General features: G+C 35.9%; 6 protein-coding genes, 1 long non-coding RNA gene, 1 other non-coding gene and 1 pseudogene across 9 annotated transcripts; 6 read left to right on the forward strand and 3 right to left on the reverse strand.

The window, feature by feature from the left end:
* Positions 1–1102: 1102 nt before the first annotated feature.
* LOC130460170 (small nucleolar RNA R71) lies at positions 1103–1209 on the forward strand. Its single transcript, XR_008920114.1, has one exon. It is a non-coding gene; the product is annotated as a small nucleolar RNA R71 (small nucleolar RNA).
* An 8929-nt stretch (positions 1210–10138) lies between these two features.
* LOC130472361 (protein FAR1-RELATED SEQUENCE 5-like) lies at positions 10139–14361 on the forward strand. Its single transcript, XM_056843061.1, has 5 exons — positions 10139–10907; positions 11017–11935; positions 12081–12245; positions 12568–13681; positions 14085–14361. Exons 2-5 carry the CDS (start codon positions 11337–11339, stop codon positions 14196–14198), a joined length of 1992 nt encoding a protein of 663 aa, XP_056699039.1. The 5' UTR covers positions 10139–10907; positions 11017–11336; the 3' UTR covers positions 14199–14361.
* A 138-nt stretch (positions 14362–14499) lies between these two features.
* Positions 14500–16901, reverse strand: LOC130472362 (uncharacterized). The gene is made up of 9 exons (XM_056843062.1): positions 16668–16901; positions 16491–16547; positions 16123–16311; positions 15974–16032; positions 15767–15882; positions 15530–15670; positions 15308–15451; positions 14939–15142; positions 14500–14860 (listed from the first exon to the last, which is right to left on the reverse strand). The coding sequence occupies exons 1-9, from the start codon at positions 16880–16882 to the stop codon at positions 14744–14746; spliced, it is 1242 nt and encodes a 413-aa protein (XP_056699040.1). The 5' UTR covers positions 16883–16901; the 3' UTR covers positions 14500–14743.
* A 205-nt stretch (positions 16902–17106) lies between these two features.
* LOC130472363 (uncharacterized) lies at positions 17107–24707 on the reverse strand. Its single transcript, XM_056843063.1, has 10 exons — positions 23162–24707; positions 22906–23052; positions 21129–21431; positions 20945–21034; positions 20687–20861; positions 20396–20536; positions 19705–20301; positions 18884–19036; positions 18314–18778; positions 17107–17873 (listed from the first exon to the last, which is right to left on the reverse strand). Exons 1-10 carry the CDS (start codon positions 23209–23211, stop codon positions 17244–17246), a joined length of 2751 nt encoding a protein of 916 aa, XP_056699041.1. The 5' UTR covers positions 23212–24707; the 3' UTR covers positions 17107–17243.
* Positions 24708–25335: 628 nt separating this feature from the next.
* Positions 25336–27696, forward strand: LOC110781006 (protein PELPK1). The gene has a single exon (XM_021985271.2). The coding sequence runs from the start codon at positions 25419–25421 to the stop codon at positions 26475–26477; it is 1059 nt and encodes a 352-aa protein (XP_021840963.2). The 5' UTR covers positions 25336–25418; the 3' UTR covers positions 26478–27696.
* Positions 27697–28217: 521 nt separating this feature from the next.
* Positions 28218–31350, forward strand: LOC110805954 (cation transporter HKT1;3-like; annotated as a pseudogene).
* Positions 31351–40138: 8788 nt separating this feature from the next.
* LOC130472562 (uncharacterized) lies at positions 40139–40949 on the forward strand. Its single transcript, XR_008933129.1, has 3 exons — positions 40139–40236; positions 40334–40498; positions 40844–40949. It is a non-coding gene; the product is annotated as an uncharacterized lncRNA (long non-coding RNA).
* Positions 40950–54233: 13284 nt separating this feature from the next.
* Positions 54234–57324, forward strand: LOC110805955 (small nuclear ribonucleoprotein SmD3b). The gene is made up of 5 exons (XM_022011587.2): positions 54234–54535; positions 56539–56591; positions 56673–56739; positions 56836–56892; positions 57027–57324. Exons 1-5 carry the CDS (start codon positions 54377–54379, stop codon positions 57084–57086), a joined length of 396 nt encoding a protein of 131 aa, XP_021867279.1. The 5' UTR covers positions 54234–54376; the 3' UTR covers positions 57087–57324.
* An 816-nt stretch (positions 57325–58140) lies between these two features.
* On the reverse strand, positions 58141–65658 carry LOC110805944 (protein LAZ1). Of its 2 annotated transcripts, none has more exons than XM_022011575.2 (9): positions 65294–65658; positions 64550–64846; positions 64366–64422; positions 63426–63534; positions 62812–62996; positions 62638–62726; positions 60024–60285; positions 59106–59357; positions 58141–58975 (listed from the first exon to the last, which is right to left on the reverse strand). In XM_022011575.2, the coding sequence occupies exons 2-9, from the start codon at positions 64700–64702 to the stop codon at positions 58628–58630; spliced, it is 1455 nt and encodes a 484-aa protein (XP_021867267.1). In that variant the 5' UTR covers positions 64703–64846; positions 65294–65658; the 3' UTR covers positions 58141–58627. The 2 variants fall into 2 exon arrangements, with proteins under 2 accessions (XP_021867267.1, XP_021867266.1); XM_022011574.2 differs by having other exon boundaries at positions 64550–64921; positions 65294–65582.
* Positions 65659–70471: the final 4813 nt, after the last annotated feature.

The raw sequence follows: 70471 nt of genomic DNA on the forward strand, positions 1-70471 counted from the left end.
CTGCTTGTCTAGCTTATTCTTGAGTTGTCGGTTTGGGAAGGGGAGTGCAATAGGTGGTACTTGTATATCCGCTCCCTTCTTAACCGCAGTTGTAGCCTCATTTTCATTGACTATCTTTTCAGCTGGTTCCTTTTCACCCATAACTATCTTCGGGATTTCCTCACTGACCAGATCACTAGCAGACACCCCGGAATCAACCTCAACCGGCATAGAAGGACCATCATAATCCCTACCACTCCTCAATGTAATTGCATTAGCAGACTCCCTATTTTCGGGCTGTGAAGGAAGTTGGCCTGGTGGCCTCCCTGCAATAGTAGTAGCCATCTGTGCCAGCTGTGTATCAATGATCTTGTTATGAGCAGTAAGAGCATCGATTTTTGCATCCTTTTCACTTAGAGATTTTTGCATTTGTAGCATCATGTTTCTCATCTCTACTAGCATAGGGTCAGGCTGTGTGGCTTGAGGTTGTGGTTGTGGGGGTGATGTGTGTTGTCTAGAGAACCCAGGTGGCCCACTAGACTGTTGGTTGTAGTTGTTTCGGGGTTGGTAAGGTTGTGGGTGTGGGGGTTGATATGGTTGTGGTGGTGGATGTTGAACTTGGTGAGGGTTTTGGATGTTGTTGCTTCTGTAGGAAAGCAGAGGGTTATTTTTGTAGCCCTCATTGTAAGAGTTGGAGAATGGGTTGTTTTGTTTGTAGGATTGAAAAGCATTACATTGTTCAATAGAGCTTCTACATTCCTGTGCATAATGACCAGACATTCCACAACTTTCACAAATAGTAGTAGGTTGGGCACTCATAGCAGCTACACTAACAGGTTGGGCAGATTGAGCATTGGCCGCTTGCATATTATCGAATTTATAATGTAAAGCAGTCAATTGGGCAGTTAATTGTTCAATAGAATTTAAATCATGCTTACCACCCCTCTTAGATAGACCCCTAGGATTTCCATACTGGGCATTGTGAATGGCTATCTCCTCAATCACCTCCATAGCTCTAGGCACCTCAAGTTGCATGAACCTCCCACTGGCAGCTGAATCCAACAAACATCTAGACTCATTGCCCAGACCATTATAAAACTGCTGAATCAAGAACCAATCTTCCAAACCATGGTGCGGGCATTCTCTTTGCAAATCCTTGAATCTCTCCCAAACCTCGAACAAACTCTCATCCGCTTGTTGTGAGATACCTAATATCTGACCCCTCAGACGAGCCGTTTTCTCAGGTGGAAAATATTTAACATAAAAAGCAAGAGCCAAGGATTCCCAATTATTGATTTTCAAAGCCGCCCGATTCAACCCATTAATCCACAGTTTAGCTTTCCCACTCAAAGAGAACGGGAAAAGTATCTCCATAGTCTGCTCCGGAGTCAATCCCTTTTGCTTGATGGTGGAGCAATATTGGATAAAGGACTGAATGTGAAGATTCGGATCTTCACCTGGTTCCCCACCGTACTGGCGTCTCTCGATCATGTTAATCAATGCGGGCTCAATCTTGAAGGTCTCAGCTGCAATAGAAGGCATGATCGCCTTTGGTAGTACGGACAGACTTGGCTTAGAATAGTCCGTAAGCCTTGGGGTAGGTGGCGGTATCAGATTTTCGTCACCCATCTCTATCTCTGAAACTGAATCTGTATCTGAAGGAAAAAGATCGCCAATATTATGATCAGAATCAGAGTAATTCCCACACTGTGCAATGAAAGTTCTTCGTCTACGAAAGGTTCTTTCGGGCTCAGGATCGAATGGAGTCAGATTACTAGTACCTACGGTCCTGGGCATAGACAAAGACTACAAAACAATGTGAGATCCGGTCTCAAGGAACGCGAGTTCCTTGAGTAGTAACAAACAATAGTCTAGGATAATCAATCAACAACAGAAAATAAAACCGTTTCCCCGGCAACGGCGCCAAAATTTGACAGGCTAAATCGCACTCCTATCAAAGATAAACCTAACGTTCACCAACTAAAAATATAGCAAGGGAAGCAGGGATCGTATCCACAGGGAAACAATGTTCTTTCTACTATTAAATTATTAATCTAGACTACTGGTAACAAGAATATGGATTGATTTGTATAATATAACTAGGACGATAATAAAATAGGAAGAAATCAGATATTAAAAGGTCTAGGGCATAGGTTCACCGATGAACAACATTCCAAGACGACAACAATCGATAACAATCAATATAACAGTTAATTAGACCAGCATGCTCTCTCGAATCGATACTAATCATAGACTTAGAATTAACGGGCTCTCGCTACGTATTAATCCCAATTCTACCTATTGAAACAAGCCTAAACATCAAATTGCATCTCTCGAATCTTAATTTGATATTGCGAAACTAATACAATCAAACCTGCGCAAATCTAATTGCAAAGTAAATAAGGGCAATCAATAGGAATTAACAGCTAAACCAACAATCAACAACAATTAATCATCCTTTCACATTCGTTCATGGATTCCCAAAACCCTAGAAAATCAACTACTCACACATATTAACAATAAGCAAAGCAATTGGCATGATTGAAAACATAATTAAAGCTTAAACAAAGAATTGAAATAAGGAATAATACCTAATTAAAGGACAATAGCAAATGAAAGCTTCGATTTTTCTTTGATTGAAAATAAACTAAGTGTTTGAATTGATGTAGAGAGAAAAATAAAACTTAGAAAAATAAACTAAGGGTTTTTTGCTGGAAAAATAAGATGTACGTCAAAAATAAAACAAGTTTGCTTATATAGTTTTGCCAAAATAAGGCTTAAAAACGGAATTAAAAAACGCGAAAAACGGCTGGAGGTTGGCGTCGCCCGATCGGGCGACGCTTCGCCCGATCGGGCTAATCACTCGATAGTCGGCCCGATCGGGCCAAAATCCGCCCGATCGGGCGGGTTGCGAAATCTCCACAAAACCTCCAGATTGACCGCCCGATCCGGATCGGGCGAGCTGCGCCCGATCGGGCGCGCGTTGATGAACTTGGCCTGCTTATACTTCCGCCCGATGGTTGCATTTCGCCCTCAGCTTCCAGGGCGATTTGCAATCTTCAATGTATCTCGCCCGTATCACCAAGTCTAACTCCCGGGGCTCAACCATAAGCATCTCAGGCTCCCGAAAGTCGACGATGGGGTCCCGAACTTCTCGGACTCATATAGTGGCCTTGATCAACAATGAAACGGGTCTAAAACGACCAATTTCTCATAATCAAACCTGAAACTCAAGGCACACTCAATAACACACATTAGTACTAGAAACGGCTCCTAAGAGCACGTTTGATACATAAAAGTACTAAGGGACGGGGGCAAAAATTCTATATAAAACGCATATATCACCTTGTCCGATGCTTTTGATATGAACCTTGTTAGTGCGGCTAACCTGCCGGTTAGCCTCTGCACATCTCTCTTGGTCTTCGGCTCGGGTAAATCCAACGCCGCTTGGACTTTGTCTGGGTTCGCATCAATTCCTCTTTCGCTCACCATGAATCCGAGGAACTTCCCTGACTTCACCCCGAAGACGCATTTTTTTGGGTTCAGCTTCATGCTGTATTTCCTCAGATTTCCGAAGGTCTCTGCCAAGTCTTTGACATGGTCTTCCTCCTTGATGCTTTTTACGATGGAGTCATCCACATAGACCTCCACATTCCTCCCTTTCTGGTCGGCGAAGACGTGATCAACTAGCCTCTGGTAGGTGGCTCCGGCATTTTTCAAGCCGAAAGGCATCATTTTGTAGTTGAACACTCCTGCGCTTGTGATGAATGCCGTCTTTGCCCTGTCATCGGGGTGCATGAATACTTGGTGGTAGCCTGAAAAGGCATCCATGAAGCTGAGCAGTGCATGGCCGCTGGTGGAGTCAACCAATTGATCTATCCTTGGCAGGGGATAGCAGTCTTTGGGGCAGGCTCGGTTCAGATCTGTGAAATCCACGCACATTCGCCAGGAGCCGTTCGCTTTTTTGACCATCACCACGTTGGCCAACCATTTTGGATACATGCATGGTTCGATGAATCCGGCCTCCTGCAACTTTTTCACCTCCTCGGCGATGGCTTTGTTTTTCTCCGAGGAGTAGTTCCTCTTTTTTTGCTTGACTGGCCGAGCTTCAGCGTTGACGTCCAGCTTGTGACAAATCAGCTTCGGATTTATCCCTGGCATATCTGCTGCTGACCATGCAAAGATGTCTTTGTGATCCCTGAGTAGTCGGATCAAATCGATTCGGAGCCCCGAGCTTAGGCCCTTGCCTATTTGGACGCTCCTGTCTGAATTATCTTCGAGGAAGATATCCTCCATTTCTTGATCTGGTTCAGGAGATAGGGTTTCGGGGCGGGCATCAACTTCTGCGGGAGATAGGCTGCTCGTGCTTGCCTTTCTCCTTTTTGCCTCGCTTTCCTCTCCTGTAGCTCCTTTTTCTTCCTCGGGGCCGTCCCCTAGCTTGGGTTTTCGGACGGCAGTGTGGCAGGTTCTTCTTGCGACCTCTTGATCGCCTCTAATCCGCTCGGCGAACCCTGCGTCCGAAACGTATATCATCAGCTGATGGTATGTGGAGGGGACTGCTTGCATCTTGTGGATCATGGTTCTTCCCATGATTACGTTGTATACGGAATCGCAATCCATCACCAAAAATTCGTCCCGAAGGGTTTTTGCTGCTTGGCCTTCACCCACCGTGACTGGCAGGGTGATCTTTCCTCGGGGGATAGCTGCGGATCCGTTGAATCCGATCAGAGGATAACTGACTTTCGTCAGTGCTTCCTCTGATTCTTCGAGGATCAGCTGCTCGAAGCAGTTTCTGAAGATGATATAGACGGCACTTCCTCCGTCGACTAACACCCGATGTACGTTGTGGTTATTGAGGTCCATGGAAATGACTAGAGGATCGTCATGTTTGTACTGGACTCCGAAACAATCATCAGCAGTGAATGTCATGTTCGGGGGGTGTGGCTGGTTGTCTCCCACCGCGCTGAAGTTGACCCGATGGGAGAGGGCTCTTAGGTGTTTCTTGCTGGCCTGGCCAGACTTCTGCCCCCCGAACACCACCAGGATGTCGTTTTTCTTGTGTCCTGTTGCTTCGTAGACCCTCTTCTGGGGTTGCTCATGTTGTTTGCCACTGGCGGCCTTTTCTTTTTCCTCCCTTCGGTCTAACAAGTACTGTTTCAGGTAGCCTCGGCGAACGAGGTCCTCAATGTTGTCTTTCAGCGAGTTGCATTCTTCGGTGTGGTGACCGAAGTCATCATGAAACTCGCACCACTTGTTCTTGTTTCTCCGAGCTGGGTTGGACTTGAGCTTCCCCGGTAGTTTCCACTTTTCATCATTTCTGTTGAGGCTAAAGATCTCTTTTCGGGGCAGAGCTAGTGGAGTGTAGTTAGTGTATTTGGGTTGAAGTTCACCCCTTCTCCCGTCTTTCTTCGGGCTCATCTCTCTAGCTCCTACTTTCTCCTTCCCTTTCCTTGAGCCGCCCTCGGGCTTGCTCTGGGTATTCTTTGTGTCTCTCGGATCCGACGATCCTTTCAATCTTGCAGCGGCCTTGTTGAACTCTTCGGTTCTGATGAACGCATCAGCCATTTGGAGCACGTCAGCTATTCTGGAGGGGTTCTTCATTGAGAGTTCGTCACGGAACTTCCCTTCCTGGAGCGCGTGCTTCAAGGCGAAGATGGCCACGTCTGGCTGCAAGTTTGGTATGTTTGTTGATTCCTTCATGAATCTGGCCATGAATTCTCTTAGACTTTCGTCTCTTTCTTGTTGGATTGAGGTCAGTTCTGCTGTGGTTCGCTCGGGGCGATTGTTGCTCACGAACTGTGTGCAGAATCTCTTTTTCAGCTTTTTCCAGCTCTTGATCGATCCCTTCGGCAGCGATCTAAACCACTCTCCCGCCACTCCGGTTAGCGTGGTTGAGAAATATTTACACCAACATGCTTCGGAGTAGGGACTCAAGAACATTTGCTGCTCGTAGGAGATGACATGATCCCTCGGATCTGTGATTCCGCTGTAGGTTAGGTGTGCTGGCAGTCTTACCTTCGGTATTTCTTCCATGATCAGCTCGTCCGAGAAAGGGGATAACGTGGGAGTCATGATTCTTTTCCCGAGTCTAGCCCTGATGCCTTCGTTTGCCGAGGTTCTGTGACTAGAACGTTCGGGCGTACGATGGGGGCTAGGGGTTCGATCATGCCTCCTGTCTCTTCTTCTCTCTCGGCTACTGACCTCGGGTCGTTCGCCAGATCTGCTTGGCTCGCCTACCCCGAGTCTCGTGTGGATCGAAGGTCTTAACCTTGAGTGGACCGAGGGCCTCAACCTGCTGAGCACCGAGCTTCGGATCCGAGTGTTACGAGTAGTCGATTCGCTTTGGAGAGCTGTTGCAGTAGGCGATGGTCTTGCAAACCAATCTGGTTGTTGTTGTGCCCTTTTTTGGGTGTCCCATGTGCTTTCCATCCATCTCGACGTCAGGTGTGTTCCTGTCAAGGGGAGTAGCTCTCTTTCGGGTCTGGACACTTCTACACTGGGCTGTTCGTTCAGCCTTCGCCTGGTCCTCCTCTCCTCTCTACGGTCTTTAGCCAATCCTTGCTGCTTCTCATTGAAGAGGAAGTTTTGCATGATGGTCATGGCCGCAGTGAGCTTCCCTAGTTGGAATCGGAGGTCCTGCGTTTGTGGCGGTCGTAGCTCTGCTTGGCTGTGACCTCGCCATCGATTGAGGGTGCTCCTCTTGGTCAGATTCTGAATCTGACCGCACCATCATATCGTCATCATTGTTGTTAATAACATCATTAACCATTTTCGCGAAAAGAGGTGATTGATGTCTTTCAAAGGCTTTGAAGTGTTCTTCCCCACAGACGGCGCCAAATTGTTCCGGTGTTGTAAAGATGGAAACAATGGGCTTCGAATGAAGGCCCTTTTGTATGTGTTGAAGATCTTGCTTGTTTGAATGAGTAGAGTCCGAATTCACCTGCACAAGAGCAAAGTCACTAGCCTCGGGGGTGTTTCCGAGGAAAGCCCCTCCGATGCCTAAGTAAGAACGATGCTCGGATTCTAGAGAGAAGTTCTCTAGAAGAGTAGTCTTAAGGCGATAAATTCGACGTACCTTGAGGTGTGAGCCTTGGCGGCCTATTTATAGTGTTTGCATAATAAATGCCCATAGGTCATTTATTGCTTTTGGGCCTTGGGCCTTTGATGGATGGCTGACTAACCATTGGTAGGTTTAATGCTGTTTGTTTAGAGCCATTGGGCTTTGGACTTAGTGGCCCAATTGAGAATCAATTGGGAGCCCAAACAATTCCTTTTTCCGACTAATATAAAAGAATTACCAAGATATTACCGCCACCGTGATAACGGCTAAGGCTATTTATCAGAATTACGCAGCGGAAATAACTAACTTTCAAAACATAATAAATAGTTAATGGTCAATCAACAACCGGAACCATTAATGCCCAAAACCAAAGCATTAAATAGTTTAAAATTCATTAACTAAAGTTTAAATAAATACTGTAGTCATGACTAGAAAATAAAAGTAGAATTTATAAATACGGAAGAATAGATAATCTCTCAACTCAATCCCATGATAACTTCTCCCGCAAGTTATCTCTACAAACCTGTTTATTAAAGACTACTCCCACAACGCAAGTGCAATGATGGATCATCATAGAGTCATTAAGGCAAAGTCCATGACCGAAAGACATGAATCACGAAGTAAGTGAAAGCTGATTATGAGAGGTTTGGAGGAAGAAAAAGTTTTTTAAGGTGAATTAGATGTTTGGCCCTTTCAAAAAGTTAATGAGAGGTTTGGAAGAAAGTTTCCCAATGAACAAGCTAATGTTGAAAAAATATTCAATATAAGAGCTTTTTGCATTAGATGTTTGAAAAAGTTAGTGTAAATGACAATTTTGTCGTATATTGTCCAAAATTTAACAACCCCCATTATGTCAATGTCCTTAATGGACATGTTACACATTAAATAACTAACAACTAAAAACTACTCCCTCCGTCCCGAAATACTTGAAACGCTTTCATTATAAGGCCGTCCTAGATTACTTGCAACGTTTCTAAAAATGGAAAATTTTATTAATATTATATCAATTTCTTACTTACTCAAGGACCCACCTACATTTCTACTCCCTAAAATAAACATTAAAAATTTTCACTACCCCACCCCCACCCCCTTACCACTTAAAAAGTTTGACACACATCCCACTACCTATATTAAAAAAAATATCCCACTACCAACTACTCCCTCCGTCTCTTTTTGTTCTTTACGTTTGATATTTTTCACGCTTTTTAACGATTAATTAATTTGCATCGAGATTCCTCAAATTTTTTTTATTTAAACAAGATAAATTACGTTTATTTACAATGTTTTCACTTTTATCAAAATTCTGATATTGGAAAATGGGACAAATTTAATGTCCCAATGGAAAAGTGTGAGAGATTAAATGACCCAATGAATTTAATTGGTTAAAATAATAATTGGACACAAATTTTGATAGAATACTAAGTCATTTATGTGATAATATAAAAAGAAATGTAAAAAACATTTTGAAATACCCAAAAAGGAAAATGTAAAGAACAGAAAGAGACGGATGGAGTATCATCTAATTAAATAATAAGTCAATTATAATTCATTAAACTCTGTACCGGTCAAACCGTTTTGAGTATTTCGGGACGGAAGGAGTAACAATTAGTCAAACCAGCTAACAACTAGTCGCCAAAAAATCAGGCTAACATTTGAATTGCTTTTTGCTAATCATGAGTTTTTTTTATGAAAGTTAACTTGTGCTCCTATGTAGGAATCTTGTAGTGTGGTCGGATCTTCGTATCTTGAACGTGGAGGTGAGTTCCTGCAAAGTGAACCCTGAACCCGGAGAGGTTCCCCGGATCGGGACATCCGACGCCCATTATTAGTGTCTGGTATAATAAAGAGAGATAAAGTAGAGAGAGTAGAGTGTGAGAGTGGAGGAATCTTCTTTCTTACCTTGCCCTAAAATAGGTATTTATAGGACTTGTGAGATTTAGGTCATAGACTAAAGTTATATTTCATGGTTTGGGCCTTAGGATCCTTAATTGAGCTCAATGAAGTATCCCGTACACCTTGTTATTTCCACCGTTATTTTCTTGCTATTACTTTAGCTAGAATGTATTAACTGAATACAGATTACTTTCAAGAATAGAAGTAGTAGTTGAGCAACCACAGTCACAGATAACCTTCATCCATGCACGAAACCCCCAAATAAACATAACGGCGTTCGTGTCCATTTTTCAAATTGGTTAACTTTCTAATCACCCTCTTTGGCCTCTTAACTTGCTAGTTCGTACTATATTTTCATAACAAGTTCTTCCCTAGACTAATTAAGTATTAGCGTGTGTAGATTTTTTTTTTTTTTAACCGCGTTAAGAAAGGGGGGTGGCATAGTAGAAAGGAGGACTTAGACCGCAATTTCGATGGTGCAGGCGTGTGCACCTAGATCTAGGTGCACTGGGATTAAAACGCAAACATTTTAAAACAAAACGCGTATTTTCATTAATTCTGCAGTTAAAAAGAACAAGTCTCACAATACAAAAGAACATCATGTGCTCTGTTCTTCCCTGTTTAGTTTTCGCGATTTTTTTTGTTCTTCGCTCCTTTTTATATGTCTGGGCTTCATAATTTTGAATTCAAAAAGTGTGAATAGGAGAGAGAAAGCTTACATTTGTGCATAAATTTTTTTTAGAGAGAGAAACTGATGGAAAATTCTCAAATATTCCATGATTTCTCTGTTTCAACATCAATTTCGAATGATTCTTCTTCTTGTCATCTGAATTCTTCAGCTGAAAATCAGAGTTACGAAGGTATTATTTCAATTTGTAATAACGAGTTGCATTTTTCTTTGATTTTATGATTTCGATTTCATAATAATCGTACTTTTTATGTTTTTTGTGATTGTAATTAGTTTGATTAATTTAATTTTGAATCTCATTCTTCGTTGATTTTGGTGATTGTTGATAATGAAGGTTACGAATTGGTTTTTTCGTTGATTTCGCATTTATTTCATTTATGTGGTGAAACTGATTCTGTAATAACTATTATATTTAAGGAAGATACGTTGATTTTGTCTGTTTGCAGAAAAGAACATTGTATCATTTCAGAAGAACATTTTTCAGTATCAAATGAACATGTTAAGAATACGTATTGAGACGTTCCTTTTTATTATATTTAGCTTTTCAAATAAACACTGATTGTTCTTTATTGATTGTTCTTTTAACTCTTCATTGATTGTTCTTTAAGTCATAGTGTTCTTTTCGGTCACCTTTTGTGTTCGTTTACTCTATTTTTATTGTTCATTTTAATAGTTACTGTTCCTTTGATTCTTTATTGGTTTTTTTATTATATTTGCACGGATTTTTCTTTTATGTTTTTATGAGTTTACATTGTTCTTTTGATTGACAAAATTGATTGTTGATAATTATGCCGATATTGTTCTTTTAGGTTTTAATGTGTTCTTTTGATTGACAAAACTGATTGTTCTTTTAACTGTTTATTGATTGTTCTTTTAATGCGTAGTGTTCTTTCCAGTCTAGTTGGAGTGTGTAATTTACTCTTGATGCATTGTTCTTTTCTAATAGGTACTGTTGTTTTTTATTCTTTATTGGTTGTTCTTTTATATCTGCCCAAATTGTTCTTTTAAGTTTTAATGTGTTCTTTTGATTGACTAATTGATTGTTCTTTTAACTCTTCTTTGATTGTTCTTTTCATGCCTAGTGTTCTTTTCAGTCTACATGGATTGTTCGTTTACTCTGTGCATTGTTCTTTTTAATGGCTACTGTTCTTTTAAGTTCTTTTGTTCTTTTTTTTTTCTGATTTTTTTTATTTTATAAATTTCCAGATATATTAAATAATTCAGTTAATAATTCAGAACAAAATGATGCTAATGAGGATCCAGAATCCTATGTGGTTATTGGCCAAGGTACATGAATTGTACTTTTACTTGTTTATCACAATGTTCGTTTACGTCTTGTGTTTGTTCCTTTATCATACTTATGATGTTCTTTGTGTTCTTTTTTATCGTCATGCAGATTTTGAAGAACCAGTTTCATTAGAGGGAAGTGTAGTTAAGGATGATGATGAGGCGTATGAGTTATACAACAGTCATGCATTTAGGAATGGTTTTGGTACTAGGAAGGGTAAAAAGGAGTATAGAAGTGGTACTAGAATAGTTCGACAACGGTTTTTTGTTTGTGCATACGAGGGGTTTAAAAATCCAGATGGTGTTGTGCCTAAATCCTTTAAAAAAATTGATAGGAGAACTGGATGCAAGGCTTCAGTTCAGTTTGATGTTGATAAGAAAACTGGAGTGTATGTTCTTTCTAAACATTCCCGTCTGCATAACCATTCAATGGTTCCTGCTAATAAGAGACACCTTATTAGGTCACATAGGCACATTTCAAAAGAACAATTGGCTTTTCTTACTACTTTTACTTGTAGTGGCACGAAGCTTGCTGATGTTCTTAGAGCTATGAGGAAAGAAGTTGGTGGTGAGGCGAATTTAGGGTTCACTGTTCCTGACGCGTATGATGCTGTTTTGGCAGAGAAGAAGAAAAAGTTGGATGGTTGTGATTCAAATCAGTTGATCAGATGGTTCGCTATGAGGCAAGCTAAAGAACATGATTTTTATTATGATTTTCAATTGAATGAAGAGAATCAGTTGATCAATTTTTTTTGGAGAGATGGAAGAATGCGGTCTGATTATGAAGCTTTTGGTGATTTATTGATTCATGATACAACTTATCGTACTAATAAATACGATATGATTTGTGGGCCTTTTGTTGGAATGAATCTTCACACTCAAAATATCATGTTTGGAGTGGGTTTTATATTGAATGAGAAGGCAGGTACTTTTGACTGGCTTTTTAATTCTTTTTTGACTTCAATGGGAGGGAAGCAACCTGTGACTATCATGACTGATCAATCTTCTGCCATGGACAAGGCTATAAGGTAAAGTTCTTTTAGGTTGTTTGTATGTTCGTTCATCAAACACTTTTGTTCTTTTGTATTTTTGTACAATTTTTTATGTTCTTTTTCTTTTGTCTTTTTGTTTAGTTTATATTTTTATCTATTTTTTTGGTTTATGGTTTTTTAGGGAAGTGTTTCCAAAATCGAGGCATCGTTTGTGTACATGGCACATAGGGGAAAATGCTGTTGTAAACATCAAAGGTGTTATGGCCAAAGAAGGTTTCAAACGTCGGTTTGATTATGTTTTGAAATATACTGACACAGTTGCTGAGTTCGAGCATTATTGGAATAGGTAAAAATTATTTTGCTAATAGACTGATTAGTATTTAAAATTTTGTTTTGTTCTTTTCATTCGACGACATGTTTTTTGTAATGTTAAATAGTGTTCTTTTCATGGTTGATGAAACTTGTTCTTTTAATCTGGTATTTTAATGTTCTTTTCTTTGTTTAATAGAGTCCATACTTCTTGAACTGTGATTGTGTGTACTTTCTTTTCAAGTTTTATTGTACTGTATATTGTTCTTTTTTTGTCTTCATTTGTTCTTTGTTTTACTCAGGGCGTTCGTTTTGTGTCTCTGATTGTTCTTTTGTTCTCCTCGTTTGTTCTTTTGTAGTCTTATGACTGATTACAATTGCAAGACACACAAATGGATAGAGAGGTTATATGATTTGAAAGAGAAATGGTGTCCTGCATATAACAAAGAGTGGTTTTCTGGGGGTATTTTATCTTCTCAAAGGAGTGAGACGACAAATCATTCTATTTCTAGGAGGTTGCATAAAACGAATGGTTTATGTGATTTTTATAAGTGTTTTTTAGATGTAATTGATGAATGGAGAAGTAAGGAGAACAAGGGAGATTATAATTCTTCTACTGGAAATAGATATTACGCATGTGCGGATAACATGTTATGTTTGCATGCGCGGGATGTGTATACCATTGCAATATATTTGATATTTGAGCAACGATTCATCAAAGCAATTGGTTTGAGGTGTCAACGCATTTCCTATGAGTTTCCAGTTTCTAAGTACATTGTTGGGCATCCTACAAAGGATTTTATTAGACATGTTGTGATGTTTAATGAGCAAGAGTTGGTTGTTGATTGTACTTGCAAGTCATATGGAGAGATAGGAGTTCTTTGTTCTCATATTCTTCGAGTTTTCATTGTCCATAATGTTGAAGAGATTCCCAAACAATACATTATGAAGAGATGGACCAAAAAGGCTATGAACATGATTGTTGAAGAAGGAGAAGATAGAGATAATGAAGTAAGTGTTGTTTCTGCTTCAGTTTGGAGGATGCAAAGCATAAGAAATTGCATTAAAGTTATAAATGAAGCTCAACATTGTCCGGCTGCAAGGAAGCTTATTGATTTGGGTGTGTTGGATATGTCATGCAAAGTGAAGGAGTATATTGGTGGTGTTGAAGGGGATGGTAATGTATCAAACAAGTATGTGCGAGAAGAAACTCTACTTGATGGCATTGAGCCTTCAACAGACACAGTTTTGCCGGATGTTGTTGAACCGATTGCTGAAAAAGTCATTCCAACAATGATTCAAAATCCACCAAAGCGAAAGAGGAAGATTAAGAACGGGACTGAAAAGGCTAAAGAGAGGAATGTGAGACCTAAAGGAATTGTTGAGAAGAAACGCAATAAACTGAAAGGTTGGAACAAGAGAAGAGAAAGACATGTTGATAATTTGAGGGAGGAAACTCAGTCTACTGATCAGGTAAACTGTTCTTTTTAAACATTTATTTGTTCTTTTATTACTTTGGAATGTTCTTTTTGTTTATCATTGTTCTTTTTTCCATTTTTATTTTCTATTTATCCTTTTTGTTTATGATCTTTTAGTTTACTTTATTATGTTCTGTTCTTTTTAATAATCTATTTGTTCTTCTATTCCTTTAGTTTGTTCCTTTTGTTTATCATTGTTCGTTTTTCTTTCTATATGTTCTTTCGTCTTTTTGTTTATGTTCTTTTGCTAAACAGTTCATTTTTAAAAAAAACATCTATTTGTTCTTTTAATGTTTATTACGTTCTTTTTTGAACTGTTCTTTTTTATTATCTATTTTGTTCTTTTTTCTTCTTTATCATGTTCTTTTATTCCTTATTGTTTGTTTGTTCTTTTTCAGTGTATCATAAATTTACCTGTTGGTGGGGTTTTGGTTCATCCAACATCTTCAAATTCACAATTGGAAGCATATGTTCCAGATGATTATTTTGGAGTACACATACAACCTTTGTAGATTCATTTACGATTGGTAATATTTTTATTTTTAGTTTGTTGTGTTTTTAATCATTTGTTTTTGTATTCTCAACAATGTTCTTTTACTCTTTTGATGTATATTTTTACGGGCTACTGATGTTTGGCTCATTCAATATTTTGAAATGAGAATTTTTAGTTGTATATATTCTTATTTTTGTTTTTATTTTTGTGCAATTAGGATTGCAAAATTATTGCATAAAGGAGTATATTCTTAAATGTGAAAAGAACTTACTAAAAGAGAATAAAAAGAATTTTGGAAAGGAAAGAACATATCCCATGATATAGAAGAACATGGTCTGGGATTGAAAAGAACTTGAACCTTTAATTGAAATACTTGTTTAAAATATCCAAACTACTTATCTGCAACTACTAGAACATCTAATTGTTTCCAAAAGAACACCACACATGTTTAAAAGAACAACCCATAACTCCAGCAATAACCATATCTACAAAATATACCATTGTTTTTTAAAGCATACTTCTAATAAAAGGTAAATATTATTCTGCCTTCATGAAAACAACCAACTATTCAACTTGATTAGCTCTCTTCAATGCCAGATACATTAGCTCATGCCTTTTGTTCAGAACGGATAATAAGATTTCAGTACCGTACCGCATTCTCAGCCTGCAAATAAAGTCTTTCTGAAAACATAAAATAGTACATTAATAAAAGATTATATATTAAAATAATATACGTACATATATTCAAAATTTACTTACATCTTCATCTGTGTTTTTGAAGCCACAATTCCAAGTCTGGTTGCCTTTGTAGGTCTCCATATGCCTCATTGCATATACCCCACAATCAGTCTTGTTTGTTCTGTTCTTCCATGGCATTTCAAGCAACACAATTTCATATGCTGAAATCTGTGCCTTCCGCAAAGGATGTCCTTCTTGTTCAGAAAATATTGTCCATGCTTCAAACTGAAATAAAAAGAACATTTAACTTAGTAAAAGAACAAAGAACAACAAAGAAACATAGAACAACAAAGGAAGGAAAAAAGAACATTTAATTTAGTAAAAGAATAAAGAACAACAAAGGAAAGAACAAATAAAATATATAAGAGGAAATTCTTCAAATAGACTTACAGTTCTTTCTGCAAATGTTTTATATTTATCATCATATGTAATTCCTTCAGGTAAGGAGAGATTGTCAATGATCTCCACCTTCTTCGCCTTTTGGTTGATTACAATGAGATAAAAATGATCACCAGACCAGACTGGAAAGAACAACTACAAGCAGAGAAAAGAACATTAAACAAAGGAAAAGGAACATATGTAAAAAAGAAAAGAACAATTTTATAATTTTACCAGATGGAATCCCTTCAAAGACTTCACACCAGCAGTTTCATACTCATGGCGTACACTTAAAATAAAATTTTCTAAGCGTTTGCTTTCGGTTGCTTGACTATCCTGTGATCCACCATACGGTTCATTCTGGCAGAGCATATTCTGCACCGAAAAAAAAATAATTTTAAATATATGTTATATAATAAAAATTATTGAAGAAGTACGAAAATATGATTTTTTAGTGATATTAAAACTTACGAAAGGGATTGTAGAGAAATAGAACTTCAAGTTACTCTTGACACTTTGATCTGGATCATCATTCAGTATTCTTGCAAAAGTGTCAATAACATTATTCATCACCCACGCATTGGGAGCTGTTTTAAAGGAAAAGAACAAAAATATGAGTAAAAGGAACATCAACAGCATTTAAAAGAACATTTTAAATTCCAATAATTAAATATATACCTAGGGTTTGAAACTCTTCTCTGGTAACTATATTCCAATCATCAGTGTACAACACCTGACTGTTATAAGAATGAAAATAAAATTTCCATAAGAACATGTACAAAAAGAACATCTACATTCAAATACTTGTAATAGTATAAAATTCTTACGTTGGGCTTCCCTTTCCAAAGGCATAATCCAGTACGCATCGCATGTCCTTTTCCTTTTGATTCAACTGTTCTTCCCCAACCAGTAGGTGTGAATACTGAGTTAAGAAGGGTGACAGTAACTTGAGGGGAACATTTTTCTTTCTCTTAACAAGTTTAGGTACTTGTACGTTATCTGGATCCTCTTCCTCACTTATGAAAACAAAGACATTATAAAGTAAAAAGAACATATTAGAGGGAAAAACGAATTCAGACTAACAATAAAAAGAACAACAAAGTGAAAAGAAAAGAACATTTTATAAATGATAATGAAAAATAACTTGTAATAATAAACGAAAAATAACTTATAAAATAAAATGCAGTAGTCATACTCTATGTTCATAGATGTAGGTGCATTTTCTGGTTGCGAGTACACCGCACTTGGAGTGCTAAAAGAGTGGAAAGAAAAGAATATATTACTATAAATAAAAAGAACAAAAGCGAGAAAGAAAAGAACATTAAATTGAAGATTATGAAAATTATATTTTAATAAAATACAGTAGTCTTACTTCAGGAATATTGATGGAGTTTCCATTTCAGTCTGCGACTCAGCAGCAGTTGGAGTATTAAACTCGGATTCTTCAGTTCTAACAGTTGGAGACATGGGGTTTCCATCTTCAGCTCCTTTGATTAAACCTTCCATAGTCTGAAACTCGGAGTCTTCAGTTCTAACGGTTGGAGACATTGGTTTTCCATCTTCAGCTCCTTGGATTAAACCTTCCATATCTGATCTCACATTTTCAGGTTCTCTGTGTATTACAAAAAAAAAATAAGAACATGTGAGGAGGAACAAAGAACACAATGAGAAGAATTAAAGAACAAAAGTGCAATGAAAAAGAACATATAAGTTAATATTAAAAGTAGGAAGATATTAAAGTAAATATAGAAAGAACATAAAGAAATATATGAAAGGAACATTCCGAATAAAAGAAACAAAAGATCCATTAAATAATTGTATAAAGACAGAGAATTAATAAAAAGAACAAATCAAACGAATAAAAAAACAAATAATTGTTTATAAAAGAACATTGTGAATAATGAAAGAAACAGTCACATATTTATTATACATGTGTATGTGAACTGTTTTAAAAGAACGCATACTCAGTTTTTTCTGTAGGTGGCTGTTGTTTTTCAGCTTCATTTTTGTTGTCCCCTGAAATTGTCTCCAAATCACGTTCAGTCAAAGTTTTGTTTGCCAAGATTGCTTCTAATCTCATTTCCTCTTCAAAGTCGTGTGCCTGAGGAGGAGGATTTGAATCGGAAACCATTCCAAGCTTCAATGTCAAATCAGCAAATACATTAGGCTGGGAAGGCATGATCGGAGGTGTTAAAAATGGTGGCAAATCAAATGTAACATCCTCAGATTCCTTGATTTCCTTTCTTTCATTTCCTTCTGTTGCCTTTCGTACTGCTTCCTCAAATAGTATTGTGAAGTAGTCTGAACTGAAAAATTCTTTATCTTGACTGAGGATTGAACCAATCTCCTCAGTATTCCTTCCTTCTTGCCGCTCTTCTGTAGAGTTGCCCTTCTCAAAAGTAACTGGAATTTCAGTTCCAGAGCATGTTGACCACATTTTTGCCATATTGAATGGCAGACTTTTTTTGACATCAATAGTAGTGTCAAAGAACTTTCTGGACAACGACAATAAGTCGTTGAACTTGTTCATGACACTACTGAGTTCAGTAGTGGTTTTAGTGAATTCAGCATGGAATTCCTGTTTAACAATAACAACAATAAGGACTGGATAAATAAAAAGAACATTCGAATGGAAAAAAGAACAAGAGAGATCCCTAAAAGAACATTCAAGTAGAACATAGAAACATTGTTAAAGATCGAAAGAACATGTTAAAGAGATAAATGAACATGTAAATAACATGCTTAAACATATAAAAGAACATTCAAATGTAAAGAACATCTTTTTAAGAAAAAAGAACATGCTTAAATAACATGAATAAACATTTAAAAGAACATGTAAAAGAACGTAAAGAACTAGTTTTTGATAAAAAGAACATAAACACAGAAAGCAAAAAACATGGTAGGAAAAAAGATTATATTGAGTACGTAAAAGAACATTTGTTGGAGGAAAAAGAACATTACAACAAAAACGTTGAAAAAATAAATGCAATGGTTTTGTTGAGTGAATTTAATTTTTACCTCAATTGTAGAAGGGACTTTTGCTTTCTCACTGGGGTCTGCCTGTTGCTCTGGCAAATCTTTGTCATCCCCGAGTTGAGTCACTGGTGCACCTTGATGTTCTCTGGACACATCATTTGTGGACCAGTTAGGCTCTTGGTGTTGATGTTGCTGTTGTGGTTGCTGCAGTGGTTGCTGCGATGGTTGTTCATCATGTTGCTGCTGTTGTTGTTGTGGGTGTTGAAGAAGAAGTGGTGGTGGTTGTTCACTGAGTGCTTTTTGCTGTTTGAGCAGCTCCATATCCTCCCTGTACAGTTGTAGCTCAGGTGGACCTTGAATTCTGTCCAGAATCAAGCCATGTCCGAAGCCTGTAGCATTGTCATTGCGTACCCTGCTGCTTATCATATCTCTTGTCCAGCAAGAAATTAGGGGGAAGTTCCTTGGAGGGTACTCTTCCATGATCTGCACCCGATCGAAATAACATACCTAATTTAACAATAACAACATAATTTATTGTTAGTTAGGTGAAAGAAGAAGATGAAAGTAATATATATAACAAAGGGAAATGCTAGCTTAATGATTGAAATTTACCATTAGAAATGGTAGTGGACCAGCAAACCATCTGCTACGGTCCACATTCCAGTACATAGCTGCCCCAAGAAGGCTGGTGTATGCATACTGGCACCAATTTAGATTCCTCACTTGCTCCAAGTCAACAGTGCTTGCTAGGAATCTGAAGTTTGGCTTTTGAAACAGAAAAATATAAAAGAAAAGAACATTAATTATGATTTTAAATAGAATAAGAAAATAGAACATTCAATAGAAAATAAAGGAACATTAGAGAGAATGAAAAGAACAATGAAAGAAGAGCAAAAGAATATTGAATACAACTGAAAAGAACACAACTAACATTCATATAAAGGAAAGTACAACAATAGGACAGTGAAAGAGAAAGAAAGAACATGGAATTCGACAAACAAATAAAAGAACAATAAATATTAATAAACATTTAAAAGAACATAATACGCAAACAAAAGAACATTAATGAGAAATAAAAGAACATAAATGAGAAACAAAGGAATTTTGATGTAAGAAAGAACATGGAATATCATACAGAATAAAAGAACAGTGAGAAATATTTAAAAGAACATAATACGCAAACAAAAGAACATTAATGAGAAATAAAAGAACATTAATGAGAAACAAAGGAATTTTGATGTAAGAAAGAACATGGAATATCATACAGAATAAAAGAACAGTGAAAGAGAAAGAAAGAACATGGAATTCGACAAACAAATAAAAGAACAATAAAAATATTAATAAACATTTAAAAGAACATAATACGCAAACAAAAGAACATTAATGAGAAATAAAAGAACATTAATGAGAAACAAAGGAATTTTGATGTTTACCGATAAATTAGTAGTGGATTTAATGCAGGTGTTAACTGCAACCACTAGGAAAGATCTCTTCCAGTTATCATCAACTGGAGTCTCATCTTTGATCAGTTTTTCAACCATTTCTTTCAATTTTGGGCATCCAGACTTCACTTGCCAGTATGCCCAAAATTCAGCAAAAACCCTCAACACTTCAGGATCTTGTTCATCCGTCCATTCCACGACCGGAGCTCCTCCAATAGGTATACCGTACACCAGGTATACATCCTCTACAGTAATATCAAGGGAAGACTTTGGTAGATGTAAGGACCGGTCGGACGAGTTGAAATTCCTAACCAACTCGTACGGGAATGGATTTTCGTTTTGTGGGATGTCAAGTTGCAGAAGAGATCCAAAGCCTAACTCCACGATGGCTTGTTGTTTTCTTATATCATGTGGTTCATTAGATGCAATTCCCCTCAAGAATCGCATCATCAATTGCGGAGTTTGCCTTAGATTTAGTTTCCTTTCTTCAGGTTTTGGTTTGGCAACAACCAAAGATTTTGGTTTCTCATCATCCACCTCCTCCATGACCTCATCAGAAACAACAATTTGTTTACTTCTTGTTGCTCTCTGGAAAAAAGAAAAAATATAAAGAACATTAGTCAGGGAGTAAAAGAACATTATATGGAAGAAAAAGAACAAATAACTTAAGAAAATTTTTGACCTTCTCAACTACTTTTTTCCCCTTCTTCATTAAGGGTTCACTTTCCTCTTCTACTTCTTCACCTTCTTCTTCACCTCCTTCTTCATCTTCCTCGTCTTCATAAACCTCCCTCACAACTATCTGATTAACTTTGCTACCCCTCTGAATGAAAAAAGAACATAAATGATGATGTAAAGAACACAAGACAGGAAAAAAAGAACATTCTTTATTTAAAACACAGCATTTATCTCTATTATAATATAACATTAAGGTAAATAAAAAGATATACAAAAAGGGTAATGTGAAGTTTACCTTAAGTGCTGCAGTCTTTTTCAAAGTAACTCCATTCCCCTTCTTAGCATTTGGTGCAACTTTTTTTGTTGAAATTTTCTCAGCAGGCAACAAGCTCTTCTTCTTATGTGCCTCTTCCAATTCCTGCTTTACCTCTTTGATAAGATCGGGAAATTCTTCTTTCAGCAATTGACTTCTGTTGACCAAAACAATAGAACATAAGTAGTAAAAAAAAAGTAAAACACAGAAAATAAAAAGAACACCATTTATGTAAGTTACCTTGTCCTTTTCCTGTTTGGTATTGATTTCCTAGACTTCCCCTTTGCTTTTTCAGGTTCCTCACCAGCTTCTTCTCCGTCTTTTTTCTTTCTAGTAAAAACATAAATGCAAAAGTATGTTTAAGAAACGAAAAATAACAACTACAATGTAAATATGAAATAGTATTAACAAACACAGATGATACCTCAAAGTAATTTTTAAGTTCGTTTTCTTTTCTTTTCTTTCTGGTTCATCCAGCTCTTCTGGAACTTTTACCTCAGCCTCCTCTTTTTCAGGTTCTTTCACTTCTTCATGCACTTTTACTTCATGCTCTTTCTTTTCAGTTTCTTCCTGCTTTTCAGGATCTTTGCTGGAATTTTTTTGTCCTTCTCCACCCTTCTTTTTTTGTTCAATCAGATCCAGCTGCTTTTCCTGTTGTAGCAGCTTTTCCTGAAGTGCTTGCACCATCTTCTGTTGTTCTTGCAATGCTTTCCTTTGTTTGGAAAGTCTATAATGAAAAAATATATGTCATGAAAAAAAGAACAACACCAAAAACACATGTTATGAAAAAAGAACAACAGAAAAATGTTTAAAATAACACATGTAATGGAAAAAGAACAACATGTCGTGTACAAAAGAACACAGCTATGCTTTTGGAAAGAACACATATTATGAAAAAAGGAACAACACAAAAAACAAGTGCACAGTTCTCATCCTGCACCCTTGTACAATATCTTATTCATCTGATTTTTTTTATTTTTTCATATACAATATATAAATAATGTTTGTCCTCCATATTCTCATTCATTCATCATTTCATAATTTTAGCAACACATTTTAGAGAGAGAAAAATGAGAGGTTTTATTTTCTCTCAACAGAAGAGAGAATTTAAGAGAGAGAAAGAGTGAAATGCGATTTCTACTTTCTTCTCTCTCCAACTTTTCGCATTATTGTTCCTGTTTTTTTGAGAATTAGTGAATTAATCAGAATACTAATTCTCAGGAGATGAAAAAATACAATTTGCTAATTTTCGTAGAAAGAAAATTGAAGGAGATAATGAAATTCAAGAGGATTGTGATCATTTGCTGAGGATTTATGTTGATGTTGTTGATAAATGTTGTTCAACTGTTGATCAAGGTATGCTTATATGTTCCTTTTCTTATGTTCTTTTTATTAAGTGTTCTTTTACTGTGTGCTAACAGTTTTAGGTTTGTCTTTTAAATGTAGATGGTTTGTTCTTTTATCCGTGATTGATTGTTCTTTATTTTTTAAAATACATTTAAGAACAAGTAAAAAGAACACCATCTTATCAAATCTAAGCACATTGTTCTTTTTAATTTTCATTGATTGTTCTTTTAATGCCTAGTGATCTTTTAAGTAGACATGGACTGTTCTTTTCTTCTAGATGCATAGTTCTTTTTAAGCCTACATTAATACTGTACTGTTCTTTTGAGTGTACATTGGTTGTTCTTTTGAGTCTACATTGATTGTTCTTTAAACCTGCACAGTTGGTTCTTTTAAGTTTTTATAGATAAGAACATAGATAAAAAAGAACATAGATCAAATTCAATAGATAAGAACAAAATTATAGATCTAGGTTTAAGTTCGTCAAAATTGTACTGTTCTTTTTAGTCTATTTGTTGTTCTTTTAACCTGGGCGAATTGTTCGTCAAACAGTAGGGCTAATAAAAAGAACAGACAGTAAATAAATAAAAGAACATAGATCTACTTATTTAATTTAAATTTCCACTGTTCTTTTGAGTTAACATTCGTTGTTCTTTTAAATCTATACCATTGTTCTTCTAAGTGTATGATTCAGTGACTTAAAATACATTTAAAAAAAAACATAAATGTAGATCTACTTTTAAATTCGTTAAAAAATGTATTTGGTTTCGTTATTGTAATTAGAACATTAAGGAAAACAAAAAGAACAAACAGAAGGTGTAAATGAACCTAGGTTTTTGTTTAAAAAATCCACTTACTCGCTCTCTTCTTCTTCTTCTTCCGTTTCTGAAACTTCTTTGTTGATATCTTCCAACAAATCCGCATCAATTGTTGGTGTAATTTCTTTCTCTTTCTTCTTTTTGTTTCTTAAGTTCAATAAAGTCGTTGTCAAAGGAACATCATCCCTTCAAATGAAATTTTATAGAAAATTAAAATTCATGGGAAATTCTCTAAAAATTAAAATTAAACTGAAATTCAAGAAAAAAGAAAAGAAAAATGAAGTTGAATTCTTACTCAATAGAACATTTCGCATCAACTTCTTCTCCTTTTTTCGATTTCCCCATTTTCAATTGTTAGGGTTCAAGTTTTTGTAACCAGATTATCACTTCCAAAAAACAAATTGGGGAAGTTTTTAGAGTGAAAATAGTAGAATTCCAAATTGGAGAAGTTCGGATTTGCAATAATTTGAAAGGTTTTGCACTGTTTTTTTGATTGTTGGTGAGTGAAGGTTTTGCATGTAGGTTGAGTGTGAAAGTGAAAATAAATGTCGCATTCAATGATGTCTTTATATATGATAAATTGAAGAGAGAGAAAATAACTGCTACAGTATTTTCAAATTTAAACTTCCTTTTTTTTTTGTTGTTCTTTTCGTCCGCTCTTTTGTTCTTTTGGCCTATAAGTAAAGAAAATGATGTTCGTTTGAGTCTCCTTTGTGTTCTTTTTATTATCTGTTGTTAGTATTTTTAAATTTGTTTTTTATTAATGTTTTTACTTAAATTATATTTTTTAATTTTTTTTATTTTAAACAGTAATCTACTTTTTAATTTTTTAAAATACAAAATGAAAGACAAGTAACTTATTTAATTTTTTTTTATTAAAAGATTTTGAGGAGAGAGAAATTAACTGCCACGTTTTATGTTTTCATAGGAAAACTTCTGTTTTGCGGTTTTTTTCTTGCCACGTTCATTATTTCAATAAAAAACTTCTGTTTGGCGGTTTTTTCACTTTTTAACGTTTTTGTTGTTCTTTTCGTTGGTTCTTTTGTTCTTTTGTGCGTCTGGTGTTGCATTTGCCATGTTCTTTTTAAAAGTGCAGAGAAATCGTTCTTTCCTTGTTTTAACCTTTCTGGTTTTTAATATGTTTGTGTTTTTCTTTTTTTCTTTTTGTTCTTTTCCTTTACTTTCTGATCTTCTCTCATTTTAGTGTATTATGTTCTTTTACGTGTTTTAATCTTTTTGGTTTTTAATATGATTGTTCTTTTCTATTTGTTCTTTCGTTTAATTGCTGATGTTCTTTCTTTTTAGTGTTTTATGTTCTTTTACGTGTTTTTACTTATTGTTCTTTTACGTGTTTTTATTTATTTGTTGTTTTAACCTTTTTTGGTTTTCAATGCTATTGTTCTTTCCTGTTTTACTTATTGTTCTTTTGGTTTAATTCTTGATGTTCTTTCTTTTATATTTTTGTGTTCTTTTATATTTTTTGTTGCTTTTTTATGTTTTTGCGTTTTGTTCTTATTTTTCTGCGTTTTCAATGCTATTGTTCTTTCCTGTTTTACTTATTGTTCTTTTGGTTTAATTCTTGATGTTCTTTCTTTTATGTTTTTGTGTTCTTTTATGTTTTTTATTGCTTTTTTATGTTTTTGCGTTTTGTTCTTATTTTTCTGCGTTTTCAATGCTATTGTTCTTTCCTGTTTTACTTATTGTTCTTTTGGTTTAATTCTTGATGTTCTTTCTTTTATGTTTTTGTGTTCTTTTATGTTTTTTATTGCTTTTTTATGTTTTTGCGTTTTGTTCTTATTTTTCTGCGTTTTGGTTCAGGTGCACCTAGATCTAGGTGCACGCGCCTGTACCATCCGCGCGTTGGACTTAGACCCTGTTATTTTGGATTGAAATTAACTGAAATAAAATTAAATTATCCTAAACATAAGACTTATAAGTCCAAAAGAACGTGGCCTTACGTGTTTGCATCTTTTGTGACAAATTTTCCTTAAACTTTTTTGCAAAAGGTTACTTGTGATCGACAAATTTCTCTTAAATTATATTATTCATAGTTTGGGCCTACAATATAAGTGGAAACATGTCGTACGTAAAATTCTTGTAATTACGTTACTAAAACTTTTGTCCGTGACACGTTTTCTGAAATATTTTTTACAAAAGATCATGTGTGATCATTTTTCTGAAAATTATACGTTAATAGTTTCTACCTAACAAGAGAAATGTAAAACGTATACTTATGTTGTATTATAATATATTTGTGATTAATTAATGTACAAGGCTTAGTAATGAAGCTAGCTTATGTCATACTTTTCTAATGTAGATGAAGCTGTTAAACAATCCACGACCTATAGGCTATAGCACCAACCTAACATCCTTGTATTAGTTGTATACCTTTCTCACTTGTCCACATCTTACTATCTTAGTAGTTAGTGTCCCATCTATATAAATCAATGATCCCCAATTCAAGTGTCAATAAATTCATCAACATCCTGTTGTACGTAATATAATCATTTTCTTTAATTCATTACATATATTGAAGTACAAAATTTTCCAACATGGTTCGGCACAATTCTTTGTTGTTAGGACCGATGATGTTGATTACTACTTGCTTGTTGTTGAGTAGCAACACAAATTTGGTTGTTTCTCGCCGTCTTTTGGAAGCAGAGGTTCCTAAACCCTTTTTGGCAGAACTTCCAAAGCCCACGCTGCCTGAAGTGCCGAAACTAGAGGTACCAAAAATACCTGAATTACCTAAACCCACGATGTCTGAGCTTCCTAAGCCAGCGTTACCAGAACTTCCAAAACTTGAGGTACCAAAAGTACCAAAAATGCCTGAATTACCTAAACCCATGATGCCTGAGCTCCCTAAGCCCGTGGTACCAGAACTTCCAAAACCACATGTCCCTGAAGTACCAAAACTTGAGGTACCAAAAGTACTCGAAATGCCTAAGCTTACAATACCAGAGTTACCTAAGCCAACAGTAACAGAACTTCCTAAACTGACTGTACACGATCTGCCTAAACACGAGGTACCAATAAAGCCTGAATCGGCCAAGCCGACAGAGCCAGAACTTCGTAAGCCTGAAGTTCCAAAAAAACCCGAATTGCCAAAACCTGAGCTACCAATAGAGCCAGAACATTCAAACCCTACAATGCCTGAAATGCCAAAACCTACCATACCAGAAATCCCTAAGCCTACATTGCCTGAAATGCCAAAGCTCGAGGTACCAAAAAAGACTGAATTACCTAAACCCACCACACCAGAACTCCCTAAGCCTACATTACCTGAACTACCAAAGCCCGTGTTGCCTCAAGTGCCAAAACCCGAGTTGCCTAAACCAACATTGCCTCATCAAGTGCCAAAACCAGAGGTGCCAAAGATGCCCGAAGTACCAGAACTACCAAAGCCCGAGGTGCCAAAACCAGAGGTGCCAAAGATGCCCGAAGTACCAGAACTACCAAAGCTCGAGGTGCCAAAACTCGAGGCACCAAAATTGCCGGAGATGCCTGGCCATGGCCTCCCTAAACCCACAATACCTGAACTACCTAAGCCCACAATGCCTGAGTTACCCAAATTTGATCTACCTAAGGACCCAAAACCCACTGTGCCTTGATTAATTTCATAAACTAAATCTTTGCTTAGAAAAGCATCAACCTTATACTTCATTAATTATTTCCTTCGATGCAATTATTACTAAATTTCATTTTCTTATCAAGTTATGATGGATTAGTATGTACGGAGTATACATGTACCGTTGTACGTAACTTTTCCTTTTATTTTCTTTTATGATGAGATGTATTGCTTATTACTCTATTAGATTTCATTTATAAAATATATTTGTCGTGACATTATTATAATTTAAGATCACTTGATCGATCAAATAGTATGTACGAGTACATGTATATCCGATTTTCCACAACCTTTATTTAGTACGTAGTACATGTCTTTGATAATCTATAGTTACACGTCTTTGTAATAATTACGGATATAAAATATATGTTTAATCAATATCTATTGCTAAAAAGGTAGGTGTCAAACTACAAAATTAAAGGGGAATCCGAAAATGAGGTCTCGGTAAAGAGTTGGCGATGAATGTTTTTTTTGTGGTTGAAGACTTGAACGATGTTACTTCAATTTCTTACATTAAAGGATGCTATATGATTTACCTACTTTTTAGTTTTTGAGATTCCGTACATAAAAAAAAAAAAATTTTGAAAGAAAATGACGCGCTCTCTATCTCTGTGGGTTTGTGGAAGTTGGAAAGCAAACACAAAACCTAAGACCGAACCATGACTGGCTAACTCCCTCTCTCTTCGACGAATCGACGCAGCGACGCAGCCACGCAGGCCCACCAGCCACCGGCCCACCACTCCACGTCTCCACCAGGTCATCCGAGTTCCGACCACCGAAGACCGAACCCAGATCTGTTCATCCGCAGCTTGGTCGCGGGGATTCGGGGAAGAAGAACCGAGCAGAGCAGCTTCGCCGTCGAGCACAGAGGAAGAGGAGGGGCTGAGAAGTGAGAAGCAGCGACTAGCCGAGCACGGAGCACCGACGGGCGACGGAGGAGCGGAGGAGGCGACTGGCGAGGACTCGAGGAGGAGCCGGCGAGCCGCCGTTTAGCAGTGTCTCTGCCTAGGCTTGTGAAGTTGTGAGTCTTGAGTCGTTAATTGTGATTTCAGATTTGAGTTTTGAGGTAATACTTTTAATTATTAAACATTAATTTTTAATTATTAAACCTATAAATTTTACACTATTGATATTTTGATAGTGAATTTGTGAATTGTAATACATTGATAATTTTTAAATTGTCATATTTGTGAATTTGTGAATTTGGATTATTTACCTATTGTTTGTGAATTGTGATGTTTATGAATTTGTGAATTGTGATATTTGGGAATTGTGATATTTGTGATATTTGGGAATTTTTAAAGTGTGATTGATCTTCAATTACAAGAACTTGAAAATCGGTTATCCGAGGCAGTGGCTAGAGAAAGATTTGTTTGTGAATGTTAATATGGATGATATAATTAATAGATATCAAAACATGAAAATTCGTAGAGAGCAATTGTAATTTTGAAGTTTGGTTGTAATAATTAATACTTGTTACATTTGGAATATTTTTTTTTTTAAGTATTAATATTTTTTTTTTAATTTAAACATTGATTTATGATTGTATGGTGAGCGGCGTAAAATGGTGACCCACCATCCGTGAAATCCTGGCTCCGCCACTAAAGGATATATGAATATATATATATATATATATATATATATATATATATATATATATATATATATATATATATATTCATATATCCTTTAATGTATTTAGGAAATAAATCATAACCTAATTTTGATTGTTAATAATGTTATTACGATTTTTGTTTAAATTAAAACATATGGTATCTTGTAATATTATTGTTTCCCCAAAATATACCTTTTAAAATGGAGTATTCTCATTTCTCACATTTACCTAAACATACGAGGCGAGTCGATCGTAACATGATATCATGCATTGATTTCCTAATATCACTAGGATATAGATATACCATGCCTTTATTCTTGTGCTCTTCAAAATAGAAAATTGAGATTCTTGAAACCAAGGTCGATTTTAGACGTAGGTTATGGAGCTAATTTGCCACATTCTCCCTTTTTTATACCATCTATGTATATATACAGCATATATATGCCTCTTCCCTGATTGTGTGATTTAAGGGACAAATTAATTAGATCACCATTATTGTTAAAACATCTTTCATTATCATGAAAACCAAAACCTCCATGTTTCACTACATCATCTCTCATGCCAAACCTTTTTGGCTTCATCTTTTTTATTTTCTTTTCATTTCGTCAGCCGGTTACATAGCTTTGAAGGTCCCAAAGCCAAGGGCTAATAATGCCAATGATCTCAACAATCTTGATCTGTTTTTCACATCAGTTTCAGCAACAACGGCTTCAAGTATGTCTACCATTGAAATGGAGGTATTCTCTAACGATCAACTCATAGTAATGACCATTCTAATGCTCCTTGGAGGTGAAGTCTTCACCTCCATGTCCGGTCTCCTACTACAAAGGTGTAAATTATCAACCACCGAAAACCCTAAGGTAGTAAACGGTTCACATGTAATAGAGTCTATAGAACTAGGCACAATCAACCAATTTTCGAGTACTAATAGTAACGATAGTAATGGGAATAACTCAAATTATTACGACTCAATTAAATTTTTAGGGTATGTGGTCGTAGGATACTTTGTTGTTGTACATGTAGTTGGATCATGTTTAGTTACCATGTACATGACCTTAACTCCTAGTGCACATAATGTGCTTAAGAGCAAAGGACTTGTCCTAAATACTTTCTCCTTCTTTGTCATTGTTTCGACTTTTTCTAGTTGCGGTTTTATCCCTACAAATGAGAACATGATGCATGGTGTTTAATTAGGGGAAATCCCAGCCTCCTTTTGATTGTCCTTCCTCATGTTTTCTTAGGAAACACATTGTATCCCTCATTATTAAGGCTTGTGATATGGGTTTTAGAGAGGTTTACTAAGAAAAAAGAGTTTAATTATATGTTGAACAATTATAAAGAGATGGGTTACGATCACTTATTGTCTAGTAAAGAGTGTTGGTATCTTAGTGGCACTACTATCGCGTTTTTGGTGTTACAAGTTGTGGTTTTTTGTGCTATGGAATGGAGCTCCGAAGTTATGGAGGGGATGAACTCGTACCAGAAGTTTGTAGGATCCGTATTCCAAACCGCGAATGCGAATACAAGTCATAGTGGGGAATCTATTGTTGATTTCTCTCCAATTTCTTCTGCTGTCTTGGTTCTATTCACCATCATGATGTGAGTGTCTCTCTTTATCTCTTCAATGAAGTTTTTCCCTCTTGATTTTATGTACGTTGTCTCCAATAATAATAGATCTGTTTAATTTGATCTTCAACTCTATGACATTAATAAAATTATGAAAAGCTAAATGCATGTACGTAATTAACAAGATCTCATATATACATTTATATTGAAATGAATCTTATTTTAAAACCAAACCTCGTTGCAAAAACAAAATGCTCAAAAGTTTCTACCACGTGTTTTTAATCGACGATAAAAGGGAAAAAAATTAACAAATTCTCCTTGAATCTTTTTCTTAATAAACCTAATTAACTTCGACTCAACTTGTATGCATCATGTATTGTCAAGGCTAATCAAGAACACGTACTAGAAAATTATATAGTATTAGGGACCAATTTTGAGACATGCTTACGTAATTATAAGCATCTCATATCCTCAAAATGGATTACTAAAATTTTGTCTTCTATATTAAAAAGTACTTGAAATGCAATTGTTTAAAGATGACCTCTATTTCCGTCTCAAATCTACCTTTAATCAACCTTTTGAAACGAGTTTGGACTAATTAGAGACATAATTCCTCATCTCTATAAATTGATTATTTTGTAGTGGAAGTGCAATTTTATATGAAGGAGCTATCTATAATGACAATTGTACGTTCTTGTGTTTGGTTTTTGTAAGGTATCTTCCACCATACATTATATTTCTTCCGATCCGCGGCAGCAATGAGCTACGTGAAGAAGCATTAGAAACAGATAAAAGGATGAAAAACCCAAAGAAAAATAAGAAGAATATGATGGTGGTGATAGAGACTATGTTGTTATCCCAACTATCTTACTTGGTCATGTTCGTGATTGTTATATGCATCACTGAACGGAAAAGTCTCAAGGACGACCCTCTCAATTTTAACGTTCTAAACATTGTCTTCGAAGTCATAAGGTACATTTATTGTTTCTTAATTTGTCACGTACATTATTTAGGGTTAGTTTAAATAAAAAAATGTCATTATTATTGTTTCGTAAAAAAATTATGTAATAACATAGCTAGGGCCTAGGATAAATTGGAGAACAAAAACATTCAGAATCATTTTCTTATTTTTATTTTTTTGACAATATATTGTCGTACTTCCTTAATATATAACATGTGTCTCGTTAAAAAAAATTGATGCAGTGCCTATGGAAATGTGGGATTGTCGACGGGCTACAGTTGTAAACGAAGGTTGAAGACAAATGGTTATTGCGAAGACAAATTATATGGATTTTCTGGGAGATGGAGTAATGGAGGAAAATGGACTCTGATTTTAGTTATGTTCTTTGGTAGACTCAAGAAATTTAGCATGCATGGTGGAAAATCATGGAAAATGCTTTAGTTTCCAAATGACCTGCATTTAGAGCTCGTAACGTACATTGGGGAAAATTAACTTTGGGTGTTAATAGTTGTAGTTAATTACTAGTAATAAGTTGAGTATCCTAGCAATTTTCAAAAGAAATTTTTGCAATTTTGGAACAGGGTCGGTCCTAACTTTTTGGTGGCCTATGGGCGAAATAAAAAATCGAGGCCCTTACTTTTAAAAAGGCACATAGACAAAAAAAAAATTGTGAATCGATGTAATGTAGTTTTATTGTAAATTTTATGTAAATAATTGGCGTTTCATTTCTTAAGACTCAATACTACTCTATATCTAATTAAATTAGCCATGATAAATTAACTCTATTACTCCCTCCGTCCCTTAATACTTGCACCGCTTTCCTTTTCGGCCGTCCCTTAATACTTGCACCGTTTCTATAAATGGAAATTTATATTAATATTATTTTATTTCTCACACTTACTTACTAACCCCACCTACACTCCTATTCCCTACAAAAAATCATTTAAAAATTCACACCTCCACTCACCACTCCCCACCTCTTACACATTTTCCATAACTATATTAAAAAATACCCCACTATCAACTAACACCCATTAAATTAATAAGTCAATTCAAATGTTTTAAACTCCGCACCGGTCAAACCGGTGCGAGTATTAAGGGACGGAGGGAGTACAAAATATAAAGGCTTGAATACTTTCAACCTTGTGCCATAAAACATGAATTATATTCTAATATTTTAAACATTAATTATCAAGCATAAGACAACAATGAATTGCCGAAGGGAAATGAAATTTGAAATTTTAGCAAGTCGGTAATAATTTTTGAAGTACAATAAACTACAATTCAATTATTTTTGCTAAACTCCAAATTAAAACGAGTGGTATTATATTAACAAAAGAAGAAGAAAATATATGATTATAAGGATAGTACACGGCTCTACTTTTGATATTTATTTGGATTCAAATTGGGTAATAGATATAATTGCATAGTTAGCAAATGAGAAATAACAAAAAAAACGAAAAAAATAAAAACAAACTACCACCTCGGTAGTTGTCGAACCTTGGTGGACGCCCTGATACATCACGCAAACAACCACTGCTCTGCAATGCATACTTGTCTAAGTTTTTCATTGAATATTAACTGGCTTAATAAATGTTGGACTTTTCCCCCTGGGCCCAGGGCGGCGGCCCCTTATGCCCTGCCCCAGGGCCGGCCCTGTTTTGGAAATTGTATGATACAAATTGCGCGATAAACAAAGAATAGTTGAACACACTAGTTACTCACGAGCAATGTTTTTTTGGTTCTACTACGAAGGAGTTCCCACCGTCTTCGGCGAGGTAATCTCCCGTGGGAGTTTGCATGGGTACCTCGATGGCAGCATCCCTCCCATTTTTTCCATTCCCAAGGCTCGAACCCGAGACCTTGGTTAAGGAGCAAGAGGCCCTTAACCACTCATGCCAACCTCAATTGGTTTTACTCACGAGCAATGTCAGTAGGTAGAAAGGGATTAGGTCTAGTTCGAGCTTGGCGTTGGAGTTTCAGCTTCCTGGTAGAGTAGTGTAGTTTTATATCCTGTATTGCTTTAGCTTTAGCGTGTGTTTTTGTTATTTTGCGAGTATACTTCTAGTTACAGTACTCAGTAGTCAGTACCGTTTACTATGGAGAGTTTGGATATACTATTTGTACACGGAATTGGCACCAAATTGATGTACCATCTGATAACCATCGGAGCGCTTTGATCAATTATTTAGTACTCCGTAATATCTAGTTTGCGAGATCATTTGAATGTAGCGTAAGAGTTATGGCTTTTTTTTTTCCTGAAACTAATATTTAATGGTATTTGATTATATTTAAGGTCCGCATTTAATGCTATTTCCGTAATAAAATCAACAAATATTTATCAAATTGTCAATGAACTTGCTCTCGCTCTGCTCATTCCCACCTGCCTTCTTCCCACTAGAGTGAGACCTTACTCAATTTTCCTAATCAAATGACGTTTTTTTTATTTGTTTTTATGTTTTGATCTAAGTGCACGTGCCTACACCACGTGTTGATGAGAGATGGCAGCGATCCTCAACAAGAGAAAAATAATAAAGGCATATAAGGGAAATATTAGGCGCATGGCGCAATCTCGGGTATGAGGGCAAAATGGTAATAACACTGTCCAAAAGAATAAAATAAAACGGAAATGTGAAAGAAAATCAGGGTAAATCAGTAATTTACATATTGGATAGCCATTTGCTCCACGTTGCGTAGGACTTTCATCAATGGTCCAAGCTTGTTTGGGGGCAGTTACTCTTTATTAGACCTATCTTACAAATTTTGCTTGGTATTATTTGGTTTGGGCCAAGTCTTAGGGGGTTAGGCGCAAATTGGATGGTACAGGCGTGTGCACGTAGCTCTAGGTGCACCGGGATCAAAACGACCAACATTAAACATAAAACGCGCGTTTTTATTAAATTCCCAACAAAAAGAACAATGCCCTTGAACAAAAGAACAATTCCCCTAAACAAAAGAACATTAAAGACTCTGTTCTTTTCAGCTATGTTTATCGCGTTTTTATTTGATTCGTTGTTATTTTTGCGATATATATTTTTCTGGGTTTTATATTTTGAATTCAAACTATGAAGAGGAGAGAGAAAGTGTGAACTAGGTTTTCTTAAATGGGTTTTAGAGAGAGAAAGTAATGAAAATCCCCAAAAATTCGTTGATTTTTCTGCTTCAACATCAAATTAAATTGGTTTTTCTTCTTCAAACCTGAATTCTGCAGCTGGTAATCTGATTTTGGGAGGTAATTTTTCAATTTTGTAATAATAAATGGTATGTTTTGATGATTTTGATTTTGTAATAATTGTGTTTTTGATGATTTTGACTATGTTGATGATTTTGATTGTGTAATAATCGTGTTTTGATGAATTTGATGATTTTAATGAATCAAATTATGTAATAACACGCTGATTTTGTTGAAATCGTTGATTTTGAAGATTTTGATTACGTAATTACGATTTTTTTCCCAGAAAAGAACATTTTTACCTATTAAAGGAACATATGTTCGTATTAAAAGAACAGTTTCATTATGCTCGTATTAAAAGAACAGTTTCATTATAGTAGAAAAATAGACCATTTGCGTTTCATAATTTGTTCTTTTATTTTACTGTGTTCTTCTTTTTTATTATTTTCAATTTTATTTGCGTTTCATAACTTGTTCTTTTTATTTTATTGTGTTATTTTTCTTGTTACTTTTTATTTATCCTTTGTTTCTTTGATTGCGTTCTTTTTCTTGTTTTTATACATGTTAACCTATTATTTTTTTCAGATATTAAGAATAATGTGCTTGATAATTCATAACAGAATGATGAAAATGATGATTCCGAATCATATGTTATTGTGGGACAAAGTACTTGACTTGTTCCTTTTAGTCTCTATATTTGTTCTTTTAGTCTTTTCATTTGTTCTTTTTATAATACTCTGTTAAAATAACAAAATAAAAACACGTGCACAGTTCTCATTATGCACTCTTTAACAATTTTTCCTTTCTCCTTCTTTGTTCTTCAATTATTTGATTCTACTTCCTATTTGTTCATTTTCTATTTTTCAGCAACTATATATATAATAATTGTACTTATGAGTCATTTTATAAATACATTTTAGAGAGAGAAAGAGAAGATGATTTATATTCTCTCAACATAAGAGAGATTTTTTGAAAGAGAAAGAGTTAGATGGTGAGTGATAGAGTAAAAAAAAAATTCTCCTTATTCGCTCTCTAAAATTCCTTCTGGATGTTTCTTGTTTGTTGAAAATGAGTGAATTAAGAAAAAACACTAGTTCAATTTGGTTAGTTTTCGAAGCAAGAGAATCTCTGGAGAGCGTGATATTTTCCGAGGATTGAGATCAGTTTTTTAAGATTTATTAAAAGATATTGATGTTCCTGATACATGTTGATCAAGTGATTAAGGTACGTTTCCTTGTTCTTTCCTCTAATGTTCTTTTTCAAGTTGTTATGTTCTTTTCACAACTTTACTTTTACTGGTCATCAACATAGTTTGTTCTTTTAAATCAACATAGTTTGTTCTTTTATATCAACGTACATAGATTGTTAAAAAAGGACATATAATGGTTTAAAAAGAACAAATAACACTTAAAAAAGAACATAGTCCGATTTGTGGTAAAAGAACAAAAAATACTTTTTAAAAAAATATAGATTTAGTTTTAAGTGCATCAAAAAATCTTCGTTTTGTCTTTTTAATTAGAACATAAAATCGTTTGAATAGAACAAATAACACTTAATAAAAGAACATAGTTCTGATGCGTGGGATAAGAACAAAAATACATTTAAATAAAAATATAGATCTAGTTTTAAGTGCATCAAAATATCGTCGTTTTCGTCTTTTTAATTAGAACACTAAGTGGTTTGAAAAGAACAAATACAACTAATAAAAGAACATAGATTTGTTGTTCTTTTCGTCCCTTTCATTCTGTTCTTTTGTTTGATAAGGAAAAAGAAAATGTTGTTCTTTTCCATGTGTTTTGTTCTTTTTTCTTCTGTTTTGTAAAAAAGTTGTTGTTCTTTTTTTAATTATTTTGTGTTCTTTTTAACTTATTTATGTTTTTTAATATTTAATAACATTATCGATAATATTTTTTTTTGTTTTTCTGTTGTATTTTTCACACGATGTTCTTTTTGAAAAATAATTGTTCTTTTTATAGTTTATCAGGAGAGAGAATATGTTATTTTCATTTTTGTATATTTTCTTTAGTTTTTTAGCATTAGTGTTCTTTTCAGGTTTTAGTTAATGTTCTTTTCGTTTACTTTATTATGTTCTTTCTGTTTAGTTTGTTATGTTCTTTTTCGTTTTCTTTTAATGTTTTTGCGTTTTGGTGCAGGTGCACGTAGATCTACGTGCAGGCCCCTGCACCATCGCGTTGGGGGTTAGGCCCCTGTGAATCCAACGCGCGTTGGATTCACAGGGGCCCAACGCGCGGATGGTGCAGGGGCCTGCACGTAGATCTACGTGCACCTGCACCAAAACGCAAAAAACAAAAAAAATACAAAAAGAACATAAGAAAGTAAATAGAAAGAACATAATAGAGTAAACGAAAAGAACATTAACCAAAAGCTGAAAAGAACACTAATGTTAAAAAGCTAAAGAAAATGTACAAAATTGAAAATAACATATTCTCTCTCCTGATACACTATAAAAAGAACAACTATTTTACAAAAAGAACATCATGTGAAAAATGCAACAGAAAAAAAACAAACATATTATCGATAATATTATAAAAAATTAAAAAACAGTAAAAAAAAAAGTAAAAAAGTAAAAAACAAAATCATCAAAATAATCAAAATCATCAAACACACGAATATTACAAAATCAAAATCATCAAAACCTAGAATTTATTATTTCAAAATTGAAAAATTACCTCCCAAAATCTGATTATCAGCTGCAGAATTCAGATTTGAAGAAGAAGAATCGATTTAATTTGATGTTGAAGCAGAAAAATCAACGAATTTTTGGGAATTTTCACTACTTTCTCTCTCTAAGAACCATTTTAGAAAACTGATATGCGTGTTTTATATAATATTTTCACCCCCGTCCCTTAGTACTTTAACGCGTTAAATGAGCTCTTAGGAGCCGTTTTTAGTACTAATCTGTGTATTTGAGTGTGCCTTGAGTTTCAGGACTACTTAGTGAGAAATTGGTCTTTTTAGACCCGTTTCATGATGATTTAGGCCACTACACGATCCCGAGGGGATTCGGGACGACTATTGTCGATTTACGGGAGCCTTAGATGTTCATGATTGAGCCCCGGAAGTTAGACTCGGTGTTGCGGACGAAGGGCGGTTCACTTAGCTCTCCGCCCGGTTGATTTCCCCTCGCCCACCGGGCGAACAAGCAGAAAAGAGCAGCAGGCAGCAGGCGCCCGACGGGCGGAGTACTGCCCGGTGCCCACCGGACCCCCATCAGAAGCAGCAGCAGCAGAAATCGCCCTCCGCCCGACGGGCGAGAGCCGCCCGACCGGGCGCGCGGAGAAGAATTCCAGAAGTCTCCCTCCGCCCGGCGGGCAGACCTGCGCCCGTCGGGCGGATTTCGAGCTGACCGCCCGTCGGGCGGATGGCCGCCCGACCGGGCGACGACAACCTGGGCGGGTTTATGCGCGTTTTATTTTCCGGTTTTCTTTTGTTATTTTGGGCAAACTATAAATACTTAGCCCCATTATTTTAGTTAACATCTTATTATTCTAGTATTAAGCACTTAGTTTATTTTCCTAAGCTTAGTTTTTTCTCTCTAATTTGTTCTAAACACTTAGTTTATTTTCAATCCAAAATTCAAGCTTTCCTTTGCCATTGTTCTTCAATTAGGTATTGTTCTTATTTCAATCTTTTGTTTTGCCCTTAATTATGTTTTCAATCATGCTAATTGTTTTGTTTATTGTTAATATGCTTGAGTAGTCTAATTTCTAGGGTTTGGGGATCCATGATTAGTATGAAGGGACACTGAATAATTGTGATTGTTGGCATGGTAATTAATTCCTATTGATTGGTTTATTTCACTATACAATTAGGTTTGCGCAGGTTTAATTGTGGTAGTTATGCAATATCAATTTAAGATTCGAGAGATGCAATTTGATGTTTAGGCTCGTGTCAATAGGTGGAATTATGATTAATACGTAGCGAGAGCCCGTTAATTCTCACTACTACAAATATGGCTTTTAATAGCGTTTTTTTAATAGCGTTTTTTGCCTCTATCGCTATCAAACGTATTAAAAATAACATATCATAGCGCTTATAAGAAAAACGCTGTCACATGTGCACATATTATAGCGATTTAACCGAGCGCGCTATTATATAACTATTGTTATTATAGGGCTTTTTCAAAAACCGCTATTACAACGTATAAGAAAAAAAAGAAAAACAATTATAACAAAAACCAATAAAAAAGAACCGCTTAATTCCCTCGCTTCTTCACACTGCCAAACCAGAAACCTCAAATCTCAAGACTCTCAATATACGCCGAAACCAGTACCACAATCCTTCACGCGGCGGCGATTAAGGGTGGTGGAGATTTAGATGGCGGCGATTAAGGTTGGTGGAGATTTAGGTGGCGGCGTTTCCTTTGTCCGGTGGTTCTTATTCTGACATAGAAATCGATTTTCAAGGTAATCTCCATAGAATTTGCGAAATTCTGTTAATTTATGTTGTTCTTAATTTTCGTATGAGATTTGGGATTATTGTTAATTAATTTTCTTGAATTGGTTTTGTGGGGAAAGAGATTTGGATTCAATTATGGTTGGTTTAATTATGGGTTATGGGGTTTAATGATAGGTTTTGGGGTTTTGCGGTTGCTAAACAACCCTTCCTCGCCCAGAATTGAAGTTCATCCTCCAGCAAAATAGCAAGAACTATTCACTGCTTTCCTGATGAATGAAATCTCTCTTTCCACATACCAAAATAATCTATAGTCAGACAAAAGGTTTGCTTTCATTCGATTTTACTCAATCAAGGTAGAAGAGTGTTACAATCTTCAAAGGTTCTTTGCTTCTTGACATGTTTCCATGAGTATTTTGATGTCATGCAATGCAAAACAAATGACTTGCTGAAAGCCTGAAACTGTGAAATAATCCATGTTGCATAATCTGCAAATTAAACAGTGATACCAGGTGCTTTTCTTATTGTTACACAATCCATAATCAAGAAATTGGAAATACAGTTAGACCTTGGTGATTGAAACTACAAGTTGTCAAGAGAGGAGAGGTGGTGAGCTATGCCTAGTAAATTAAAAGGGGAAGGAACATTTTAAATAAATTAAAAGGGCAAGGTGGTGAGCTATGCCTAGTAAAGTTTACATATCTCGCTTAATTTCCCCCTAGTTCTTATTTCTAAGTACTCTGCAGAACTCTTGTAAGCTAAGCTGCAGGAGTTATCCATTCTGGCTTTGAGAAAGGTTTTATCCGTGCTGAGACGGTAAGGATTATAACATATTTTTTTTATCTTAAGGAAATTTTGCTTTGCATATTTTCAGAAATATTAAAGGTTAGATCCCTCTCTAAATAAACTAATTTGGGGAGGATGGTAGTACAACGCAGTGAACCTAGATTTGTATTCAGCTAAGCACGAAATCCTGTGGTAATAGCCATTGACTGTAGTTTTTTATTACAGGGGTGATTCTTCTGTTCTTGTTAATATTCTACTGTATATGACTTAGTCATGGTTAAATTTCTCTATTAGTTTCTGAAATCATGAAGTTAAGCAAGTGTCAATCCAGCTGAATTTTCTTCCTGGTGAATGTATTGATTAAAAGATCATTTTTGGGAAATAGAAGTGGTTTCTCAGTGAGTTCGTATTTGTCTCTTTCATTACTAAATATGAAGGGACTTAAACCACTCCAGTGGCTATGATTGTGTTGTTATACTTGTTTATGCTAATATGTCTGCTTGTTTATGCTAATTTTTTCTTCTGTGATTGTGGTGTTCTGCTTTTTTATGCTAATTTATTCTACTGATATGCTGCTGAGAATACTGACTACCGATTTACTAATATGTTGTTGTGAATATTAATCTGCTGATCTACTTATATGCTGCTGTGAATACTGATCTGCTGCCTTTGCATACTGATCTACTGATCTGCTGATGTGAATACTGATCTTCTCTGAATGCGATTAAATACTGATCTGCTGATGTGAATAATTGATCTGCTCTGAATGCTGATTAAATACTGATCTACTGATCTAGCTACTAATCAATCTGATGTACTGATTTTCCACCGTTATTTGTTCCTTGAGTGAACTACTGTCAGATTCTGTCAAAATATTACATGTGTTACTCTGATACGGGTGCTTACATACTTAAAAACCTTCTTAATTGAACACATCCATGCACTCGTTGATGCTAGTCAGTCAGTCTATTCTTGTTATTATAATATTACTCTTGAATTTATAGGAACCGAAAAATGCATCCTTGGGGATTTACTTGAAATCATATCGTTAACACGTAAGTGAGCTTAATTAACAACCATTGCTTGACTTTAATTAAATTTTATATGATAATCAATTAATGGTCTTGTCTTAATTTTTGTTTATCTTTAGAGCACTTTTCCAATTTCAAAGTGAAAGGGAGCTTGCCACAAAGTTGATGATGAACACAAAATGGTTAAAAATACAAGTAAGCATTTCATATACTTCGTATTATTTTATTGGTTTGATCTGAAAATGTATGGAATATATTACTGATGTTTTTTTTTTTTTTTTTTGTAGTAAAGGTTTAGAGCTGCAGCAGCTTCTCCTAGCTCTGCATCCCAGTTATGTAAAGGTTTAGAGCTGCAACAGCTTCTCCTACCTAATATTTGTGAATGGAAACTTCATATGGAGTATCTGTTAACTCGAAAGTCAAAAGTCAGAACTTTTGCAGTTTCTCTTGCCTCCTGGTATGGTTTTTCTTAACAAAAAAATATAAAGTACTACTTTTTTTTTTTACACTGTACTGCATATTTAACATAGTTAAAATGAAAAAAATGGACATATTTTAAATTTAGGGGCCCAATTTTTGTGAATAGCATAGGACCTCTGAAATGTTTAAGACTACCCTGTAAATCAGCAAGGCATTATCCGCAATTCTTTTCCAACGGCATCATAATCTATTCCTATAATGTGAAGTTCAAATTTTTTTCTTCAAGTATGGCACTTATTGTTTATGATAATAGTAATTCTTTTGGGTTTTTTCCCTTTCTATATATGTATGGATACTTATACCCCATTGTTTTACTTTTCAGATTGTCAGTTTCCAAGTTATGACAGAGCAGAATGACGAAGTAAGAACCGAATGAGTGCACCATGTTGTTCAGCGACTGTATAATAGATAGGTTATGTTGAAGGAACCAAAAAACATAAGTCTATTAAATTAATGTATTTACGTAGTTTAATATTTAGAATTTTATTTTATATCTATGTAATCAGTTTTACTAGGGTGACAATTGCAAAAATACTTTTAATGGAGTTTTGGAAATTAATTTTCAACTATTTACTTTTCTTCAATATATGGTGCTATTGTGTGGCAATAAATGAAATATTTTTCAGGTATATTTAAAATATATATATATATATATATATATATATATATATATATATATATATATATATATATATATATATATATATATATATATATATATATATATATATATATATATATATATATATATATATATATATATATATACAACCGCTACTATATATATATAAAATATAAATAACTTTGATAGCGCTTCATATACACCCGCTACTATAAAATAATTTAAAACCTTTAACAGCGTTTCTTTAATAGCGCTTATAAAGTGCTATGAAATAAACATTTGAATTATCCTAACATAACATATGACAGCGCTTTTGAAAAGCACTATTAAAGGTACCTTTTACTTTTAATAGCGGAGCTATCAACAACGCTTCAAGAAGCGCTGTTAAAAGCATTATTAAGCGCTATTAAAAGCATTTTCTGTCGTAGTGTCTAAGTCTATGATTAGTATCGATTCGAGAGAGCATGCTAGTCTAATTAATTACCTTGTTGATTATCGTGATTGTTCGTTGTCCTGGATTGTTAATTGTTGGTGAACCTATGCCCTAGATTCCTTAATGTATTGATTCATAATCGTTTAATTGTCGTTCGTAGTCTTAGCATACAATCAATCAACCAACTCTTGTTCCCAATAGTCTAGTTTAATTAATTGATAGTAGAAAGAACGCATGTTTCCCTGTGGATTCGATCCTGACTTCCCTTGCTACCCAGCTAGTGGACTTAGGTTATTTTTTATTAGGTGATACGACTTTAGCCTGTCAAAAACCTAGTTCATACTTTCTCTCTCCTCTTCACAATTTGATTTCAAAACATAAAATCTAGAAGAATATATATCGCAAGAAGAAAGCAAATCGAATAAAAAACGCGAAATACAAAGCTGAAAAGAACAGAGCCTTTAATGTTCTTTTGTTCTAGGGTATTGTTCTTTTGTTCAAGAAAAATGTTCTTTTGTTCCCTGGGTTTAATGAAGCACGCGCGTTTTATGTGTTTTTTACGTCGTTTTGTTTCCGGTGCACCTAGAGCACTGTGGACACGCCTGCACCATCAAATTTGCGCTGCGAATCACACTGAAGATCCACCTTTGAAAGAGACAACTTAAATAGGAACGTGAGGCAAACAAAAAGGACAGATGAATTACGACGTATATATTGAGGCCATTCGAGTTAATCTTCGTGGTTGGAAAAAAATTCCAAATTAAATGTCATTTTCATAAATAATTGATGATATTATTACGAAAATGTCAATTAAATGTGGGCGTCAAGTGCAATGAGATGCATTAAGGGTGGATTTCACATAAAAGCAACATTGCATTTTCGGTAATACATTAACAACTATGTAACATAAAGTCAACAACCAGCATTATTATTATTATTTTATATTTTTTTTGTTCTACTATAGGAGTTCCCACCGCTTTCGGCGAGTGGACTAATCTACCGTGAGAGTTTGCATGGGTACCTCGATGGACAACCTCCCTCCCAATTGAGGCGTTTTCCATACACAAGACTCAAATAGTCGAACCCGAATCCTTCGTTAAGAAGCAATAGGCCATTAACTACTAATGCTAACCTCAATTGGTATTCAACAACTAACATTATACAATAAACATTTATTAATACGCCATCAACAACTATAGATATACAGTTAATCACTTAAAAATAAACAATATTACATTTAGTAATACACAAGTAGACATAAATATACTATCCCCGTAAAAAAATACTATCAACAACTAGTAGTATACAATTATCGACTATTATTATACGATCAAGAACAACAAATATACCGTTAACGACTAAGATTACATCACCTATGATTTCCCATCCAGATATTTACAAAATCGTCATTTAATTGAAAAGTTGTTCCAATCAATGTCCTCAATAGATGAACTTGAAATTTCTCGTATAGGCTTCCTCGTGGATAAAGGGATATGATTTAATGATATTCCAGTAGGAACACTGACAAGAGGGGGGGGGGGTGAATTGTTTCGTTGAACTTAGGGTGTTCCTTTGCGGAATTTAGAAATTAAAGGAACAACTAACAAATTAGTACGAAGAATGTGAAAACTGAGGAAACTTCTTGATCCTTATCAAGAAGCGAAAACCTCAAACTCTTTTATATATTGTAATCGCTCGAATACAACACACTCAATAACTCGAGTTCCACTTGAACACGAGTTCCTCACAGCAATCCCCGTTGATTACTGTGCTTGCTCCTTTCACACTCTCTCGCTGACTTGACTCTAAGTCACTTTAAGGATCACTCAACCCTTACACTCAAAACTCAAGGATCACTTGATCCTTAACCCCACAACTCAAGGATCACTCGATCCTTAACCCCACAATTACAACTCGAATTATGAAAACTCTAGTATTCAATAAAGCTTATGTACAATAAAGGAACTTTAGGAACACGCTCTTTCGCAAACTGACTTTTTATAAAAACTCTTAAGTTCTTTAGAAATATTGCACGTTGTCAGTTGTGATTTGAGAAATGAAAAACCTTTTCCTTTTATAGAAGAACTTTCTTGGTCAGTTTCCCATGTTCCCCTCAACGGCCACTAACAGTTACTGGGAGCAGTAACGTGCACGTTGATTGAGAGAAACAGGGAGACTTCTTCAAACCACTTTTAACACGTTCAATTTTAGAGAAAATAGTGGGAGTAGTTTTAGGAACAAGTAAAAACCTTTTCTTGGGAAACAAGGAATTCTAAATCAGAATCCAATGTTGATTTTCTCAAAATCGTTTTATTTATTTTCCAAAAGATTTTCCTTTATAAAACTTTATTTTATTTACAAAAACTATTTTCTCAAACATATTAAAACACACGTGTTCCTTTTGTTCCATATTATGCATAAACGTTATTAAAATACTTACATAAAATCTAAACATAAACTCATATGTTGTAGCTTCTATGTTGGCACCTTTTGAAGCTTCGCTTGAACGCTTCATGCATTGTTCCTTCTCCGGAACATTGATGATCCTTATAATATATGAGGAACACCTTAATAACTTGCTTAGGATCAGTCGTTGAGGATCAGCCTGCTTTAGGAGCAACCGTCTTTGGGAACAACCGTCTTGGGAACAGCCGTCTTAGGAACAGCCGTCGTGGGAACAGCCGTCTTGGGAACAGCCGTCGTGGGAACAGCCGTCTTGGGAACAGCCGTCGTGGGAACAGCCGTCTTAGGAACAGTTGTTCCCGCTGTCTTGGGAACAGCTGTTCCCGCTGTCTCGGGAACAGCTGTCTTGGGAACAACCTTCATATGCAGACTTGATCGATTCTTTAGGAATTCCATGCATTGCTTAGTGTTTGTTCCACATGCTTAGTTTGTCCTACTCAGGCACTCCCTAACTTAGCATTCCAAAAACACACTTAAACAATGATTAGGAAGTTTGCGTTGTCATCATCAAAACTCAGAATCAACAATATTCCCCCTTTTTGGTGATGACAACATAAGCAAACTTTTACCAAAAAAAAATCAAACTTATTTTGCAATCCTAAACAAGTTTTCAAAACAAAACAAAACAACAAAAAATTACGAGAAAAAAAAAAAAATTGAATTTTAAAAACAACGGAGTTTACAAAATTGAAAACTTACAGCAAGAAGTGAGCAAATGAGGGACATGGAGACAGGTAAGATCAATTAAGAAAAGTTTGCATTCTCTTCCCCCTGTTGGCATTAACAAAAAGAAAAAATACAAGGCAATAATATAATATTCATAGCGCCCCACGATCAACGTTTGGCAAACTAAGTTAGCCTCAAAGTCAAGTCTCAACATGCATAATTAATTGTAAGCATAATATATAATAAAAGAAATCAACCAATTTTTAGAGATGCAAGTTTTAGGTTCCACAGGTTCTGAAGATAAAAATAACGATGATGTCACCCAAATTGAGGGCTACATAAAAAAGAGAAAAAAAATTGTTCCAAACAAATAAAAAACCAATGTAACAATCAAATAGCGGATCAGGTTTAGTTTTCAAGCTTTTGTAGAATTGTGGATGAGCTCGTAGTCACTTGAGCGTTGAGTTGATGCAGACCGGATCTCATCTCCTTAATCACTGAAACTAAGGCACCCACCTGTGATTGCAACTCACTGATCCTGGCATCCGTACCTTCCTGTATAGCCATCATTCTAGCTATCCCCTCCTTAAGTTGACTGACCTGTTCCTTGAGTTCCACAATGGAAGGATCCTTCTGTGATCCCAAAGAACTAGAGGAGCTACCAAATGAACTAAAACCACCAAAACCAGAAAACCCGAGAGGAACAGCTGTGGGTGGAGGAACAAGTGCTACATTAGACTTAGGAACAACATCTATAGGTTTGGATGCCTGTTCCTTTTTCTGTATAATATCCTCCTCACCTTGTTCCCCCTCATCATCCTCATCATCACCAGAAATTTCAACATACGCAGGAGGACGAATTAAGGTTGGTCCTTTGGTAGCAATTCTTGTACTCTTTCTCACACTCGGAGGTGGTTTTGAAGCACCCTTGACCACCTTCTTCTCTTTTACCTGCCTCACCACCTTTCTCACTTTTTTGATTACTCCTGACTTTTCTTCTTCCTCATCACTATCCGACATTCTCCAGTTTAATTTACCGTCCGCAACCTCCAATTTTAAGTAAAATAACAAATCATGCTGTAAAATTTGTTTTGACTTTACTTTTACTTCAACATATTCACTGAGGTCAACAGAAAAGCTTTTAAACACCTCAGTCATTAAAGATCCATAACCCAGCTTACAGTTAGTTTCAATACAGTGGGTCATGTGTTTAATCATTAGGGCAGGGAAGTTGATTGGAATTTTGTGGGCTAGACAATACATTAGGGAGACATCATACAAACTGGCTAAGGTTCTTTTGTGTAGTCTAGGAACAATGCCTCTCCTAACAATATTAAACAGGAGTTTCTGGGTTGGGGAAAGGAACAAGTCTTGATGAGTAATAGAACTTATCTTATAATCACCTCCAATCAATTCAACAAATACATCATTAGTAATCACCCCAATTTGAATTGTATCCGATTTTCCTTTCACATACTGGTCATATCCTTCATTAGGAACAAGAAATAATTTTGCAAGGTATTCAGCAATAAAAGATATGGTTGTTCCATTCACAACACTTTTGCAAACTCCATCCTCAAACTCAAAATTATTTCTAAATTCACACATCGCCATAGGAAAAATAGGATTTTTTGCAACAACACAAAATAAATTCATCCAATCTTGTTGCTCTAATAAATCAATTAAATCAGTAAACTGTGAGTCACACCATACCTTGTTAATCGCAAATCCCTCAACCAAATTAGCTTCCTTTACTGAAACCACTTTCCCCCTCAAATTCCGACCACCGAAAACCACCTCCGGCGACCGGTCGTCGCCCTCTTCCCCCTCAGTTGACGCACTCCCCCTATCCCTTTCTTCTTCCGGTAGTCGTGAACACACGAGCCCTCGACGCCGCCCTCGGACCGCAGCAGCGCCTCCCCTCTTTCGTTGCTGCCGGTCGTCGCTCTGCCGTCCACGGACCGGTGCGTCGTCACCCTGCGAACCGGAATCCTCGTCGCCCTTTGAAATCGAGTTCTCAGCCTCCTCTTCGTTGATTTCGGCGGTGGGTAGGTTTAGTATTTTGGATCTGGCTTTCGGTTTGTATTTCCCCCGCACCGGCGACCCTTTTCCGGTCGACTCGGCTCCGAACCCAGAAGAGGCGACGCGGGTCGCGGGTTTTGAAATCCGTGGCCTTTTTGGGCGTGGGGCAGCCACCGAGAACGGGTTCGAGAGGGTAGAGTTAGGGTTTTCCTGGGTCGACGCCGGCGAGGAGTGTGGCTGGTTTATCGCCGGAGATAGCCGACTCCTCGTCGGTATAGGGGTGGTTAGGGTTCCGAAAGGGTTGTTTTTTGGTGGTGAGTGGGTTTTCTCAGGTGTTTGGAGAGGTGAGGTTTCCATGGGAATTGGAGATGTGGAGTTTCTTTTTCTTTTGGTAGACAAATTTGTGTTGTTACTGGTTCTCACCATTGTTGGTGAAAAGGTATGGATAGGTGGAGAATAAATTATTAGTGAAGTACAAGGAGGTGAGGAAAAACGTGTATTTGTTGGTGTGAGGTTTGAGTAGTTGAGATCCATTGGGATTGTTTCCATGAGTTTCTTAGTTGTTGGGAACAAGAAGAATTTGAGGATTAAAGAATAATTTGGAGAGATTTGTATGTACGAGGATTAGTATATAATATTTAAATGGAAAAAAAAAATTAAAAATCGAGAGAGAGAAAATAAAGAAAAAAAAATTTCGGATGAATAAAAAATAAAAAAATAAAAAGATAGAAACTGATAACTGACTGTAAAGGAATCGTGGAGAGAATTCAGGAAAATTATAACGATTAACCTAATTGTGGAACAACATATTTTTGCATCTCGTATTATTGGTTTATTTAATTTATCAAGTATTATGCACTTTCATTATGTAGGTTGATACTTAACAATGGTAAACTTCAGCTATGCTTTCGCACGTAAAATTATGAATATATATTAAAGTAATGTATTTCATATTAAAGTTATACCTTGAGAGGATCTTCCTGCTTACTTAATCTCAGCTTGATCGTTCCCAGTTCCAGTCTCATTTTCTCGTGCTTCTCTCTGCTTGTTTACTTTGTAAGATCCTTGCACATACTTTCATTAGTTGCACCAAATAGTTTATTATCAACGTAAATTTGTACAACTAGTGAATCAGTTCCTTTTGATTTTAAAAATAAAAAATTTCGTTTGAAATTATTTTTCAGAAGGAATTCAGATAATATTTCGTACCACGATCTAGTAGCTTGCTTTAACTCATAATGAGCTTTGTCAAGCTTATAGATGTGGTTTGGAAATTCAGGATATTTAGAATCAGGAGGTTGTTCCACATAGACGTCATCTTCTAAATGTTCGTTTAGGGAAGCATTTTTGATGTCCATTTGGTACAACTTAATTTCCGTAAAGGCTGCAAAAACAATTAAGGTTCTTATAGTTTTTAATCTATCAACAGGAGCAAATGTTTCTTTGAAATTAGTGCTCACCTGTTGATTATGGCGTTTAACGACTAACCTTGCTATTGTTCCATGTTCATCAAGCTTGTTCCTGAGCATCCATTTGAGTCCCTCTTGTTCCTCTTGAACGGAGACTCCAGTCTTTTCTGCTTGTTCCTCTCGGATAGGAACCTCCTGATTTGCTTGTTCCTCTTAAACATGAAATCCCAGATTATTTTCTACTTGTTCCTCTTGCACTTGAAATTCCAGATTATTTTCTACTTGTTCCTCTTGCATAAGAACACCTTGATTTTCTGCTTGTTCCTCTTGCATAGGAACACCTTGTTTTTCTGCTTGTTCCTCTTGCATGGGAACACCTTGATTTTTTGCTTGTTCCTCTTGCATGGGAACACCCTGATTTTCTGCTTGTTCCTCTTGCATAGGAACTCCTTGATCTTTCTTATGTAGTTCCGCTGGAGAATCTTCCTCATCATTATCTGTAAGGCGAATCAAGCCAATATCGAAATTCTTCCTCTCCTGAACTTCATTAGCATTATTAGTTTCATCAAGAATAGTATGTACATTTTTAACTCTTCTAAAAGAGTCTTTAAGAGAGTTGTTCCTGACAGGCAATTCCAAGAACCTACCTTGTACCTCATATCTAACATTATTTAGGTAGGTCATGTGATCTTTATTGGGCTCCAATGCCTTATTACTTTGTTCCTTTACTACACTAAGCTTTTCAAGAAATACTAGAGTTTCAATTGGTGATTCAATTAACCTGTTATTAGACAAAGATTGAGAGGCTGTGAAACTTACCTCGTTTGATGGATCTTGCATTGTTCCATCAATCTTTGCCATGAGGCACAGGTTGGCAGTTTCTTTTTCTGGTTGGTCATCATCGTCCTCCGAGTCTGTAACATCTCCCCATGCTGCAATCATTGCCTTTTTGGGTTTGGAAAAGGTGGGTTTGTTGCATCTTTCTTTGAGCCGATCCTCTCCTTTTCCTTTTTCATATTCCCACTGAGGGCACTCCCGGATTTGATGGTCTGGATCACCGCATTTGAAGCATCCTTGGCCGGATTTGGAACCAATTGTTCTTCTTCCGGAGTTCCTTCCTTTTTGATTTCCCGGTCTGAGGTTTCTGTATAATCTTTTCATCCTTCTGACCAAAGTGGCAGCCTCTTCTTCATCCGGTTCTGAATCCTCCAGTTCCTCAGCCTTGAGAGCAAGACCTTGGTTCTTGGGATTCTCAGGAACAGCTGATCCTAGATGTAGTTCATGTGTCATTAAGGATCCTGCCAGCTGCTCAATGTTGAATTTGGTGAAATCCTTGGTTTCAAACAATGCAGTGACCTTGGTTCTCCATCGATCATCTTGAGGCATGCTCCTTAGAATTTTCCTAACCTGTTCATCAGAGGGAATAATTCTTCCAAGGGAAACAAGTTCATTAGTAATGTTAGTGAACCGAGTAAACATCTCCTGAATTGTTTCTTGTGGATGCATTTCAAAACGTTCATATTTAGACATCAGTAAATCAATTTTAGAACGTTTGACCTCATTTGTTCCTTCATGTGTTACTTGAAGGAGATCCCAGATTTGCTTTGCGCTCTTGCACCCCATAACTCTATTGTGTTCATGAGGTCCAAGGCCGCAATGCAAAATCTTAACAGCCATAGCGTTGATTTCATATTTTTCAAAATCTTCTTTCACAAATTCATAAATAGGTTTAGGAACTACCTCATTTTCAGCATTGGTTTTTGTTACCTCGAAGTTACCGACTTCTATGACTCGCCAAACTTGATAGTTCTCTGCCTTGATAAAGATCTCCATTCTGTTCTTCCAATATGTATAGAATTTTCCATTGAACATTGGAGGTCTTTGAGTTGAATAACCTTCTTCGAGTTTCTCGTGAGTGTTCATACTTTCCAGGAACTTTTTCTCAACAGGGTTTCCTGTATTTTTGTGAGATCCCGCTCTGATACCAACTGATATTCCAGTAGGAACACTGACAAGAGGGGGGGGTGAATTGTTTCGTTGAACTTAGGGTGTTCCTTTGCGGAATTTAGAAATTAAAGGAACAACTAACAAATTAGTACGAAGAATGTGAAAACTGAGGAAACTTCTTGATCCTTATCAAGAAGCGAAAACCTCAAACTCTTTTATATATTGTAATCGCTCGAATACAACACACTCAATAACTCGAGTTCCACTTGAACACGAGTTCCTCACAGCAATCCCCGTTGATTACTGTGCTTGCTCCTTTCACACTCTCTCGCTGACTTGACTCTAAGTCACTTTAAGGATCACTCAACCCTTACACTCAAAACTCAAGGATCACTTGATCCTTAACCCCACAACTCAAGGATCACTCGATCCTTAACCCCACAATTACAACTCGAATTATGAAAACTCTAGTATTCAATAAAGCTTATGTACAATAAAGGAACTTTAGGAACACGCTCTTTCGCAAACTGACTTTTTATAAAAACTCTTAAGTTCTTTAGAAATATTGCACGTTGTCAGTTGTGATTTGAGAAATGAAAAACCTTTTCCTTTTATAGAAGAACTTTCTTGGTCAGTTTCCCATGTTCCCCTCAACGGCCACTAACAGTTACTGGGAGCAGTAACGTGCACGTTGATTGAGAGAAACAGGGAGACTTCTTCAAACCACTTTTAACACGTTCAATTTTAGAGAAAATAGTGGGAGTAGTTTTAGGAACAAGTAAAAACCTTTTCTTGGGAAACAAGGAATTCTAAATCAGAATCCAATGTTGATTTTCTCAAAATCGTTTTATTTATTTTCCAAAAGATTTTCCTTTATAAAACTTTATTTTATTTACAAAAACTATTTTCTCAAACATATTAAAACACACGTGTTCCTTTTGTTCCATATTATGCATAAACGTTATTAAAATACTTACATAAAATCTAAACATAAACTCATATGTTGTAGCTTCTATGTTGGCACCTTTTGAAGCTTCGCTTGAACGCTTCATGCATTGTTCCTTCTCCGGAACATTGATGATCCTTATAATATATGAGGAACACCTTAATAACTTGCTTAGGATCAGTCGTTGAGGATCAGCCTGCTTTAGGAGCAACCGTCTTTGGGAACAACCGTCTTGGGAACAGCCGTCTTAGGAACAGCCGTCGTGGGAACAGCCGTCTTGGGAACAGCCGTCGTGGGAACAGCCGTCTTGGGAACAGCCGTCGTGGGAACAGCCGTCTTAGGAACAGTTGTTCCCGCTGTCTTGGGAACAGCTGTTCCCGCTGTCTCGGGAACAGCTGTCTTGGGAACAACCTTCATATGCAGACTTGATCGATTCTTTAGGAATTCCATGCATTGCTTAGTGTTTGTTCCACATGCTTAGTTTGTCCTACTCAGGCACTCCCTAACTTAGCATTCCAAAAACACACTTAAACAATGATTAGGAAGTTTGCGTTGTCATCATCAAAACTCAGAATCAACATTTAATTTTACTAAAGCTTTTTAAAGGGGAGTTTTTTCTTCAAATTCAAATGTAGTGCATTTTTTTTAAAACTCCCTTAGAAATAAAGGCTCGTTCTCTCTACTTGTTAGACAAACCCTACTTGTATCTTGCCGGACTTTCTATCTTTCTTTACCGGTTTCCGATTACAGACACGATTGCAGAGGAGATAATTACTGAATGTCCGAAGTTAAATTTGGTGGAAGATGAGAAGGCAGTTGTTGACCTAGGTAGCGTAGCGTCGGACGATTCAAAGGATAATCTGGAACTCCTGTTGATTGGAAAGCTTCTTATAGAGAGGCCATACAATATGGAGGCAATTAAACGTACCATGCTGAAGGTCTGGGCACTGTCGAAGGGGATGGTTATTAGGGTTTTGGTCTCTAATCTTCATGCTTTTCAATTTTTCCATTGGAGGGATAAGGATAAGGTTTTGTCGGGGCGGCCTTGGTGTTTTGAGAACGTGTAAATTTTCATGAAGGAGATCGAAGGAGGTGAACAGTCAGAGGAAATTGCCCTAAAATACTCGCATTTTTTTGGTACGTGTGAAGAAACTCCTTTTCAATTGTAGGTCAGATGCCCATATATGTTCGTGCGTTAACTGCAGGGTTGGGAGAGATTTTGGAATTTGAAGAGGACCTTTGGGGGTTGGACAAGTACAGGTTCGAATTATGCTGGATGTCTCAAGGCCTTTGAGACGAGTGAAAGTGTCGACTGATAAACGGGGTAGGGAGATGCTCGTCAAATTCTCTTATGAGCGCCTTCCCTTCTTCTGCTTTTCTTGCGGGGTGATGGGTCACTCCAAGTGTGATTGTATGGTCGTCTCAGAGGAAGATAAAAAGAAGGGGTTGAAGTGGGGGATGTTTCTACGAGCATCACCGAGAAAGGGGCCGGGAGGGGTAAGGAAATGAAGGAGGTAGCCTCGTTTTCTTCGTGCAACAAGGCATTGTTCGTATCAAAAAAAATCGGAGACAACAAGCTAGGTCCAGTTCGGGGGCTACCTCATCGGAGTCGATGGGCGAACCTGGTGGATTGGTGAAACGCTTGGCCCTAGATGTGAGCAGGGTGGGAGTGTCGTGTGGTGTCACTGTTGTGAGCCGTGACTGTGAGAAGGGTAAGGATCGGAGTTGGAGGTTGTGGGGGTGCATGGAGATAGAGCAGTGGACAAGAAGCTAGGATGATGAGGTTGAAGGTGACTCGGGAAATGGGAGGGGTCACAGTAACTTGGCAGTAGCTAGCTAGTTGCCCCCCTTTGACGTTCAATGTGGGCTCTGCTGGGAGTAAAAAAAATGGGGTCATGGAAGAGCTGGAAGAGAGTTTTGAGGGGTAAGAATTGCAAGGAGAATGGGGGGTAGTGGTAAGGTTTGTCAAGGGGTGAGTCGTAGTAAAAGGGATGGTGATCATGAAATGGTTGACGTAGAAGGGATTGTGAAGAGGTATGTTGTAAGTAATATTATATCTAATTAAGACTTGAACCGAACAGCTAGCAATTTGAGGAGCTGTGATCTGATTTGCATCAGACAAATTTTCACCGAATCCAACCCGCATCCAATCCGATAGCAATTCGAATACGGCTTTATCCAATAATAACCGCAATCAACCCGACCCTATAAAGCCTGATATCCGATTTAACCCCTATCCGCGTCGACCTGAATCCGAATTCAACTGAATTATTGCCAATCCGATATTAGTAATAACCCTAACTCGAGTTAACCCGATAAAAGAAAGCTACTCAAAATAAAACATACCCGATTTAATCCGAATCTTATTTAATCTACTCGTTATTCATACGACTCAAGTTAACCGAATTATTGAACTACTCCTTATTAATTATGTATATCCAACTCGATATATGAAAATTTATTTGTAGATTAAATAATTTGGAGACAAAGTAATTAAATTCTATTAAATATTTTTTCGCCATGAAGTCTTAGAATAATAAAGTGATCTGAATTTATCACGAACTCGAGTGTCACTCGATTAATACAACATAAGAATACAAACTTAACTTGATCTAAACTTGAACCTCAAACCAAACCTGTAATTGACCCAAATCTGAAGTATATATGCTTCATCCGAACTTGACCAGAACCCTAGATTCCCTGTTCTATAACTGGGCGAATCTGTGACACACCGATCCATACTTGACTATAATTCGAAACTTAACCTATCTAGACTTTACCCATAATATCGTACCCGAAGTAAACTGGTCAAAATTTTACCCGAATTCGACGTACACCAGATTCAAACTCAATATGAACCAAATCAAACCGATGCAAAGCATATTAAACATGAACCTATTTCAATTGAATCCGAAATTGACTCGAAACGAAGTTATCCGAACTAAAACCAAGTTTAATCCAAAATAATTTATGATCCGACTTTATCTTTACCAAAGTTATCGGAATCGACCCGAATGGAAACAATGACCCGGCATCAATTAATTTTGACGTGACCGAAACAGTTTATAAACTACTCAAACCCATTCCGATGACCCGATTTGACAACCTTTACTAGCCCATCTCTAGGAAACCGAACTCGCAAACATTAGTTGGGCCGGGTGGTGTACATATTAAAACGACATCCCTTTAAAGCTGAAAAAATGAACTCGGGTTTTGCAAGTTTATTTCGAGTGAGACTGTGAGAGTGAGAACAAGAGAGAGAGAAAGGCCGAAAAGGGTTTAGGGTTTTCGCGTCCAGAAAATACAGAGGTTTTCGCAGAGGAGAAGACGAAGAAGATAAAGGAAGGATGAGTAGAAGCTTGGGAATACCAGTGAAGTTGATGCACGAAGCCACGGGTCACGTGGTTTCAGTTGAGCTCAAGAGCGGCGAGCTTTATCGAGGCACCATGATTGAGTGTGAAGATAACTGGAACTGTCAACTCGATAACATCACATTCACTGCCAAGGTACTCTTTCTCTCTCCCGGGTTTTCCTTTTTAGGGACTTTGTATTTTGTGCGCATAATTGGGGTCAGTGATTTGTTTGTCTTTAAATTTAGGGTTCGTTGATTTGGGATCTTTTTTGTTAAATTGGTTTCCATTTGGTATATTGTTATGGTTTTGGAGTTGAATTCTATTATGCTCGTTCATTCTGGTCATCTGCTGTTTTAAGTATGGTTAGTTTTGTGAGAGTTAAGAATTTGTACTTCGAAAAAGTTCCAAGAAATGCTGACAATGTTGAAGGTAAATAACTTGAGCAGGCTTTGAGACTTGTACTAATATTATGGTTTTCAGCTTGCTAGCGTTCACAATGATTTTTTATGTGATCTGACTTATTATTCGATGTAATAGATGATAGGCTGATTAGTATAAGGCTTAGAACTCTGGGGGTGTTAATCAGATGCAAAGATAAGTAAAAAGATTTCGGCTATGCTTAGAAATTAGAAAGACTGGAGATTGACTTATGGCCTTGTTGAGGATTCCGTGGGATAGGACTTGTTATGGTTTGGTTACAGGTATGCTAACTGTTATGGGTTGTCTACTAAGTTTGGCAACATAAATGATCCTAATTCAAAAAGTAGCAATAAAAAGATTTTGCTGACATGTTGCTTATGTGCACAACCTTGGAATTTGGATGCTACTGGTGAAATTTTCTTCTAGGAATTTGGGTTGTTTATGTCTTATGTTACTATTTGTTAAGATCTGTGTTGGTTGATTGTTCCTTTCCTAGTCAATATCCCTAGAAATCGAGATTTAAGAATGAATCTTCTTGTGCCAAATTGACAATGGCAACGGTTGGATGTAAAAGATAGATTTTACTAAACTCATGTAGTCGTGTTTGCTTGATTAAATACCAAGCTGTGCAGAGGATCAAAAGGTTGCTTTTGTAATTGTAAGTAGTTCTTACTGAAGGTGGCATTCAGTCGTTTGGCTCAGATCCATTCAGTTTGGGTCATATTTGAGTGAGGTGTCTTTCAGTTTAGGTTCGGTCAGCTCAGTTTTTCCTGGTCTGGTTCTTGGGGGTGGAGACGGGAATTCTTCTATAGGGGCTCATAATCAGCGGTATAATTAAGGATGGTAACTGGTATTAGCTTATTAGGATACGTTAATTACTTCTGTAGCTTTTTAAAGAAAAGGTACGTATTACTACAATCTATAGTCATGAGTTTTAGTACCCTAAATGAGTTGGAGATGTGGAGGGTGGGGGAGGGAATACATCACTCTCATCCCACTGGTTTTTGGATGACTAGTCCTGTTTTGAATAGCTAATATACTTACACATGATGGATATAAAGGCCTGCATCATGCAGCTGCATTTGAAGGACAAACAATGCATAGTTACATTTCTTGGGATATAGAGTTCTTGAAATAGGAGTTCATACAAGAATCCTGTTGATATTATAATCTGCATTTCATTTTTGCCTGTAGATCCTTGGACGTGGACATAAGGGAGCAAATAATTTGTATATGTTGCTATAAGCATTTTTTTAGTATTTGTGTTGCAAAGAACTATATTTTTCACCTATAGCCATTCTTTGCAAACTAAACCCCCTCCATCCCTAATGATTGCCTCATATTCAATTTTCACTTTATTAAGGCTTAGCAAAAATTATGCACATGGGTTGGTGAAGTTGAGCACATGAGGAGAGAGAAGGGGGGGGGGGAGAGGGGAGATAGAGAGTATACCAAAAGAGGAATGGGGCAAGGGACACTCCAAAATGTCATACGAGGCAGTAAAAAAGGGCTGGAGGGAGTACTACGTATTCATTACGTAGAAGATACATTCATGCCAATAAACCAAGTTTTTGTTCCTTAGGCACATGGTCTATAGTAAGTCTATTCTGTCTTTCTGTATAATATAGATATTGGTTCTCGGCATTTGAGATCTCATATACTTATTCCCTTTGAAGGAACTGATATAGTATAGGATTTCTTCTTTCTCTTGCTGATATTTGTCATTTGATCTACAGGATGGAAAGGTTTCCCAACTGGAGCATGTATTCATTCGAGGCAGCAGAGTCAGGTAAATAATCATCATTTCTATCCCTCTTAAGGTTGTGTTTTTTATATTACGAGGCTAATTGTCATCCGGAAATTCTTTTAGGTTTATGATTATACCAGATATGCTGAAGAATGCTCCAATGTTTAAACGTCTAGATGCCAGAATCAAGGTTTTTAGCTAATTCTTAGCTTATACTCTCTCCTTGTATCTTAAAATATCTTCAGGACAATATCATATGATTGATTGTCCCTTGACTTCCTCTCAGGGCAAGAGCACATCACTTGGTGTTGGCCGTGGTCGTGCTGTAGCAATGCGGGCAAAGGTAAGAATTTGTTGATATTGCTACTTTTTCCCAATTGTATGCGCTGTATTTTCGAAGTTTGAAGCTAGCTGTTTTTTGTGTTGCACCATTATATTTCAGCATATTAACGTGCGTTGTTGTCATTCGTTTTGCAGGCTCAGACTGGTGGCCGTGGTACTGGTGGCAGGGGGGTCGTCCCGCCAGTGCGGAGGTAAAAGTTTATCGGATAGTAGGTCCAACTACTCGGTGTTAGAGTATTGCTGCATCCCAGTGATTATATGAGGATTTTGGTGTGGGGCTGATATTTCTGTTTTGTATCTGAGTATACACCTGAACCCTGAGATGTACGAAAATGATCTGATTTCAGAATGGCAATATCTAGCTTATTTGTTCTCAGTGTTCAGAAATACTTTCATGTTTTTCTTGAATGTTCATAGATGAAGTTTTTTTTTTTATCTGTCCCGCTTTTGTGTACCACAATTTGTGAAACTTGTTTCTATTGACATGTACTTCCTTATTAAATTAACAAAAATATGATTGGCAAAATAGCGTTTCAAAAGAAATGGGATACATTCTGGTAAGCAGGCAGAGGACTTTCATTCTTTAGAAACCAAAAATGTGCTGTGACTACTTGCTGCACTTTCGGTAGCCGGTAATAAAAGATGGAAATGAGAATAATCTAAGTGTTATTTGGCAAGAAAATAGCATAATGGTGTCCAATGTAATGAAATTTTGTTGTGTCTCAAACTTGGCGTTTTTCTCTATAGATTTGCATTCCCACCTAATATCATTTTTCAAATGGTAATGGAAATTTACAAATAATTGATTTTCCTTATAAATTTACATACAAATTCATTCATATTGATACCATTTATGGCCAGCTACCAAACAGGCAAAGTGCTACACTCGGGCCAAGTATAAACTTGAGCAGCATTCTTCACTTAGGTTTAACTGGAGCTCATCTATCCTTGTTGAAGGGGAAGTCAAGTTCTAGGATGGTATATGGATGATAACATAAATGGTGTGAACTGTGAAGCAGAAATTATGATACTCGTGCATTAGGAATAAGCATAACAGACATGGAAAAATTACCTTTATCAAATCATTTGACACATATCGTGGTATCGGTATTACCCGGCCTAAATTGTCGTACAACAAATTGACAAAAGAATCCAAATGACAAATTGACAAAAGACCCATCCAATACCTATCAAATACAGAGTAACTATGAAGGCTAAGGCTAAGGCTAAGGCTAAACTGGCTAAAGAGTTTGAAGTTTAATCATGTAGCCATTCTTGGCAGTATGTTGCCTTATGAAGTCCACAAAATTGGACAAAATATAAATATTTATCATATACACAGAATTCTTTGTCAAGTAATGTGATTCAGAAGTTCCAACTTCTGTAACCCAAATGATTTATGGAAGCTCTATACATCATTCTTTTCACATCCCTCCCTCCCAATTGCCCATAACAGCAAAAGGAAGGGGACGAGGTGAAAGAGAAGCTAATATCTAATACAGTCCTGTAAAATCACTGCAGCAATACATTAGCCAGGGAATCCCGAAACACAAGACTCTGATGAATTAACCGTGTTGTAGACTCATCTCCAATGTTGTGCCCGGCCCTGGCAACAGTTAACGAGCTGGAAATAATGAGGCTTCACACTGGAGCAAAAATCATGAATGGCAAGCACAATGCAGATTTGTGACGCGTATAAGGCATGAATATTGTGCATTCTTCAAAATTTATCTGAACTACTCTTTTATGACCCATCTACGACCATGGATCATGTATCCACCATGATCACTACTACTCTCACCACCACTTTCGCTTGTATAACCTGATTTTTTAAGGTGCTTCTGCTTTCTTCCTTTCGAGGTCGCACTATCACTCACACTACCATTTAAAAGTGGGTCATCAATTCCATGAATCACTCTCCTTGGTGGTGATGTGATGCAGCTGTCATCCTTTGTTTTTCTCTTATCTTTGTCACGTTTTTTGATATTCTGAGATATTGCATGTATTTTCTCGTTGAACTTTGTAATTCCCTTCTCCATAGGTTCCACTGTCCGATTAACTGTAAACTTCAAATCTTCAACAATCTAAAAAATGTGAACAAGATGTTAGATGCTGGGATACACAAGATGAAAGACTAATAAAAAAAATCAGGAATTAAAAGGTTTGCTAGTAATAATCCCACAAGATATGATGATTTTGATAAAGGATGCTTACATATCCACTACCACCAAGAAAGACATCCCTGACACTTTGGCCAAGGGTCATCCCACTCTTAGAAGAAAGGTCAGGTTGTGGAACACGCATTTTTGTGCGGCGTTCACTATCCCTAACCTCATCAGGATCCACAGGACAGTCAGCTGAGACATAATCTCCAAGAACAGCAACATTCCCAGGAAAAAAGTCTTCCATTAGTTCATATGGTTTTGCTGGAAACACATACAGATGAACGACAGAAGCAATACCCATCTGCACTGATTGCACATATACAATTGTTACCCTTCAGCAGCAATAAAGATTAACCATTCTGCATAAACTCTTTGAAAAAAGACGCTCTATCTGAAGGAGACTACAGCAAGGAAGATTAGCAAACAATGGTGAAAATAATATAGAAAACTTCCAATATATGAATCATCAGCCAAAATAAATGCATAAAACATGTGTAACAGCAGGATCAAAGTCACAATAAAAGCAAGATCATGCAAGAATTGGACACACGTGTCAAAAATGTTTAAAGAGTCTCTAATAGGATTTTTTTATTATTATTAATTTGGATTACAACGGAAATGACAGCAAAATATCCTTAACTTATTACCTGCAGTGAATTCAAAGGATGGTCAGAAACAACTTTCCCCTTATATCAAAGAGTCTAATGAAAGTACCCCTTTGCCATTATGCTACTTATATATACGTCTAAAGTTCTAAACAGCCCTCTACCATGCCTTAAGCACAAGGCTCAGACAGAGCAAGTTTGAGTAGTGGTATGGTATTCTTCGACAATCAACCATGTAAAATTTTGAGTCGGAAACAATCTAGAATGACAACATGGTCAGGATTTGATAGTTATTCTGCTTGCAAAGGGGATAGATCACATGATGTAACAACCAAATGGCTCTTTCCAATGAATACAATTACCTCTATGCATATAATTAAGGCCTGAACGCTTGATTTAAACTGCAATGCTTGAGCTATAGGGCTTTTAAACAGGCCAAGATCATAAAGAATAGCAATGGCAATCCCTTGCCACCACGTCAGAAACACAATGGACTTAAATGTCAGAAATTTGGCCAGTGGTTGTATGTGAGCTAACTCATCCTTTGCAACTGTATAAAATTGCACCAGGCAATACAAGGCCCATGTCTGACTGAAATTCAGGACTACTGCCATGTAAGGGTACCTACACAAAACAGGAGATTAACATGTGTGAAGCATTTGAAAGAAAAGTTCAGCAATTCAATGCAGCATCATGAGTAACAGAATAAACATATATCCAAAACATACACATGAGTACATATATAAAAATGTGCACGCACACCTCCATGATAACATAGTATTAGAAAATATTCACGGATTAATTTACAAAGAAAATAGAAGTTAGAGAACAGAGATATTCAATTCCAGACAAGTGGAAATCAAACTTTAGATTCCACTACATCACCTATGAGGCCATGATCCGTGACAATCGTGTCAGCTTTATTTCTTCAAGAAAATCAACTCAACAATCAGAACTTCCCACATGCCCAACCTCTTATCTGCTTTCAGATTTTTTTTAGAACAAAACTTTCACTAACAGATGCTATGCACAGAGCTAGAATACATGCAAACACAAGATACTCAAGCCTCGTAGGTGGACACAGAAGGACAAGCTTCACAAGAAAGAACCTTTCATCAAAGATCCTAAAATACCTGCAAGGAGAAAGAAGCTATAGGACTTATGCAGGTTGTTGAAGCCTTGTTAGTAATGTATCATATCACATGAGTACATGACAACTTAGTTCCTGTTTACTTCTTTTGAAGCTAGCGAATACAATTTAAATGCTAAAATGAACACGTCCAGATATTGCAGATGATAACACTTTAAGATGCACCGTATTTGTGCCGAGTTGAAAAGTCCACGATATTTTTTCAAGAAATACAGAGTAATGAGTAGGTAATTAAGCAATACAAATGTGAAGGAGAAAAGGAATCCTAAATTAACTTAAAGGACAATGTAACAGAGTGAACCAATCTTAACTGGAAGTATGCCGGTCTCTTAAAAGATGCTTGTAACAAGAACCCATAAATCAAGAAAATAAATTTATAAATATTGACAAAAGAGAGAAAATGAAGTACACCTTTAAAAAGAATCAGACTCCTGTAAACAATAGAATAAATGATGATAAAAAAAAACTAAAATAAAGTCTTGATTTTACTGTTAAATAACAAAACAAAAACCTAAAAAAGACCTTGTAAGAGAAGTCAATGAAACAATAGAAAAGAAGATGACTGCTAGTTTCCTGTCCTTCACTCGCACTATACCCACGTCAAGTACATCACTTGTAGGTCTATCACAACCATGTCATGGTCAACCATAGCAAGAGATACAATGTCCTCAGACATCCAACAGTTGAGCAAGCCTAGTTACGAGTGTTCTTAAGATGAATGAACGTGAAAAGTTTCCTAGAGTATGTGTGAGTGAAAACAAATACGTGTGATGAAGGTGTATTGGTTTGTGGAACTCATTGTCAGCCTTGTAAGCAATTCTAGTAATAAGCCACCACTCGGAAGGGCGGAGCAAGTGTTACAGTGTCCTAAACCACAAATCATCGTTTGAGTTGTTAAGAAGATGAACTTTCAACCGAGCCAGTAAGAACTCAAAAGGGTTAGTAAAGTGAGGAGAGTTATTCCGAGTCTAGATTGAACACTTATGGTATCCAAAAGAAACATAGCAATAGCTCTACGCGGCCAAGTATCATGCACTGACGCACCCCTAAGTAGTCACCTCCAGGGTCATCTGCGATGGGAACAAATCTATGGGCTGCATGTCAAAAACTCATAGAAGTAACAAACCTATGGGCTGCACATCAAAAAATCATAGCAGCGAAGCTACTTAAGTAGACTTATTTGTCTTACTCCACTCAATCTTTATGCAGAGAGGTGGTAGGGAAAATAAACAACAACTTAACTTATTAGGTCAAACTCCTTAGAACCGCATAATTTATGGCTTACTTTGGGTTAAAAAATATGGTACACTTAACATGAAGGAATACACAAACAAGCAGCTGCAAACTCTATATTTGTAAATGTTATCCTTAAACCAACTGAAGCCCTCGTTTAAAGCTACAAAAATGCTGTAGGACCAGAACGTTTCGTCACACAAGGAAGCAAAACAGTAACTTACACAGATGGTAGCCAGTAAAATTAGCGGCTCAAGAAAAGAGAAAACCATGTACACCCTTTGCCTAAATTAACTTCCCTACTTGTCAATAAATGACACTTCAGAAACAGTCTTGAAAAACAATAATGAACCAACATGAAAAAGTTAGAGAATATTATGTATTTATCAAAAAACGTACATAGAATGCTACTTGAGGGAACATCAAAAATGAATGTGAAACATAATGCAACAATATAGCTCTACAATATATGTGGAGCAAAGAAAACACGGATGCCTTTCAAACAAAAGCCAACACTACACAGCGAAATATGGAAAAATCAAAACCACATTTCATGACATATTAGGATTTTCTAACCCATATTGGTAACTTACCCACAAGTCAACTTGAAGTCCCCGTCACAATAGACATCATAGGCTTCAAGAATTACAGCTATTATAGCAGTCAGTGATTTAATTATCATCTGCAATATAAGATTAATTTAGCACTTCCCTGATAACACAGCAAGCAGATAGAAAGAAAAACATTTGAGAGGTTTTCAAACATACATACTGAACAATTCCGGTCTTGATTACTTGGTACAACCATTGACCAAGTTTCCATGGTTTAAAGAAAAGATTCATTGGAAAGTGATGCTTTACAATCCCCTTTTCTGAACCATGCTCTAACAAAGGCATTTTTGAAGCTTCACGTCCTTCCCTTTCCAAGAATTCAACTGTCCGCTCTTCACCGCCTGGTAAAAGAATATAGTATAGTAGAGAGCTCAAGAGCGACGGCACATACATTTCAAGTACATAGCTCTAACTTGAGACATTCATACTTTTTTATAACCAGATTAGTACTAAACTAAGTTACACGCACAACGGAAATCATGCATGTGTATTTATGGAGAAAGCATGCTAAAATAGACTGGATACAATACTAAAAGGAGTTTTATAAACTAACAAAAAGGTATTTATAAACTACCAAAAGCAACAGAAAAATCAGGGACTGCTCCGTACAAAACTTCAAGGTAACTTACACCAAAGGAAAAAGAACCAATTATACAAAACTTCAAAGTAACACACCAAGGAAAAAGAAATATATATTAAACTATAATTGTAAAAAGAGCCAGCAGACGTGTTCTTAAACTTAACACGTACAACATCCAAGAGATACTTACCCAAACAGGCCACAAGGTATCTGCCAAAGCAATACATCGCAAAAGATTCATAGCAATCACGTAATATCTCAACATCAACACTTATTGAAGGCTTCATCAATGAAAAAAACTGCACAAATAGATGTAGAGTAAGGTCAGAAGAAGCATGATGATAGAGGATCAGAGAGATTATCTATTTGAATCATAAAATCTCAGCAAAATCCACTTCAAAGTTAAAATCATTCAAGCAGAACTTCGTATCTTTCAGGACCTCAACCATAGTTATTCCTTCTTCTTTGATTGTTCTTTCTAGGGGCGAAGGGACTTTTCATCTTGTACATTAAATTTGAATTGTTGATCTATCTAATTTGGAATATAACTCGTTATTAAACAACCAAATGAATAATAAAACGAACTAATTGAAGTTTCAAAGTAAAATAACTTGATATTTAGGAATGTAAGAATACTTTGAAGAAAGGTTCTAACTAAAGCTATCCACGAATAACGCATCACAGAAACAATAAACTCCAGTAGACTAGTGGTTTAACATAATTTTGCAGTTAACATAATCACTGGCAATTGGCCAATAAGGTGAATACTACTAGCTAGACAAGTACAATAACAAAAAAAAAAAACTGTGCAAATGGCTGCTGATAGTTCCATCAGCCTGCCTATGTGGAAACACTAGAGAACTCGTCATTCCTAGAATTAAGTTATAGTTCTGTTTGTCTTATGAAAGTTCATGTTAGCCGACCCCAAATCATTTTGAGACTAGGGATTTGTTGTTGTTGTTGTTGTTGTTGTTGTTGTTGTTGTTCTGTTTGCCTTGATCAGCAAAATGGTAGCATAAACTCTCCAAATAAATGGGAAAAAGGGGACTTCGTTCACTGCTTTTGTGTAATATTTTATAATCAAAATTAACAATTGTATCACACAAATTTCACTCATAGCCGGAACTTACCGATTCAATAGAATAACATGGAACCATTAAGATGACTCCAATCAGAAACTTCTGCTCCTGAATACAAAATACCATAGATAATAATTATTAGTTTTAAAACATATGTGCACGTGCTATAGAAAGAGGCTCAAATAAAAGCAGAATATCATAAGAAAATACAAATTAAAGGGATTAAGATAGAAACCTCTGGATTCTTGTAAGTAGAAAGGTGCTCAAATACAAGGTATAATGAAAGGCATAGGGTTAAAATCACAAAGGCGCCTGCAATAAGAACAGCCCATGGTGGAGCAGTGTATGCTGGATCGAATTGTAGAATCAAATGAAAGTTTGTCCTCATCAGTACAGTTTACTTGCAGCAAATCACCAGTACTTCCGGATAAAACCAGCATTATGATCAGCAACCAAGCTTGATTGCAGAATCAATGTAACTCCATATGATTCGCCCCCACCACAAGCATATCACCAACTCCCTAACCAAGACCTTAAACACCAGTGTTTTCAGTCAACAAAATATCAATCAACAAGCCCCAAAAGATTTTCAGTATGGATTCCCAACCTAAGCATATTTCAACGAATATCAATTAAAATTCATAATCCCAGAAATTTCTGATGATTTTCAGTCAATAACAAAGCTATCAAACCATCCCAGGAAAAAAAAATATCCCTCAAATATAAAGTTTTGAACAGAAATAACCTACAAGTGTACATAATTTGCATATTTTTCAACCAAGTGACAAAATTTTGACCTCTATTAACCCTACCCCGAAGAATCATCCATATCAGTTCAACCCCACAAAAATACAATTCAACATTAAAGGTTAAATTTGAACAAAAGAAACCAAGAATATTCCAGTAATTAATCCACTGTCAAAAAATCAATACAATTTAAGTTCAAAAATCAGCAAAAGGGGGAAATTAATAAACTTACCCAAATCAAAAATTGAAATTTCAGATGATAAAAAAACACAGTGAAAGTCGATGATTGCGGTTGACCGAATCGATTGAGAGTGTTCTTCAAGGATAATGATGGGATGACGATTGATGAGATAGAAAGATGGCGCGAAGAAATAGTAATGGGGTTCTAGTTTAAGCTTAACCCAGTTGATTTGCAGAATTGTTGATGCTGCAACCTGCAACTGGTTGGTGAACGAGAAGGGTGGAACGATACTGGGAGTCGTTGCCAATTTTCGGCTGATTTTATAATAAATTCTATTTCACCCAAAATAATAAATTAATGTTCTTGAATATTGTCTCTCTCTTAAAAAATCTATCTTGAATAGTATGGAAGAAGGCAACCTATGTCAATAGACATGTGGAACAAGGCTATAGTTGAGTCAATGACAAATATGTCCTTTGATGCTACTTTGAATGAGTTAAACTAAACAATGAGGATTCACCTTTCACTCTCTCAAACCCTAGCCTTCATTAGTGAATTTTGAAGGGGCTTTCATCGATTTTATCGGTGGAAAGCCCCATTCTTTTTATTTTGTTGTTCTTTTCTAATTTTGTTTGAGTTTTAGGGTTTTAATAATACTTCCTCCTTGTGCGAGGAATTGTTCTCCCTCGAAAGACAGGGTTTTTCTTCTCCTTTTAGGGAGAATTTTTCTTAGGCTAGAGGATCCTAAATTTCTGGTGTACGAGGGAGAATATTATTTAATTTCGCATGAGAAATTGATTCAGCGATGAAGATTTGTGTGGTGTCACAGCAGATGTCAGTTCTACATCTACAATCAATTGAATCTGATTTAATTCAATATCAAAATTACAACAGATCAAAAGACCCCCTCGTTGAAGGTTGTATCAAACAACGATATATTATAGGGTATACAAGATGTTCGATGCGCGATGATCGTAGTTTTGCAGAAAACGAGTTTTATTTGATTCGATTTATTATGTATTTGATAGATTCAGATTTCTTTTGTAGATGTCGTGTGACTTTTTATTAAGGCAAATTTGCGAAAGACAACCTTTTATAACCATTTTTTTGCGAAAGACAACCTTTTATAATTTTTTTTGCGAAAACAGACCTAAAACTAAATAAAATTTGCGAAAGACAACCTGAAAGCATTTTCAGGCGTTGACCTACATTTTTCCGGTTTGACTTGGCCGGTTTTACTAAGTACACCCTCTTTCACTCCCTTAAAACTTAGTTGGAGCCAAAAATTAAAATAAACCCCAAAATTTATTTTTCTTCTTCTTTGTTCTTCCCTCCCTCAAATTTTCGAATCCTTCAATCTTATTGCTGATTCATTCTGAGGAAATTGCTTTAATTGCTTCTCAATTAACCACACTCTACAACTTAATTTCGGTAAGTTTTGTTCATTAATTTTGTGTAATTTTGATGAAGAAAAGTTAGGGGTTTTACCCAAAAAGAGTGCAAAAAGTTCAGAATTTTTACCCAAAAATGAAAAATAAACATAATTTGAAGTAGTTGCAGAAAGTGACGTTTGGAATTGAATGACTAACATCATTCAATGGAAGTTCGTTGTTTGCAGAGCTTCATTAATGGCGTCCGTTCACCTTCTTTTTGTTTTCCCAGAGGTTTTTTTTAAGGTTTTAAGGAAGTAGCTTTTATATGGGAGAAAAAAAGGAGGGAAAAGGGTGGAAATAAGAAAATTAGGCCTCACGTGACCGGCACATGCCAAGTCAAACCGGAAAAATGTAGGTCAACGCCTGAAAATGCATTCAGGTTGTCTTTCGCAAAATTTATTTAATTTTAGGTCTGTTTTCGCAAAAAAAATTATAAAAGGTTGTCTTTCGCAAAAAAGTGGTTATAAAAGATTGTTTTTCGCAAATTTGCCTTTTATTAATGAATTAATTTTAATTCAAAAAAAAAATGAGGATTCACCTTTCACATTTTACATCCTTCGTGATCTATATTACTCCGTATTTTTTTTCACCCTTTAGAACCTCAAACTCATTTTCCGGCAACTTAACTCAAGGTTAACTCATCGTTAACCACACCAACCATATGTATACACATATAAAAAGAATAAAATTAATGTTTGGGGTCCAACCTTTCATATTTTTCACCTTTTAGGACCTAAACTTTTCTTTCACTCTTTGGGACCTCAAACACAAATTACGGTGAGCTAACCATAAATGAGCATATTATAAACAATAAAATCAAATAGATGCATAAAATACACAAAAATAAAGTAAAATAAAGTCACTCTTGCATTTTTCTATTAACACCTGTTATCCATGTCTATTTTACAAAGAATTTGGGAAATAATGTTGAAATATGATGCATCTCATTCGTCGAACACCAAAACTAGCATCAATTTATAGAGCATGCCGAAAAATAACAAGAAAATGTAGACACATATCGAGTACCTAACAACATCACCAAAACAAGATTAATTTTCACTAACTTTCTATCGAAGAACACGAAGCCAACAAATTAAACCTAGAAATGGTGTGACCTTAAGTTCATCTAGATAATCAACACTTTGTTGGTTATATCCGTTTGAAGATGGTAGATGAAGATAATTCACCAATTTGGGTGAAAATCGAAAAAATAAAATATATAATGGATCAAATTCAACCGGAGAACAATGAAATTCATCAAGAATTTCTATCAACTCAATAAACATCGAAACCGTAAATTTACTGCATGTAGGTTAGTTTGAGGGGAGCCGTTGATTTTGTTGATTGTTTTTTTTTTTAATTCGCAACGAATTTTTGATTGATTTTGAGAAGAAAGATGAAATGGGTGTTGAAGATTCTAGAGAATGGGGGAAATTCCTTTGGTTATCACTAATAAGCGTTGAAACTATTATTCCATTAGTTATGAATTTGACATTAATTGTCTGGTTTAAGTTTATTTTATTTTATTGGTGATTGATATAAGAGTAGGAGGTTTTGAAAGACAAAAGTGTTAGTCTGGGTGATGCCCCGGATTACAACGTTGAATACTATATGAAGTATTTTTCTACGCACTGTTTACACGTGTTGGTATGCGAGTTTGACCTTTTGTTAATAACTATTCGGAAATCGTTTATTTTATTTGGATGTGGTGTGTTGTACGTTGTCTATGGCTGATGTTCTATATGGCTCGGGTGGGCCCGCGGGCGAACTCTCTCTAAAATTTGTATATAATTGTATATATTTTGCATATTATATTGCTTAATTCTTCTACTGGCCCCCTCATAATAGTTTCCGAGATTTGTCATTGTACGTAGTACTACGTATCTTTTTTAGTAATATTGTTCTTATTCCTTTTGGGGTTGTTAGTATTTGTATATATGTTATGATCCATGGAGTATATTCTAACACAGTTGTTGACTAACGAATGAAATAACATGCTTTATTATATGTGAAAATAGACAAATTAAAGATGTAGGAATTATTCGAAATCATTTTCAATAATGGTAACAAAATTACATTTTCTTACAATCACTATGTTGTAAAAATTATCACATAACATTACACATGTGAAAAAATAGTATAAATACACACTTATCATATCCAACTTAACTATATTTAAGTAGAGTTAAAAGGCATAACTACTTAGCTAAGATGGTAAGCTTTCTACTATACTTCTTGATGGTCCTGTGTTCAAACCCTAAGAAAAACATTTTGTTTCTTGGCGACGTAACCCTAAGATGACACATGGCGACGTAACATGCTTTATCTTGGAGATTTAATAATAGTATAGATTTGAGTATCTTGGGTGATGAAAAATGGAATCGGATGAATAATTAATTATAACTAAAGATTAATTAACATCTAATTTTAAAAAAGGAAACGATTTGGAATTAGATATTCTCCTTAAAAATATTGATTTAATTTCCTTCCCTAAATAATGTTTTAATCTCCTATAATTATCATTACTAATTGGGCACACTTTCTATGCTTAATTCTCATTGGTTAATGGTTGACATGATTTGCATAAAAATCAACCGGTAGGTGACACTTGGAGGGGATTAAACAAGGGGCCTAATCTTTTGTTTGTCTGGGTTAGTTTTGACCGGAAAGTTAATAGTAGGTCCCAAATGGTGAAAAAAAAAAGTTATATGTCCCTAACGGTGAAAAATGTAAAAGGTGAGACCCCAACCTTATACTTAACTCTACTTTGAATTATAATTTTCATGATTTCCTCAAAATAAAGTTACACGTGTGTAAGCATTTTGTGAGGTTTCAACTCGATTTAAAACGTAACCTTCCCACACAAAAAAAAAAAAAAAACTCGATTTAAATGTTGAGTTATATCATTATTTAATAATTCAAACTTCGTATTTTACTTGTAACTTTCTTAAATTACATTTATAACTAGAATTAAGCCCGCGAGATGCACGTTTTGTAAAATTCTACAACTAATACACTAAATAGTTGTTTGATGTAAAAAAAAGAGAAACTAATTACTCCGTAATTTTTTTTATTACGTAGTACGTAACACTTCGTACTATATACGTGGTAAATGTGAGAAATTATTTGGAGCAATGTATAACTATCCAAAAAAAATTAACCTAATCAAATAATCTCATTGAAAATCAAACTAATTCTATTATTTAATATAAGGTAAAAGATATAGAAGCACATCATGGGATCATATATTTTAAAAGTCTTATCTTAATCTACCATAAAAGATATAGATTTAAGAGATGAACTAGTGTATGCCCCTGGTTATAATTTTGATAATGTAGGAAATATTTTTTTTACGCACTGTTTACCTGTGTTACGTATGCGAGTTTGACATTTTTTTAAAAATTTACGTATGCGAGTTTGACCTTTTTCTAAAGGCAAATTTGTCACAAACCACCTTTTAAAATATATATTTTGCGAGAAACCACCTTATAAAAATAAAATTGTGAGAAGAAACCCAATTTGTAATTTTTTTGCGAGAGACCACCTTTAACCGTTTTCCGGTGGTTGACTTGAATTTTCGGCATTGACCGCACGTGACATACACTGACCTTTAAAAACAAATAATTTTTTATTTATTTTTTCTTCTCCTTCTTTCTCCTCTGTTGGCTTTGTTGTTTTCTGCGATTACTCATTAGCTTCTCTACATTTTCATGGTATAATAGGGAAGCTTTTTAGATTAATTGTATCACAATGTATGTCCCTTTAATTAGGCTTTACAAAGAGTAAATCTAGGTCA

This window comes from Spinacia oleracea, chromosome 4 (assembly GCF_020520425.1).
Source record: "Spinacia oleracea cultivar Varoflay chromosome 4, BTI_SOV_V1, whole genome shotgun sequence".
Lineage (NCBI taxonomy): Eukaryota > Viridiplantae > Streptophyta > Magnoliopsida > Caryophyllales > Amaranthaceae > Spinacia > Spinacia oleracea.

What these genes read in the sequence shown, in the direction of transcription:
- LOC110781006 (XM_021985271.2), top strand. Translation starts at nt 25,419, where the DNA reads ATGGTTCGGCACAATTCTTTGTTGTTAGGACCGATGATGTTGATTACT.
- LOC110805955 (XM_022011587.2), top strand. Translation starts at nt 54,377, where the DNA reads ATGAGTAGAAGCTTGGGAATACCAGTGAAGTTGATGCACGAAGCCACG. An exon ending in ACATCACATTCACTGCCAAG is followed by an intron (nt 54,536 to 56,538) that starts GTACTCTTTCTC and finishes TTTGATCTACAG; the next exon opens with GATGGAAAGGTTTCCCAACT. An exon ending in GTCTAGATGCCAGAATCAAG is followed by an intron (nt 56,740 to 56,835) that starts GTTTTTAGCTAA and finishes ACTTCCTCTCAG; the next exon opens with GGCAAGAGCACATCACTTGG.
- LOC130472361 (XM_056843061.1), top strand. Translation starts at nt 11,337, where the DNA reads ATGGTTCCTGCTAATAAGAGACACCTTATTAGGTCACATAGGCACATT. An exon ending in GCCATGGACAAGGCTATAAG is followed by an intron (nt 11,936 to 12,080) that starts GTAAAGTTCTTT and finishes ATGGTTTTTTAG; the next exon opens with GGAAGTGTTTCCAAAATCGA. An exon ending in AAACTCAGTCTACTGATCAG is followed by an intron (nt 13,682 to 14,084) that starts GTAAACTGTTCT and finishes GTTCTTTTTCAG; the next exon opens with TGTATCATAAATTTACCTGT.
- LOC110805944 (XM_022011575.2), bottom strand. Translation starts at nt 64,702, where the DNA reads ATGAGGACAAACTTTCATTTGATTCTACAATTCGATCCAGCATACACT. An exon ending in AGACCGGAATTGTTCAGTAT is followed by an intron (nt 62,727 to 62,811) that starts GTATGTTTGAAA and finishes CTTATATTGCAG; the next exon opens with ATGATAATTAAATCACTGAC. An exon ending in CCTTAATTATATGCATAGAG is followed by an intron (nt 59,358 to 60,023) that starts GTAATTGTATTC and finishes CAATCAGTGCAG; the next exon opens with ATGGGTATTGCTTCTGTCGT.
- LOC130472362 (XM_056843062.1), bottom strand. Translation starts at nt 16,882, where the DNA reads ATGGAAGGTTTAATCCAAGGAGCTGAAGATGGAAAACCAATGTCTCCA. An exon ending in ACTCCATCAATATTCCTGAA is followed by an intron (nt 16,548 to 16,667) that starts GTAAGACTACTG and finishes CCACTCTTTTAG; the next exon opens with CACTCCAAGTGCGGTGTACT. An exon ending in CCTACATCTATGAACATAGA is followed by an intron (nt 16,312 to 16,490) that starts GTATGACTACTG and finishes TGTTTTCATAAG; the next exon opens with TGAGGAAGAGGATCCAGATA.
- LOC130472363 (XM_056843063.1), bottom strand. Translation starts at nt 23,211, where the DNA reads ATGGGGAAATCGAAAAAAGGAGAAGAAGTTGATGCGAAATGTTCTATT. An exon ending in GAAGAAGAAGAAGAGAGCGA is followed by an intron (nt 21,432 to 22,905) that starts GTAAGTGGATTT and finishes TTTTCATTATAG; the next exon opens with ACTTTCCAAACAAAGGAAAG. An exon ending in AAGTCCCTTCTACAATTGAG is followed by an intron (nt 17,874 to 18,313) that starts GTAAAAATTAAA and finishes ATTGTTAAACAG; the next exon opens with GAATTCCATGCTGAATTCAC.